This window comes from Cupressus sempervirens, chromosome 9, assembly GCF_028749045.1.
Source record: "Cupressus sempervirens isolate cs-2001-9-10 chromosome 9, ASM2874904v1, whole genome shotgun sequence".
NCBI classification, from domain to species: domain Eukaryota; kingdom Viridiplantae; phylum Streptophyta; class Pinopsida; order Cupressales; family Cupressaceae; genus Cupressus; species Cupressus sempervirens.
The window spans coordinates 757,531,899-757,603,987 of NC_143126.1; the positions used below are offsets into that span (position 1 = coordinate 757,531,899).

At 32.6% G+C, this 72,089-nt stretch overlaps 1 protein-coding gene across 1 annotated transcript; it reads right to left on the bottom strand.

The window, feature by feature from the left end:
- Positions 1 to 34,573: 34,573 nt before the first annotated feature.
- Positions 34,574 to 46,168, bottom strand: LOC149540888 (aldehyde dehydrogenase 1-like). Its single transcript, XM_089801951.1, has 10 exons — positions 45,969 to 46,168; positions 43,012 to 43,154; positions 42,646 to 42,799; positions 41,984 to 42,213; positions 40,573 to 40,662; positions 40,138 to 40,311; positions 39,896 to 40,033; positions 35,315 to 35,452; positions 35,137 to 35,198; positions 34,574 to 34,984 (listed from the first exon to the last, which is right to left on the bottom strand). The coding sequence occupies exons 1-10, from the start codon at positions 46,105 to 46,107 to the stop codon at positions 34,711 to 34,713; spliced, it is 1,542 nt and encodes a 513-aa protein (XP_089658077.1). The 5' UTR covers positions 46,108 to 46,168; the 3' UTR covers positions 34,574 to 34,710.
- Positions 46,169 to 72,089: the final 25,921 nt, after the last annotated feature.

A 72,089-nucleotide genomic window follows, 5' to 3' on the forward strand; every position in this document is an offset into this window, starting at 1 on the left:
GGAGTAGAACAAGAAGTTTGAAGAAAGGACTTCTATCCTTCATGCTGATATTTTTGGGGATATAGATAGATTGAGATCCAAGGTTCAAGAACAAGAAAATCTCATAAGCCAAAGGTAAGAACCTATCATATCCCAAGTCTAACCTTACAAGCCTATTCATATAGATTGAAAATGAAAGCTAGAAGAAAGATTTAATTCATCAAATCCAATTCTACTTTAGCCTCATGGCCAAATTTGTCTACCCAAGCCACAATTTTTGCATCTATTTGTGGACCAATTGTATCTAATCAAAATATATCTCATTATACCCTTGCTTTATCATCTACCACTAGTACTCAGATCCCCAATGTTCAAGCATAGCAACCTCAAATTAATGCCCATAATCAGACCAATATAGAAAGTACATCAAATGTTGTTGGTTTTCAGAAGAATTCCATATACCTAGAAAAGTATAGAAAAATTTCATTCTTAAGAATCCCTTGTTCTCCACACCCAATATTATTTGACCTAAGAGACAAAATTGTCAAGTTTTCTAGAAACAATGTTGTACTGGTGAAGAGCATTTCAGAATTTTTATAGATATGCTAAACGATTTTGAATTTGAACATGAAGATGTGGTCATGAAGTTGTTTGTTCACTCACTGACTAAGGATGCAAGGGATTGGTTTAGAAGATTGCCTAATGATAACATTAGCTCATGGAATGATTTAGAAAAATTGTTCAAAGAGAAATATGGAGATAATGCTAATGTTGGCTTCATGTTAAATGATTTCAATAACATTAAGAAGAATCCTAATGAATTTACATTTTATTTTAATGTAAGGTTTCAAAAGGGAATGTACAAATTGTTCCAGGTTATGAGATTGAATGAGGATTTTTGCCTTACAACATATTTTAATGTTTTTGATAGAAAATGGCTTATCAATTAAGAGATAAAGATCCCAAGACCTTAAGGGATGATTACAAGGTTGTAGTGAACATTGAAAATAATAGGAAAGCATTTAGTAAACTTGGGATGAGAGATGATCCAAAGTTATTCAATCCAAAAAATAATAAAAAGGAGGTTAATAAAACCCCTACAGGTAAGAAGCCATAAGAAGCCACAATAGGTCAAGTGTTGGACTTATTGAAGAAGATGAACCAACCAACTTTTAACACACATAAACCTAATGTTGGTGAAAAGGCCCTAGTGAATAAAAAGCACTTTAATAGATAGCCAAGAATGCAGAATTACCCCTATACCATCGAGTGGAAATATGGCAAACCAATTCCTAATTAGACCCAAAATGTAAAAGATAAAGGCACCCTAGATCCTCTTCAAAGTAGCTCTATTAATATGAATGATGATGTCCCATGGTGCATCATATGTCAATCACCTCACTCTTCAGATTATTATGTAGTTTCTTAGTCATTTGCTATAGACTAGAGTGTAAAAAATGAGGAAGAAGAAGAAGAAAAGAGCCATGATGATGTAAGTTGTAATATGGTTAGCATGTGTGATAACTATGTAGATTCTAACTTAGAAGAAAATGAAAATGATATTACTGGTCAGAGAGCAATTTACCAGCTACACCATCAACAAATATTTTCAAACAATCAAAATTATGATGAATACAAGGTATGTGTCACATCCTAAACTATTGATCATATAAATTTAAGAATTCCTTATAAAGAGGAGATTGATAGGATTGAAATAAAAATGATTTCTCAAGTTCATAGTAATTACAATTTGAGAAGCAAGTCAGTTGGTAATGAATCTGGTAAGCCTTCTGGTATATTCATAAAGGACATTACCCACAAGATGAAGGATGATAACAAGAAGACTAGTATGGAGATAGAAAAGGTCAAAGATAGTAAGGCCAAGAAATGGGAGCCTAAAAAGAAGGTACAATTTCAGACTAGTGATATACCCAAAGCAATGGTGTGAGAGAAGAAGTTAGAATCTAATTTGACTAAGCAAATAACAATGCATGCTACTCAAAAAAATTCCATTCCAGGTATTCTTGTAAAGCCCACTATATCTAAATCTATTGATATGATATCTATGCTATCAAAAATAACTATAAAAGTACCCTTATTTTGTTTAGGATTGATGAGCATAAGAATAAAGCCTTGTCATGGTTAAGTTAAATAGGTTATAGTAGAGATACTATAGAATAGAATGTCACACAACAAACCCTAGTGGTAGTTAAAGATAATGGCATTATCTCCCAAATTCCCCAAATGTTCTTAGATGATTCATCCATGGCTTATTTACAAGATATTGACCCATTTTTTCTTAGTCTAATTATAAAAAGAAAGACTCTAAAAAATTGCATGATAGACTCAAGAGCCTCTAATACCATCATGCCCTTCAAAGTTATGGAAGCTTTAGGTCTGAAGGTAGACACTAAACAAGGAAGATGTAGGGGTACAGATGCTAGGGAAGTCCCAATCATAGGTACTATAAATGCATTACCATTCAAGTTGGTTGCATACCATAATATAGAATTGACAATTTCAGTGCTTGTAGTAGATATTCCTCCACACTATGGAATGTTGCTCTCTAGAAAATAGAGTGCTACTATGGGAGGTAGCCTACAATGTGACTTTTCTTATGCAACTTTTCATATAGGTGATAAGGTTGTTAGGGTGGATAGGGAGCCAAGGGTCAATCATATTTTGGGAGAAGGAATTGATAGGGATTCAACCTATTTCTTAGACACTGGTATGAATGCATTCAGGGTAGAGCTGATTATTCAAGAAGTTGAAAAAATTCTTCTTGTAATTGCACATGAAATTAAATGTTGCATGGACTCCCCAATTTTGTGGACCATGTACTTTGATGGGGCTAGATCCAAAGAAGGTTTAGGGGCAAGCGTAGTTTTTGTTTCCCCTAAAAAGAATACATTTAGATATTCTTTCATATTGAATGTTTCATGCACCAACAATATAACAGAAAATGAGGCTCTGCTATTAGGATTGAAAGTTGCCACCCACCATGGAATCAAAAGGTTACATGTCATAGGTGATTCTAAATTTTTTATTTCACAAATAAAGGAAACCTATGCCTCTTAGAACAAAAGGTTAAAATAGTATAGAAATGTTGTGTGGGATCAAATTGAGCTGTTTGATGCATTTGGTATTTCTTAGAGGGATAGAAGTCAAAATAAGATGGCTGATCTATTGGAAAATGTAGCTATCAATCCCAAGGATGTATCATTTGTAGGAATTTAATAGATTGAGGTTCAAAATCAGCCTTCAATATCTAACAATATAGAGCATTGGCAAGTTTTTAAGGATGATAAAGATATTGTAAATTTCTTGTTAAGTAAAGATAAATATCATGGTCAAGAATTAGATTGTAGTGATTTAATTGAAACCATAGATGGTAAGGCAACAATTTTTTGTCAAGAGAGCATACAATTAAAGACTAATAAAGTACCTACAGTTTTGGTTGTTTTAGAGAACATTTTTGAAAACCAAGACAGGGTAAAACCTAGAAGTAGAGATCATAAGCCTCAAGAATTGGAAGAAATAAACCTAGGAATCTCAAAGGCTCCAAACAAAGTTTGTATTGATCAAAATTTATCTACTAAAATTAGAAAACCTTTAGTTGAATTTTTGAGAAATTATAGACATGTTTTTTCATGGTCATATGATGACCTTAAGGCCTATAGAGAAGACCTATTCCAACATGTCATACCACTAAAGGTAGAAACAAAGACCAACGAATCATAGCTTAGCCCCCAAAATGCAAGTAGATTTAATGAAACTAAGGGATGGAGGGATAATCAAACCAATTAGGCATTCTACTTGGGTTTCAAATTTGGTGCATATTAGAAAAAAGAATGGAGACATAAGATTGTGTGTAGATTTCAGGAACTTGAATATAGCTTCCTTGAAAGATAATTAAGGGTTTCCAAACATAGAGGCTATGTTGCAATAGGTTTCTAGTTCTAAATTGATGTTCATGATGGATGGATTCTCAAGATACAATTAGGTTCTTGTGAAATAAAATAAACACTTTAAAATAGCTTTTACAACACCATGGGGTACCTATGTATATGCTTTTTGGGTTGATTAATGTAGGTGCAACTTTTCAAAGGGCTATGGATGTAGCCTTCCATGATTATATTAAAAAATTTATGGTGGTATACCAAGATGATCTCATAGCATACTACAAAAAGGCTTAGGATCATTACAAACATTTATAGAAAATTTTCATCAAAGCCTTAGAATATGGAGTATCTTTAAATCTGAAAAAATATACATTTGGGGTGGTAGAAGAAAGACTATTAGGACATTTAATGTTAAAAGATGGTGTTAATATAGATCCTAAAAGAGTGGCAGCCATTGATAAGGTGCCTAAACCAAAGAATGTGAAGGGAATACAATAATTTTTTGTTAAAGTCAATTTTTTGAGAAGGTTTGTTACATTTTTTTCTAAAATTAGTAGACCTATTTCCAAAATGCTCGAGAAGGGAGCTACTATTAATTGGGTTGGTGAACCTTCATAGGCCTTCCATGACATTAAAATTTCTATTAAGAATACCCAAGTCCTTAGGACCCCAAATTACACTAAGCCAATGCATATATTTTATTTTGCATCCTTTCATAATGTGGGTGCAGTTTTATTACAGATAAATGAGGAATGATATGAACAACCAATTGCATTCTTTAGAAAATCCTTGCAGCCTACTGAATTGAAGTATGAAATAAATGAGAAACAAGCTTATGCCTTGGTAAAAGCTATAAAATCCTTTAGATGTTATTTGGTAGGTGTCATTTTCATTTCATTTGTACCTAGTGCAACTTTAAGGACATATTCTCTCAACGGGAAGTGTCAGGAAGAACATGTAGATGAATCAACAGGATCTAGGAATTTAACATTGAAATTCAGATCACAAAATTGGTAAGAGGTCAAGGGCTAGCAAATCTTATGGCTTAGTCCAACTTGGATGCTAATCAGATAAACATAGTAGTAGATGACTTGAGATTAGATTTATGTGATATGGATCACTGTGAATGGTATACTAATGTTATACATTATTTGCAACATATGGGAGCTCCTTCCTATTTAACTAAAAATGAGAAGAGAAATACTAAATTACAAGCCATTAGATACATCATTCTTAGGAATAATTTATGGTGGAGAGACTTTGAAGGAGTGCTACTAAAATGTGTTGATCAAGAGAAGGCAAAAGAGATATTGAATGAAATGCATGTTGGAGCTTGTGGGGGACATTATATGGCCAAAACCACTACACACAAAGTAATGAGAGCTAGATTCTAGTGGCCTTCACTTTTCAAAGATGATTGGTTACAAAGTGTGATGCTTTCCAAAGATTTACAAGCAAACTAAAATTTTTAGGGAATAGTCCATCAAAACTAGTTAAGGTCCAAGCACCATTCCAACAATGGGGGATGGATTTTATAGGTGAAATTTGCCCTAAGTCTAGCACTAGTTACTCATGGATTTTGGTTGCTACTGACTATTTTACAAAGTGGGTAGAGGCTATTCCAACAAGGAATGCAACTAGCAAGGTTGTGAATAATTTTCTTCTCAATAATATCATTTCAAGATTTGGATGCCCTCGTAAGATTGTGATAGATAATGAAATGTGTTTTAGATTTGAGGAATTTATAAAGTTCTATGATAAATATGGAATAACAAGATCAGTATCTTCTCCTTATCATCCACAAGGAAATGGACGAGCTAAATCAACAAATAAAAGCTTGTTAAAAGTAATAAAAACAACCTTGGGTGATAACGAGAAGGTATGGGATTCCAAATTGCAATTGGCATAATGGGCTAATAGGCCGACTATTAAAAAGGCCATAGGTGTAGCACCTTTTGAAATTGTGTATGAAATCCAAACAAGGATGCCTCATAACAACCTAGTGGGTCTATATAATTACATTCAAATGTATGATGAGGACATTAATGATGATATGAAGGAGAGGTTGGATAAGTTAGTAGGGCTAACTGAGATAGGAAGGAAGATTCTCTCAAGAATCAAAATTTTCAATTACAGGTCAAAACACTCTACAACAAAAGAATAGTGAGCAAGAAATTTGAACTTGAAGATCTAGTCCTTATATGGAATGCCAAGATTAAGGATAAAGGAAAGGATGGGAAGTTTGATCCTATATGGTTAGGTCCCTATCTTATTGAAGCCATGTGGTGAGAGGACATCTATATTTTGAAGGATTTATTAGGTAATATTCTTGAACTGCCAATTCATGGATGGTTCTTGAAGAGGTATTTTTGCTAAAATACATGTTTCTTCTAGGAACAATAGTCTAGGTTTTCTCTGTATATTCTATGTAAATTCTTTGTGTCTTCTATATAGTCCTTGTATATTTTCTTCTTGGTGTTGTTGCTCTCTCAGATTTGTCAAGTAAAACAAGTGGTCAAGTTTGTGGTCTACTTCTCCTAGGGATTCTAAGCCCTCATGAATTATTTCTTATTCATTGTCCCTGGACAAAGCTATTGTTGGCCTAGTTTTTCACCATTTATAAGTTTGTTATACCTTACAGTGAAAAACCCTAATGTTATGTTTAAAAAAATCTTGTGAAATTTGGTTAAAACCTTGGATGAAATTTGTTTAAATCCATAAGCCCTTGTTTTGTCTTCCTCTAGCCCTAAAAATGGTCGAAAGTAATATTTTAAATAAAATTTTGTGGGATACTCTTATCCTAAGTTCCCATTTTCCAAAATTATTTTATTACTTTCTACAAGGTAAACCTTTTTACTTTAAGCATGCCCTAACCATGGTTATTTTCTTAAATGTTTGGTGAAGCATCTTAACTATGGTGGTTTATTTGGTCCAGTTGTTGATCTTAAAAAGATCAATAGTGAGTGCATGCTCACAAGATGAAACTACTCAACATTTATGTGAAGCAAGCAAGTGCCTTGTTGCCATGTAGTACTTGGTGATGTTGGGTCTTAACTACACCACAAAAGACTAGAGCTTGACAGTACTTTGTTAGACCATTTCTAGAGTTGTCAGTAAGAGTCAGTGCATGTTTGATTTTCTAGTGATGTCATTGGTTAAAGCCATGCAGTGGGGTTAACTTTTGATGCCATATCATTAAGCCATTGATCTTTGGAAGATCAATGGAAAGCATATTACTGCTTCATCAAGATGAGGATATTTTAACCAAAGCAAGGAAGCACCCTAGTGACACCTATTCACAGTGACATCACAAAGGATATCCTATACAGTTCAAAGGACATAGGTTATGTATTTCGTTGATCTTTGGAAGATCAACGCGTGGCACATGACCACAATATGAAAAAGCTCAAGGTTTATGTAATGCAAGCAAATGCTTGCCAAACACATGGCATATTATGATGTCATGGGCCCATAGTCTTTGAAAGGTAATAACATAGTGTGCATAGTTGGCACTTGTTAGACACATTGGCATAAAACAACACATTTATGGTTAGTTCATCTAACTGGATCCTAAAAGAGCATAATTTTATAACATCATTGATCTTGAGAAGATCAATGGGTAGCACTTACCCACATTATGAAATTGATCAAACTTTAGTCAAAGCAAGGAAGCACCAGCACACCATGTGGCAAAGTGGGACCTATCATAAAGAAGACTATCAAGTCATGCTAGGGTGGAAAAATGTGATGCAATAGAATGTAGTAATTAGTAAATCAATAAGTGTAATTGCTAAGCTAGAGATGAATGTACTAGTGGGGCCACATTTTTAAAGCATTTTTTTTTAAGTTATAATTATCTATTGTGATTTTCAATCTTTAGGAGATTGACGATCAGTGCTTCAAAGCATTATGAAAATGACTAAACTTTAGTCAAAGCAGGGAAGCACCTGCATGACACATAGAAAGTTTTCAAAAGTTTTAACATAGTTTTGTCTAAATTTAAAATAGGCTATATGATGCTTTAGGATCAATGGAGGAAATTCAAATTTAAGGTGTGACATGAAAATTAACTATTAGAAACATTAATTATGTTTAGTGCCACTTCGTGTGACCTTAATGCTATAGTATAATTTGAAATTCACCATTATTGAGCCACAAAATCACAAAATTATAAGAGCACAAGTGTTTCTAAAGCTAGGGAATGAAATTTTTTAGGGTTTTTAGTGATTTACAAAGTAATTCACTAAGAAGAATCAGCAAGAAAAAGGTGGGTAAAGTGCCTCCTTGTAAGGATTTTTCTAGTAAGGTGGATTACCTAAAAAGAGTAGTACATGATGGCTTTCTTGAAAAAATGCCTCCATTAGTAAATGAAATAAAAAAGGGTAGAGAATTTATCCCAAAAAACCCTAGGTTGTTAGTCAGTGAGGGTTTTTATGATAAGGCCAATTACTTGAGGGATCTAGAGGTCTCTAAGGGACATTTAGAACTATTTAAGAAATGGTTTGCAAAACAAAATTTGGACACCCCAATGAGAAATGTGTGGGAATTTGATATAGGAAAATTGATTGTTCCTAGAGTTTTTTTTTTTTTGGTGACCTACTAGCAGACATGGCTAAAAATATGATCCAATTACCAGCATTATTAAAAACCATGTAGGGGATAACCTTTGTAGGGTTTCACCCAAATTAATCAGACAAGTGTTCAAGCTTAACCCTAATCATATTGTCCATGAGAGAATTGATATGGAAGATTTTCAAGCTAGGTATGATTCTTAGAGGTTATACCTAAGGGGAGGAGCATTGCAACAACAATTTGTTAAAATTGGATCATTGCCTCTAGTCACACTAAATACCCTAGAACCCTTGCTAAAAAAGTGTTTTAATCCTAGGGCATAGGACTTATATTTTTCTCATTGCAAGATCTTTGGAATGGATGAGCAAGATTAAATTCAAGGTTATAATTTTCTTATCATAGCTCAAACTATGCAGTTTTGGATGAGTTCAATTCTAGATTTTGCTACCTTTTTAGATGAGGAGATTCACAATGGATTAATTCGAATAGCACAAGGTAAGGTTAAGAGACCCTTCTGTTGGTACTCAATGTTAATGTACATATGTTTGTGTCAAAGAGTTACTTTCTTCTCCAAAGAGATGAAATTGGAATTTAGGAGAGATGGAGAAAGACTCCTAGTCCAATTTTGGAGTGCAGACATGGCATGGGAGGTCACACATGCCAGTTTTATTAGATTTGACAGATATTTTTCTTCAAGGCTAAGAGGGGATAGCCCTAGAATACCACACCCATTATTAGAATTGATAAGACCTAAGGATCATGCCAAAGTGTTGTTGGTAAGTCATAATTGGTGAGATATCATCCCACATCCTATTTCTATTATCTTTAGAGTTTATGGTTTCTTGGAAAAACCCCATGTGCTACCCTATCAGGTGCCTTTGAAGGTGGGAATTGTAGAATTTCTATGGTAGATTGGGTCAATTGATGAAAGGGATTTACTAGAGAAATCCAAAGGTACATTCTTCCCAATGGTTACTGTTGTGCATGATTTAATGTTTGTTAAGAAGGTATGGAGAAGTTTGGGAAATTTTTTGGATAAGTATCATATGGCCCAATCACATGATCATTATATTGATCCAAAGGGATTCTATGACCTTCTTAGAGAAAGGAGTAAAGATAATGCTTAGACACAAATTGTGTATTTCCTATAAGATTTCATCAAAAATATGTTTTCTTTGCAAGAATAGGAAGTTAGAAAAGAAAAATGGATAGTTTATAGAAAAGTCCTTGACTTTATAAATTCTTTTGAGCCCACATATAATCCTTTAGGAAATAATAAATATTGGGGCCAGGGGGGGGGGGGGGGGGGGGGCAATGGACATGTTAATGAATAATTTTGTTGGGATAATGTAAACCTTAAATGAGAAAAAGGACAACTTGGCAAAGGCACATCCAAACAAAGCTATTGAGGTAGAGAGGAGATTAAATAGTAGAATTATTATAAACTTAGGTCAGTACACATTGCAAAGAAAAGTTGGATATGTTGTGGCTCAGAATGTATAGTATATCTCTCCTTACATGAGGCCAAGATCAAAAAGCCCATCTGACACAAGTGCCCACAAGAAAAAAAAAAGTTAGAACAAGGATCATCCTCTCAAGTAGGGGAATACTCACCATCCCAAACTCCACTCAAAATAGATGATGAGGCATCTCTGAGAGAATAGCTAAAACAAATTGGAGGGGAGGGGGAGATTGTGATTACAACTGTTTATTTTCAAGGAGTACCTAAAGAGCCGCATGTGCCATCTTTTGACCATACTGTTGTAGATTATAAAGGTAGGGAGATAGACCCTATAATTTTACAATCATCTTAAAAATTTATTGATGATGAAAATTTTGTAAAATCTAGGGCCTTTGCACAATTTTTATGGAGAAAAAACATTGGCAATTTTGAGGCTAAATGCAAATCAATAAAAGTAGAGTGAATAAATAAATTGGACTATGAGATTGAGGTGATCACCAAGCATTGGTGATTTGGTCTATTGACAAAAGATACAAAACTAGGATACAAGAGATTTCAAATGCTGAGCATACAGTCACTCTCACAGAATACAGAGAAGATGAAGTGGATAGTGAGGAGATAAGTAAAATGACTAATGAAATGGTGGACTTTGGGACAGTGGTTGCTGGAAAGAGAAACATAAGTTCCTAGAACTCAATGCCAAGTTTAAAGAAATAATAAAAGCATATGAGGAAAGAGGGAATAGGATACAACTAGAGACTCAAGTAGCTCAGATGGATAAGCAACTACGAAAGAGGAAAGTGGGAGAATCTAGCAAGCCTAGAATTGTCTACCCTCATCCCCTAGTTGAGCCATTTAAGTCAACTCCAATTGTAGAGTTGCCTGATACTCCACAAAGGAAAAAATTCTATATTGCTCAGGAGTTTGAGGAAGAGAAGAATAAGCTATGGGCCTTGCACATTGAGTTGAATAATCAGTATGAAGAAAAACTCAGAAAAACAATCTTATATCTAGTAGAGAAGATTGATTGGCCAACATTTTATGGGAAATTGGTGAAGATCCTTGATATATGGGATGAAATAACAAGTGAAGAATATACTTTGAAGCCTATTGTGCAAAAATGGACTAGAAGAAATAAAGATATTTCCCTTATATGTATCTCAATTATTATTTTATCCTGTGAACAGATAGAAAAAAACCTTTGATATGACTAATAATCTATCTGATTTTGATGAGAAGAGGGTTGCAGTCCAAAAATGAATAATGATTTTCCTTTCTAGGTATTTAGGTGAAATATTTGATTTTTTTCTCGAAGCACTTTAAAAGATTCATAAGATAAAAGGAAAGAAAGAGTGGGGGAAAGAATTGGATGATTTATTATGTCAAAGAATGAATGAAGTCATCAATGAAAAGGGACATTTTCTATGGCCAATTGCAAATGAGGAATTTGTTAAAGTGAAACTATTTTATAATTCCATTAGAGAGGAATTTGTTGAAATAAGTAAAATAGGGGATTTTGTGGTTAAGAAGCAGCATGAAATCTTGAGCTTTGATTAGCCTGATGATGCAATTTTCAACAAGAGGATGGATGATTTTGTACATTCAAAGCGATTGGAAATAGAAGAAGAGGACATGGATCAGGATGAGATTCAAACAATGGATACATCAGTGCATGCAGAGGAAGACAAAGAAGACGAACCAACCTCAGTGATAAGCATAGTGGTCCCAACTGATGATGTGGCAACTGAGGACATAGGTATAGTTGTTGTTTTAATAGTAAACGATGATGAAAATGAAGAGCCTTGAGTTGAAGTAAATATGCAAAAATCAAAGCTGGGCACATAACTAACAAACCTAATGGCTACATATTTTGAGAAATTATAATAGCACAAGAGGAAATAATGAAATTTATAGCATTTGAAGGTGTAACGAAAGGTGGTCCTACAATAGAATAGTTATGTTATGAAGTTTTTTTGTTGCACAAATTTTTGTCCTTTATGATAGTAGCAATTTAAATATCTTTTTTCTAAAGGACGGTTGTCAATTCTCTATGTCTAAAGCTTGTTGCATCTCGCACTATATAAGTGAGATACCAAGGCTAGAGAAAGGGTCTAAGTCATTTACAATTTTACTGTTACTAAGTATTGTTCAGTCCAATTACTTAGTGCAAATTTTATGATGTTTTCTCTATAAATATCTGAGAATACATTGATGTTATAGTAATTAATGTCTTATCTTGAGTCATTTTGAGTTCTATTACAATTTTTATATAATTTTCAAAGGAAATTAATACAAAGATGAACTATCCCCATATCTTTTCTTCCTAAACCTTGTCTTCATTCTTATTATCTAGTTATTTTGAAATTGCATGAGTAAAGCTTATCCAATTGAATGCAATTAAATCATGTTGTGTTCCATTTCACTATTTTTTTTAATTCAATGAATTAAGTAAATGCTTTAGTGATGTTGATAGGATTTCCATGGTTGTAGGAAGGATGTGTATAAGAATGAGTTTTAGTGAGAATTTCTAATAATATTGATTGTAATGCAATCAATTAGGTTTGGAAATTAGATAGACTCTGAATCCCAATGGATGAGACACTAATCTATTAGTTCAGTCTATAGATGGAGAAACCATGAACATGCATTAAGCTTAAAATCAAATCAAGTCAATTTTACTTTAATATTTGAAGAGTGTCAAAGTTGGTTAGCACTTGTTGACATTTAACCTTTAAGTCTTAGTTAGCTATTATTTCCTAGAATTACGTGTAAATCTAAGAAGATTTGTGATCAATATACTATAAGGGATGTGGAATGTTATATAATGTCATGGAATGAGTGAAATATGTGTGTGGTATCATGTTATAAATCTTTCATCCCTTAGGTGCACCCGTCCTGGTTGTGCAGAGCCTAAAGAGTAGAAAATCTTTCTAATTTTGTTGAAGTTGGGTCCAAATCTGAAGCACATATAACTATTTATGGGAATTAGCTAATCCTTAGGTTGTTGTGATCTTTTAATCTTGGTATTAAGTTTTTTGTTTCTTAATAGTGTAAAAACACTAACAAGTCCTTCAACCCAGTAAGCATTGTCACATCTAAATTCATTAGCCAATATAATGTAACCTTTTCTTTTTACATAACAAGTTTCCTCATTTATGAATCTAAAACCCCTACCATCATAGTGTTCCAACTACTCAAATAGAAATGTAAACCATTTCATCTTTGTCACTACTATTAGAGTCTTTAGCCATGTAACAAGATTTCTTACCTTTATCCTTGTAGTATTTGTAGCTTCTAAAATATTTCTTGTCTTTGTACTTGTCATGCTTCTTTTTTTCTTTTCCTTCTTTTTTTGGACACCGTGTATTAATGTGACCAAATTCTTTACAAGAAAAAAAGATTAGATGTATTTTACCTTTGTAATTTTATTTGCCTTTAGGGAATCTTCTTGCAAGCAAGGTTTCGATGAGTTCAAGGTCATCATCAGAATTATCTTCATCTTCACTATCAGACTTTTTGGTTTTAGATTTTCTACCTTTCTTCTTGAGTGATAGTTTAGCTTGAAATTCAAACTTGATACTACCAGAGTTAGGAACATAATTATCAAAGTTATCTAACTCAAACTTTGTCATCCTTCCCACTAGTGCATCCAAAGTTATATCATTTTTAGGATCAAATCTAATCTCTTGAATAGCTAACAATCTAATTGGGTAAATATAAAGAAGAGTTTTGAGTACCTTGTTGGCTACTATCACATCATCTATTTTCCCTCCTAAGGCTATGATTGCACTTACACTTGCTTTGACTATCTCACTATATTATTCAATGCTTTCATCTTTTCTCATCTTCATCTAATCAAATTGACCTCTTAGAACTTCATTCTTATCTCTCCTCACATTGTCATATCCCCTATAGATATATGTCATCTTGTTCCACATTTCATGAGTACTAATTCGATCTTTGACCTTATCAAATTCAGAATAGCTAATAGTAGAGGCTATGTCAATCATCATCATGTTATGGTTCTTCTTTTCCACAATTTGATCCACAGACAAAGGCCCAGCAGGTGCCACATATTTGTTATCTAGATATTTTAGGCTTGTGTCTCTAATGGTAGCCAAATGTAGCTTCATGAGTTCCTGCCATGCTTGGTTAGCTATGTTCAGTTTAGGACTCTTCCTTCTATAAGACTTCTTGATATTTAGCTTATGTCCTTGAAACCTTATCTATAATCACAAATTCTCTGATACCAATTGTTAGAAATGGAAAGGAGTAGTTGAGAGGGGTGAGATGAATCAATTACCACACAAAAATCCAAAAATCCCTTTAACATTTCAACATAATATAAAACTAATAACTTGTTTAGGCTTGGTTGACACTAAATATTTTGTTGTAGCTCAATTAACACTAAATATATTATTGTTACTTTGTTAGAACTAAACTTGGAGATCTTAAGATATTTAAATGTGATTAGCCTTACTTAACTTAGTTACAGAAACATAAAGGAAATAACATGAACACAAGAACAACCAACATTTAACATAGAAATTCAATTTGGGAAAACCACCAATTGCAACTAGTTACTATTTTTCATTTTTTTGAAGTGGGCCCTTTTAGGAGCCAACTTGATTAAAGGTTACAAATTAGACTATCAGGTGTGAACTTGTTAGAAGATTTAATGCACCCTGTTAGGAGTTGCCTTATTAGAGGTCTTTAGACACTTCAATCTATAAATTATACCTTATTAGAGGATTTAGAAAATATCTATTAGGCTAACTCTATTAGGAGATTTGATTCACTACTACAATTATTAGAGAGTAATAATGACTTGACCTGATTGTTGATGCAGCTATCTATACTAATTTTAGATCTTTATTCTAGCTTGAATACTTGATCCTCCTTGATCAGAATGGTCTTTGTAGCTTGTTTAACTTAGATACCCTGATATCTTTCCAATTCACTTCCTCAATTTATCTTCTTCAATTCCATGCTTGACAATTCAATTCTCAACTTGACCTTATACTTGTATGAATAAACTTGTCAAATTGGCTTGAATATAATTTTGATCAAAAAAATTTATCCCTTAAGTCAAATAGCATTAACTAATAAATCAATCAAACTCAATATTCTATTAGTTGGCTAATATAGAATTGAGTACTTGGTCAACTTAGAGAAACACTTCATTAACTGGCCCAACTCATTCAATACTAGTTAGGTAACCGAGTGAACTTGGTCAACACAAGATCCATGCCAACTTTCCTTTGGTAACTGAGTGAACTTGGTTAACATAGGATCTGCCTTCGATGCTCAAGTAAGCTTGGTAAGAACTAACTTTGAACTTGGTTATAACTAGAATGCTTGGCATACATAGGAAATTGTCTTCAATGCTTGAGTGAGCTCAACAATCACTAACTTGCTCAGTAAAGCTTGACATTTTGTGTAACATAAAATAAAACGTATAATTGCATAATTTTTTTCAACATTATCGTCCATCTTGGAGAAGAGGATGTGAACTGTGAAGGGCTAGTAGCTATGGCTTGGTAAACCAAGAGTTTTATTGGAGGCTTGTGAGCATAATTTAAGATTTCCTTGGGGTTTTCTTCTAGAGTGTAGATTTGGACTAGCTAGGTTTAGTGTTGTGAGTTGGATCTTATGGAATCTTCCAAAACTATTTTTGTAATTTTTTTTTATTTGTCCCTAACCTGGAAAGCCTTATAGTTTGGCATATTGAATCAACTATCCATGAATAAAGAGTTGTGCTTTGGTATTAGACCTTTCTTTGTTATTGTTTTGTTCTTATGTTTTTGTCGTGTGGTTATTTGCAAGGATCCAGATTACATCCAATAGGGATATCCTCAAATTCTCACTACATCAAAATGTTAGGGACCTTCCAAGGTTACTAAGAACATCAAGGCCTTTTTATCAACATTGCATAGGACTAACTCATAAAAGACATGCAAGAGTTTCTCTAGCATCACTCATGAATCTCAAAAGAATTAGAGTGAAAAATTATACTGGGTAACCCACATGAAAATTATATTTCCCAAATGCAACATGAAACCATAAGTGATTGCATGTTTTGAATATTCAAGGGTCACATCTAGCTAACTCACTATCTTAAAAATAAAATAGATAAAAAAATATGATCAAGACCTTGCTCTCAAGTTTCCTAATTCACAACACACTATAATATAAAAGATCATGGTGACCTTAAGGAGGGAGAAACCAAACTACTTTGGAAAAGATACTTAAGACCCAAATTTGAAATCCCAAAATAAAAGTAAATTGAAAAGAGTAAATCCATGAAAAAGGTAACCTTTTTGCAAAGAGATTAGTGAGACTAGATAGTCATGGGCTAAGGTTAGACATGAGGAAGGATGTGTCCTACTAGGACCTATTGGTAGCATCTAGAACTAGGGTACATCTAGAAAAATGAAACCTTTAGGATGATACTTTGATGACAAGGGATCTCACATGAGGACCTAATTAAGCATTTTAGTTGGAGAACTCCATAGTCTAATTAGATGTAAACTAACACAAAAATAGAGATATATGGAATGGGACCAAACTAAGGACTGGTTGCAAGGGGCATACATCTAATAGAACAAGATATTTACACAACAAGATACTTTACAAAAGCTTATTATGATAAGATAATGTGTATTAATATAATATGATACAATGGAAAAATCTTTGGATGAGGTGATAATGACCACAAGTGATATAGTACAATGGATCTAATGCATGTGAAGTTAATCATGTGTAAGACCTCTTCCCTAGTACCCTATTATAAATTTTAATAACATGAATATGATCAGAGCTGAGAAATGTAAGGAGATGAGATGTCATGTTTTTGTCTCTTGTGTATAGAATGTGGATTATATACTATTACCATACACCTTATAATAGAACTATGGTAAGAAGGTTCCAAGATCTAAGTATGTCATGATTGGCATTTTCCTTATCAATAATGAACCTAAGATCTTATTGAGACTAATATACATTTTAGTTGGTGTTGTGCTAAGTATCATATTTGGAATTACATTAGGTTGATAAGCTAAGACCCTATGGAATAAAGACTCAAGGTGTCACAACTTAGAAACTATGTTGATGGTTTCATGATATTTTATGGCCAATTAAGATAATTGATTTAGGTTGTCATTGTGGAAATATGAATCAACAACCACTCTTGTGAGTACAACTAATAATTATAGACAAAAATTAATATCAAAATTGGATAAGGGTCTACAAGTAGAAATCAATATACTGTAATGTAGTGGATTTATTCTAAGATTGATTCTAAAACTATGTGACTATACAAACATCCTAATTAGCTGACATAATTGATACACCTTATAATGTATTATCTCATAATGACAATGGGATACTTTTAGTAACCAAACTATATTTTAATGGAATTAACGGATACTAGTTGTGATGTTTACATTTTGGTGATTTTGACCTAAGATGTGTATTTGGAACTAATTTTCATGTTGCCTAATTTAACATTATAGATTCAACATTTCATCATTATGATAGGAAATGGATTCTGATGTAGTTCAAAATGTTAGTTGGATCATTTGATTAAATAATATTTTAATGTAATAAATACTTTATATGAAAATGATTAGAAAATAAAAAATGATTAAGATGTTAAGGTGAATTATTTAATGTAAAATTGTCATGCACCTATATACATGCATTTGATATGATTTTTCATTGGGCTACTGATGTTTGAGTTTAGTGTGCAGGCAACTTAATCATGGAATTTAATCAGGAAATAAGCTCCAAACTTATGTGGACACAATATAGCCAAGGTGAATCTTTGGAAGATTCAAAGACTCATTGTGATGTATTTATTTTGTAAACATGAGTTGCATGTGTGTAACAAATTTAAATTCATGAGTAAGTAGAGATATTTTATTATGATGTATAATGTGTTTTAATGTGTCATTTGACACTTTTAATTATTTGTGTTGATGACATGTCACCTAGGGTTTTGGTCATGGTTACACTTAACCTTAAACTAATTATCTTTCATAAGATTAAGTAACTCCACTTGGAGTAGGATGGGTCATCATGAAGGGAACTTCGAATTCAAACTTGACAAAGACTTTTAAGGGCCAATAAGTAGTCCCAAAGTATCATTTTTTGTGAAAATAAGCCACTCATATATCATCATAACATGTTAGGGGCCTAAATTTGACAATTTTAGTGCTTAGTTAGCCTAGGGGGCCCTTAACCAATGCATTCTTTAGCCAACTCAAAAATTGAATTCTCCCATTAGTTCATCCCCATCTTTCCACTTAGTCAAAAGTACTAAATTTTGTAGGGACAAAGTTGTAAGAGATAGTGGCTTGATTTTTTTGCCAAAAAATGATAGTGGGAGATTCTTTTTAGTGAACTTGGACAAACTAGTAGGGTGTTCATCCACTCTCTAAGTCTAGAGACAATTAGGGTTCAGAAAGAGGAAGGACTAAGGAGAAGGGAGCTTTGCAACAACTTTCATTTTGCCTTTAGATTGGACCAAGGTTAGTGCCTATGCCATGACCCTCTTTTCACTTGCATAATGATGTTGTAATCTTGTTTATATTGATGGTTAAACCATGTTTTGTGTTGTGTTGGAGTGATTGTAAATTGTATTGCACTTATTTTCTTTGGATTCCTTTATTTGTTCTTGTTATTGTTTTTAATTTTGAATGTTAATGGGTGTGAAGGCTTAACTCACCCTTGGGAGGGAAGAGAACCCTTGGGTGAAGGGGTTAGTTGGGCTCATAATTGAAGTTGAGAGATTTTCCTCTTGGAGAGAGTTTTGTTGTTCATGGAGTATGGACTCCACTAAAGCTATATGTCTTGTTTGTTATTATGGGAGGTATAAGTGTATTGATGTAATGAGGAGGATTTATTTTGATAGCCTTGAAGAGGCACTATGAAATTTCAGATGTATATGTTTATATGGATATGGCATTTTCCTCTTTAGAGAGCCCACCTTCACCCATTATTTCATGATTCCAATGGCCAATCATTGTGTTAAACCTTGGAGGGATTGTAAATGCATTGTGATAATGTGTTTGCATGCATTGTGAAATGTTTGAGTGTAACCCTATTTGAGCCTTTTTTTTCCAACTCGGTGGGTGGATTCTTAGAATCCTAGGATGGGAGGTGAGCCTCCATGGTTCTTGTTGTTTTGTTTTGATGTATTTGCAAATTTGATCTTCAAAAGAGCAATAGAAAAAAACATGGATTTCTCATGCCATTGAAGTAATATGGAAAGGAAACTTGTCATTTAAGAATTGAATTTGGAATGGGGAAATCTCCATCTTGTCCAATTGTTGTGATGTATGATTGCATATTGGAAATATAGGAGTTTGTAGAAATGTAATTGTAATATTGTTTAGTGGTGTACATTTCTAAGTAATCAATGAAGGTTTGAATATCATTGATGTTATAGTTGGAAATAGAATAATCATTTTCAAGTAGAGAGCTCCTTGTATTTAATGATAATAGGATTGAATAGGCATAAGTGGATCATTTTCTTCCTTGGATCATAGAATAAGATAAAGAAAGTGTATCTAACATGATTTTATGAATCTAATTTCAATAAGTTATTTCATTTAAAAATTTCATCATAAATATTGAATCATTCATTGCTATATTGGATCTTTGTTCAAATGAAAGATATAAATTTGATGTAGTGAAGCAAGTGGCATGTATGAACAAATTATTTAGGTTTCCAGTTTCAAATATTTCTATGAATTCAAGTGCTTTCAATAGATTTATTATTTTAGACATATTTATTAGAATATGGATTATAGCATCAGATTTACTATCCATACACACACACACACACACACACACACACACACGCACACACACACACACACAATGTCACAATAGTTGAATAAAGAAAATCAAACCAAGTAGAAAACATAGCACCAAAAGAAAATTCATAGCAAACAAATCTGTAGTTGTGTATTTATTCTCTAGAATTTTTATGGGGATCAAAAAATATCCCCTCTGCCTATTACAGTTCATTGAAATATTCATCAAACTAATAATAATAATAACAATATGTTTTAATAACTTCTTCACCACAAGGCATGTTAAACAAGTATCATGGTTTAAGAAGAATCCATATTATATGGGAAATCAACTATGATTGAGAAGGAAAGGAAAATCATGTGACTCCACCCACTCCCCTCCCCTCTAAACTTAGTGTCAATTTAGGGCTGCCAAGTATGTCGCCTTCTCTACTGACATCAAACCATGTCTATCATATGAGTATTTGAGCCTTTTACAACTTGGAAAATGGCCCATAGTACTTGCACATTAGTAGTAAATGGGCCACCCATCCCATCATGCATATAGATCTCTTAAAACTCATGCCCATATTCCATTTCTAATGTATGCGAAAAAATTCATTAAACCAAAAGGAAGCATCATGAATCTAGTGGAGAATATTACGAGGCTCCACCACCTTCCAAGATGCTTACTCAAATTCCAACCCCTCCTCATGTAGACCTTAACCTCTAGTGCATCGACCCATCCTCACCTTCAGACATAGGAGCAAGACATATGCACAAAAGAGCACAGGGCATGCCTTTAAAAGCCTATGGCTAAACAGTCAAAGAAATACACTAGATGTGACCATTTTGTTTGATTTATTAAATAATTTAAAAGTCACAGAATCATAGTTCTATGACTTTTTAATTAATTAATAAATAAATAAAAATGTCACATCTAGTGCAAATATTTGGCTAGATAGATGTTGCCCCATTAGAAGGTAGATGTCATGTCAAGACAATGGACAATGGAGAATGGACCCGACCTTCCCCAAGTCTTCCCTCCACCACATTCAGTGGCACTCTTAAACCTTTTCAGAAAACTCACCATCTTTTCTCTTTTATGCCCCTTGACACCTTGATGAGTCACATGCAAGTTAAATGGATAGAAGGGACATCGGGAAGCACTTGGAATGGTGTTGGGATGCAATGCATGGGATTTGTAGGAAACTAAGGGTCATGTGGGGAGTTAGGGGATTAGGATCAGTAAGTTAGGATAAATAGGCTTAGTTAATGAAATTCAATTAGTAATGTGAATAAATAATAAGTTAGATTTAGAATGAAGGGTAGTTAGTGATTAAAATTTAGGATTAGTGTAGTATTTGGTGATGGATTAGAATTTAAGTTAATGGTATGTAGTTTTAAGAATATGCTAGTAATTTAGTAAATGAATAACAATTAATGGTTGGCAAGTAATAAATAGATTTAAGAAAAGAAACATGGTTATTAATAGATTTTAAATTTGTAATTATTCTTAGTTTGTAAATTTTAGATTAGTTTATAGTAGTTTTTGTAATTGTCATAATTATGGGTTAGTAATCATTTGTATTAATGTAACTATAAGGTGGTTAGTAATTATTAACAAATTGTGTTATTTACTATAGTTATTATTTGTTATATAATTTATGGGTAAGGTAAGTTTATCTATTGTTAGTAGTAATATATAGTTAATAGGCAATTATAGTTTATCTATTTTTAGATCAACTACTTCATAACTTGAGGGAAGGTAAGTTACTCAAGATCATTATCATGGTTTGGTGAATTAACTATGTCACTCATGGTGTACAGTATGGCTACCTACACACTTATAATAAGGATATCATACATGGTAACCCTACCCTAAGTGTAAAATTCTAGCTCATACCTAGTTGAATTCCCTAAAATGACATTTATTAATCCCTAATATATATATAAACATTGAAAACTTATAAGACTTGAGTTCTTATTGTGTTTGTATCCACTAATCCCTAGTCAATTGAAGTAGAATCTTCCACTGACCTAGTTAAGATCTTTTCAGTTAACGTTTAAAATAATGTTGCAATCCTCATAAACTTAGCTAGATACTTTGAACTCCTAGCCATTCAATGACCTAGTTGATAATGTACAGTTCCTTATGGAAATTCCTAAGCTTTGTCTTCAAAAAAAATAAAAAATAGTTGTGTTTTGCCCTAAAAATTTGGGCATAACATTATGATACAACATGAAATTGTCATAATTTTGAACATTGCATTGATTTTTTGTTTCAAAACTCAATATTTGGGATATTAATATTTGTGTTACTGTCACATAATATTGGAACATCGTGGGAACATAGGGCAATGGATGACTAAATGTTGTGAGGATTTGGAGGGATGGGCATTGATAGATAATGAGTAGGTCCAAGTACACATGGCACATATTTCTAGGTTTTCACCAAGGTATCTATCCAAGGTACTTGAATTCTTGAGTTTACACCATTGGACACTTATTTCTCATTACTAGTTTTCTTCTCCTTTTTTATATTTTGATATTTTTTATTATCACTAGGTGCCTAAATTTCCAAGTTTTCACCATGATGATGATTTTTTAAGGGAATTTTTAAGATGTTTTTTCTTTTTTAGGGCTAGCAAGATATACTGAGTAGCTTGAGAATAAAACTTCTTGAGGTGGATGATGTTGGTGGGATCATCAAAAAGGTTTACCTTCTAGGTTTGATAGATGGTATAATCTTGAGCCAAAAGATGATGTAACAACATAGGGACCTTGCTAGGTGGGCTCAAATTTTCCTTTCTTCTCTTGGTTTGCCTGGAATTTTATGTTTTCTTTTAGTACCATATCAACCACCTAAAAGTGATAGGGATGGACCTTTTTGTTGAAGTTCCTCTTTAGGAAATTCTGATATACCATGAGGTGGCCATACGCCTATTTCCTTTTTCATCAAGTAAATCAACTGGGTGAGTCTAGAACCTTTTTAGTCTTCATCTAATATTTGACCTTGCAAGGATATGCACAAGGCGGGGATTTCAACCTCAATAGGTAGGATCACTTCAACACCATAGACCTACAAGTATGGGGTTGTACATGTGGATGTATGAAAGGAAGTGTAATAATCACATAAGGCTGGGTTGATTTGCATATGTCAATCATGGCTAAAATCATTGACAACCTTTTTGAGGATTTTTATTAATGCTTTATTGGTTTTCTTGTCCTAAAAATTACCTTGTGAAAAGTATGGGCTAGAAAAATGATGGTGGATGTGAAGGGGGGTGCAAAACTCTTCCATATTCATGTTTTCAAAGTTGCCTTCGTGGTCTATAAAAATAGTGGCAAAGATACTAAAGAAACATGCACTATGGTAGAGGATGAATATGGATACTAGAACTCCTATGGAATTTATGAGTGGAACTACCTCAACCTACTTGGTGAGAAAATATGTGGTTGTGATGATCCATTTGTGACCTTCTAGAGACAAGAGTACATACACTGACAAGATCAATACCCCAGCATGCAAATGACCAATGTGGTTCGATAGGTTGAAAATTTTGAATCCATATCCAGTTTGCATGTTGTTGGCATGGTAAGAACCTTTTGAAAAATTCACAAGTATCCAGTAGCATCCAAATCTAATGATCTTTTTAGCTAGGACTATACCACTTTTGTGAGAACCACAATGTCTAGTGTGTACTTCCTTTAGGTCCATTGTAGCCTTGTTTTGGTATAAATACCTAGATAGAGTATCATGATAACCTCAATCATATAGGGTGTTTGCTATGATAGTATAGCAGGATTCTCTATGAATAAGGTTTGAGCATTGGATTTGTGTGAGACAAAGATATATGATATCATCTTTTAGGTATGCATAGATCTCATGGTATCAGCACCAACTAGGATGCACACTCATGTCGATTCATCATTCTCATGTGCAGGTCTGTGTACCTGCTTGACTAAGAACTCATATTATGAAGCTTCCCAAGAGATTTTTAGGAGCAAAGTGATAGTGATCATTGCATCAAAAAAAATTCTCTATAGCCATGGAACTTGTGTAAACTAATTATTGGTGAAGTACTCTTTCATTTGGTCAACTAGTTCATTGTAGGGTAGAAGCATGTTGTCCTTTGTTTGGTACTCATCGAGGACTTGTTTGATGATTAATTGTGAGTTTTCAAAGACCTATAACCCTATTATATTCCATCCAATCATAGTTTTGAGTCCAAGAATGAGAGCCTCATATTATGATATGTTATTTTTGCATTGTAATTGTAATTTGAAAGATTTGGGGATGTTTTCATCCTAAGGGGTAACCAACAATATCCTAACTCAAGACCCATGAGACATATAATACCTATCAAAGTATATTTTCTATGGAGGTTAATCCTTTATCATACAAAGATATTCATATATAAACTCCATAACCATTGGATAAGCATGATCTAGGGATGCATCAGCTAACTAATCTATGATAACTTATCCTTTTAGTGCCTTTCTATCAACATATCGGATGTAAAACTTGTTGAGAAACATGACCCATTTAGCTAGTCATAATGTGAGTATTATGTGTGAGAGCATGTACTTTAAAGGATTAATCTTTTAAATGAGCTTAACTATGTGACTAATCATGTAGTGCCAAATATTTTGAGTGGTGAAAACCACTGCCTAACATTCTGTTTCCACTGGAGTGAGTTCATAGCCAAAAAAGGTACAATCAATGTAGTAAATGACCCTTTCTTCTACATCATCATCAAGCTGGGCTAAAAGTGCCCCCATTATTGTTATTGTAGTTGATATGTACAAAATTAATGGTCTTCCAAAAAATAGTGGGACTAAATTAGGTGGATTGGATAGACATTGATTGATTTTCTCAAAACTACACTGACATGTGAGATCCTATTTGAAGGACTAATCCATTTTCTATAGATGGGTAAATGGTTGTCACTTTTTTTTAAGATGCAAAATAAACCTCCCAAATAATTGGATTTTACCTTGGATACCACAAAGCTATTGTAGTATCCTCAGAGGAGGCATGTACATGACAAATTTGACCTTTTGGGGATCAATCTCCATGTCATGTCATGATACTATCAATCCCACCAGCTTTCCTGACATGATGCCAAAGATACACATTTTTGGATTGAGCATGAGGTGGTACTTTTTGATAGTTGGGCTAAGATAATCATGTACTATTATCATTTATGGAAACATATCAGCTATGTGAAGAGGGTAGGATCATGAAGATGTAGTTATGATAGTTAGAAAATTCTCTAAGTATCATACACTTTATCTGAAAAAACAAATAGAGTTTAGGTCAGCGAGGTTCACTGAGGCACAGTGGATATGTGTAGATTTAAGTATGGCTACCTAACATGATGATGATGATGTATTTGAGTGTGTCATTCATTATAGATAGTACAAAAAAAGTTATGAGTTAAACACCAATCACAACTAAGAGAAACTAGAATAGGGCATGATAGAAAAGAGATACAAATTAAGGAATTATTTTTTGTAGAAAATAATTACTTAATTAATTAGGGAAAAAAATCCTAGATGTTAAGCCTAAGTCAGCAAGTTATAATAATATATATTTTAAAGTGTGTGGAAGCTTAAAACCTGACTAGACAATATTTTGTAAATTGTGCAAAGGTGTATAAGAAGATTAGAATATGTGAAGTTAAGTGTGTTTCTAATGAAGATCATGCAAATTATAAATGATGTAAATTCTAATGTATGATTAGAGGTATGTGAGGTTTGTGAATAGAAGCAAGAGCTATATCAAATATTGAAGATATCAACACCAAGCAAAGAGATTTTTGTATCAAGGAACTACATTGTATATTGCATGTTTGGGTAGTGGGCTCTTCTTGAATATATCTTCTATTTGTATATAACAACTTCTAATAGGGTTGAGGCTTCTAATAAGGCCTAAGTCTTTTAACAATGACTGAGACACTATAGACATGTAATAGACTCTTAACAGGTTTAATATCTTTAACTAGGTCCTTTTGATTAGTGGATCATTTTGTGGGTACCATCCCCACCAGGGTTTCCCTAGTTAACTAAATATAGTGTTACAAGTTCTCTTATTGCATCATTATGTTTATTATTCAACACAAATATTTTTCTTTGATATGAAAGTTATAAGGTAATTAATAATATCCTATTCTGGGCTAAAGTTTATAGAATACTGATTCACCCCCTGCTCCCAGTATTCCCTATTTTTAACAATTGGTATCAAATATTAACTACTCAGAAGAGTCTTAATAGCTTGAGTGAGATCCCTATGGATATGGAATATTTACAAAAGAACCTAGAAGAAGCTCTTAAGACTATTTATCCAGAGTCTGAAATTCAACATAGAGTAGAGGTAATACAATTTTGACCAGTATATAAGTTTTGACACCTTTCTCATTGATGTCAAATCAAGAGAGAAAAGTAAGGAAAATTATATAGAATTTGTATATATTTAAAAGGGAGAGAAAGGTAAAGAAAATTGTATTTGTATAGAGGATATAAGATAGGGGGAGTGTTGTAACTAGTTTAACTATAATCAAAGGGGGGGTTCTATAATGTATTTAGGAGATATAAGGAAAGATGGTTAAAATATGATCATCCACTAGTTTTGAATTTTTAAAATTTTGATAAGGTCAAATTTTGTAAATTTTTGAATTTATAGATTTTTGGGACTTAGCCAATTTTCCCACATGTTGCCATCAATGCCAAAGGGGGACATTGTTGATAATTTTCCTAAGGTAATAATTTGATTTTTTCATTTATCGAAGCATATTAGATATGTGAAGAGGTGAGATCATGAAGATATAATTATGAGAGTTATACTTTAAAAAATTATCAAAGTATCATACAGTTTATTTAATAGAATAGATAGATTTTTGGTTAGTGAGGTTTACTAAGGCATGACTAGTACATTTGATACCAAATTTCCATGGTAGCTCAATCATAATTATACCATCGCAACCTATCATCATCACAATTTCAACAACAAGCTATCAAATTGTGATGGCAATAGGTTGTGACTCCATAATTATGACAGACCTGCCATGGTAATTTGGTGTCAAATGCAGTAGAGAGTGGGAATGTATAGAGTTAGGTACATCTAGCTAACATCATGATGATCTTGTATGTGAGTACACTAGTCAATACAAATAGTATGGAACAAGTTATGAGTTAAATACCAGTCACAGCAAAGAATAGGCAAAACAAAGCATGACAGAAAAAGATAATTATGGATTGAAGAAAAAAAATTACTTAATTAATTATGGATGAAATCCTAGATGTTAACTCTAAGTCAGAAAGTTATAATGATATATTTTGTAGATCTTGTGAAAGCTTGAAGGTCTATTGGATAGTATATTGTAAATTGTAAAGGTATATAAGAAGATTAAACTATGTGAAGTTAACCATACTTCTAAGGAAGATAATTTGAATTATATATGATGTGAATTCTGATGTATGATCGAAGGTATGGGCATTTTGTGAAGAGAATTAAGATCTATATCACATATTGAAGATATCAATAACAAGAAAAGAGGTTTTTATATTTATTTATTTTGTATCAAGGAACTACATTGTATATTGCATGTTTGGGTAATAGGCTCTTCCTAGATACATCTTGTATTTGTATATGATAACTCCTAAAAGGGTTGATACTTATAACAAGGATCAAGACAATATAGGCATGTAATAGACTCCTAACAAGGTCAATATATTTAACTAGATACTTTTGATTAGTGAATCATTTTGTGGGTACCATCCCCACTAGGGTTCTTCCTTAGTCAGGGTTTCCTAGTTAATAAAATATGGTGTTATGGGTTCTCTTATTGCATAGTTATGTTTACTATTCAACATAATTAGTTTTCTTTCATATGCAAGCTATAAGATAATTAATTATATCCAATTTTGGGCTAAAGTTTGTAGAATGTTGATTCACCCCCTCCCCTCGAGTATTCCCTATTTCTACGAGTACTTTGCTAGATAATCAAAAACTTCTTTTAGGTCAAATATGTGATCTAAGAAATTAGTATATTTGACAATATGTCATCTACATAGTCTTCAAGGATCTTATGGATAAGGTCATCGAAGATGGTCTTCATGACTCTTTGATAGGTTGTGCCTTTGTTCTTTAGTCTAAAAGGAATCATATTATAAAAGAAGGTACCCCTTGGGTTTGTAAATGTCATTTTAAGTTGATCTTATTCTACTATTCAGATTTGATTATATCTTGAGAATTTTCCCATAAGAAACAAAAGTTTGTAGCTAGCCATGAGTAATTGATTAACTAGATGACCTTGGATTCTGGTATCTTCTCTAGTTCTACTTTGACTAGTAAGCTCACATTAGGATCCATCGTCCATAGTTTTTCCTTGACTCATTTGGCCTTTAGATCTACTACTAGAGGATACATGACCAACTTAGGGTCTAGTCTTGGCATATCCTAATATGACCAATGTTTTCTCAAAGTACTTCTATGATATCATCTACTTGGTCTTATGGTAGGGATATTGTGATGTATAAGATCTTGAGAGTCTTTGCTAGACTGATATTGACTAGCCTCATTTCCTTGATTAGAATAGATCACAACCCTATTCTATGATCTTATAAGGGAAGGAAGAAATCTTCATCCTTAGGTGCCTCATATGGGTTTTCATCATTAGATATGTCATTTATTTTCTTTTCTTTTTTACTTTGATCCAATGGCACTCCAAAGGATTTTCCAACAGGAGATTATTTTGTTTCTATTTTTTTATTTTATTGAGATTTTTCTTTTCACTTTTTCAACTACATATTTTTTCCTCCCTAAAGTAACCTTTGGAGTCTAGTTTGTAAATGTAGGTTGATGGCAACTTTTCCTTTTAATGTGGTCTTTCATCTCCCAGGAATCTTAGGAGCATGTCCTAAGTAGGGAACTCATCAACATGGAGTATTCCTTGTTAGCCCTAATCAATGAGTTCAATGTGGGAAAGGGGTAGGTTAATTGGGTTAATGGATAGTTTACAAATAATAGAATCTTCTAGGAAAATGTCATCATTATAGATATCATCATAGGATTCATTTTCAACCTCTTTTGGGATGTCTTCAACCTCTACAAGCTCACCTTGGATGTTCAAGAAGGAATGACAATCCTTACTAGTGCTCCATATTGTGGGGAGTCCAAAACTAAGGCCTTTCTATTTTGCTTCTTTATATACATCTATAGGCATTATAACGCCTAACTCTACTCAACCTAAACTACCTCCTTGATAATCTAGCTATTTAGTTGCTATTTGATGTGAGTTGGCATATTTTTGTTTGAAGTAGTCAAGGATTTCTTCATCTTTAGGAGGTGGTTCTTTGTATAACCAAGTACTAATATTTGAGACCATCTCTTGTCCATTTAGGATTCTATTAGCAAAGAAAGTGGATGACTCAATTTGTTTGAGTTGGGGTATTGGATCTTTCTTGAGACTTGATGTGATGGCCACCCCCAACTATGTGGGCCAAGGGGTAGGGATCCAATAGAAAATGCATTTGCTAGGCTATATTCACCACAACCTTAGTAGTTGATCTAAATTATGGAGAGTGTGGAGGCAATGATGGTGTGGGGATAATGACATGTTCTAGAAGAACTAACAATAAAAGTGTTGATCTCAATTCTAGGACATTGATTATGATGGGGATAAGATTAATCTAATGCATGATACTATGAAAAGGGTCTAGGATCAGGGAAAATAATAATCCCAGTGCCTAGATATGGGAATTCAATGCACTATTGATATGTGGATGGAATGAGCTTCATCACATGAATCCAAGCTCATCCAAGGAGGATGTTGAATGGTAGGTTAAGATAAACAATGTGACGTACTATTTCTTGAGTAATAGGGCCAAATTTTATTAGCAATAGGATAGTGCCCTTTGATGTCCTCTCTAGGTTATCATAGGCCTTGATTGTGATGATCTCATCCATGATATTTACCTTAATAAACCCTTCTTATTTGATGAATTTTAACATACATAGGTTCAGGGTTGACTCATTATCTATCATGACTCTTTTCACTACAAAGTCATAGACCATAACATCGATACATAATGCAAGGATGTGATTTAATTTTGGAGATATCATAAGGTTTAAAAGATAGAGCATATGGATCAGATGGGTGTCCCACTAAATTTTGGATTTTTGCCGCATTGATGTATGTGGGAAGACAAGATTCATGGATTTAATTATTGAGGATCTCTTATTGAAGTGGTATAGTATGGATGATATTTAAGATGGACATTTGGGATGGCATATTCCTGGGGTATTCTAGGATGTTATACTACAAATTAGAGAAGGAGAGGTGGATGGGCCTACTATATTGAGTCAAGCCCAACTATTGTATTTGCGGATAAATTATGAGTGGGTAAATATGGATAACATTTGTGTATGGGTGTATGGTGGTGGTTGGAATTTTGATTGTCCTGCATTTTGGATGGGGGTCAATGGTTGTTCTAGGGGTGGTTGAATATATTGATGTGCATATAGGGTGAATTGTTGTTGGTATTATGGATGTTGTTGTGGAGGATAGTTGTGTGATTGTTGTATAGATGGGTGATCTTGTCTAACCATTTAAGTGTATTGGTGTTGTGTTGGTGGTTGTTGTAATAGTGGTGGTATGATGGTGTGATGGTTTGGGAATCCATATTTTGCCCACATAGAATGAATGTGCACCTACATAAGAATGTACTTTGATGTTAAATAGTGCTAGGTAATTTATATAAGGCACTCATATTTGTGGTTTCTTTTATGGTGGTACCAACTAGATACTCCCCCAATGAGGCATGGATAAATAGTTAGTGATGGGCTGAGATGGATTTTGAGGTTGATGAGGTGGAGGTTGTTGCGTTTGTGCTAGGAACACTAGTGTGAAAGGATTTTTACTTGGAAGAGTAGTTTTATACCCTTGCAGATTTGGAAATCCCCATGGACCAAGTGAGAATGAAGTGGAAAAATATTGTGTAGGAGAAAATGGGTTAGTGCTATGATTTTGTCAAACCAAGGGTCAAATATTAGGCCCTATTAGTGCCATTCCTATGGTGAATTTTGGCATGGATTGAGTGTACTTGTGAAATGGATTAGAAGCACCTTGAGCAAATATGTATGATGTGGAAGCACTTACTTGATAAGTGGAGTGTCCTACAATGTTAAGTGGAATGGATATGGGGTTGGTTGGTAGCAGAATAAGTGATGGGAATACTGGTAGATGCAGATTGTGTGGTAATGGTCTATTGGGATGTAGTGTGAGAACAAGAGTGTATGATGATAGGTTAAATGTTTTTGAGGATGGGGGAATTGATTTGGGTTGATGTTGTGATTGATATTGTGACCTATTATATGTTGAGATAAGAAAGGGGATCATTGAGATCCATAGGCAGTGGAAACATGCCATATGGAGAATGTAAAGGGTCTCAAATCCCTATTGGTGATGATGTTCTCCCAATGCCAAAGGAACTAACATTTTCTCTTTGTAGGTTGGCCATGATGGTGTCCTTATTTCTATTGAAAATCACATTGATTAGGGATGAGTTTCCAGGTTCATTCATAAATGCCTCTATGGTTGATGTTGTGGGTGTCAAATCTTCCAAACTCTAGGGAGGTAGCCTAGATATGACAATAATGGTCATTGGATCAAGTTGTGTGCTAGTCGCACCACTACTAGGATTTGGATCCATGTCTTTCTTCTTCCTTTTTCTTTTTTTCATACATGTGTTGACATGAAATGATAATGCTCCTAAGGATGTGATGCAGGATGATATGAAAAACTATAAGATGAGTTCTAAAACTAGATGAGATGACATCTACCCTATGATGCAAGAATGATTTCTTAAGATTTAAAGATGTATGATGAATGCAAAGGTTCAATGTGTGGTGATGCAAAAGAGATGGTGAAGGATCATAATCTAATGATGTAATTCCTTAAGGACTTAAAGGATCAATAATGTGATATCAACATATGAGAGGTTTTATCCTAAGATGCAAGCTCAATATGTGGTGATTATGTCAACCTAGGATAGACTAATGAACCTTTAGAAGATGTGTGATAATCAAATGTGGAGCCCAACCTATAGATCAAGGTGATCAGGAACACAAATGACAAAGATAGACTAGCCCAAACTATGTGAGGTCAAAGGGATATCCATGATAGTGTAAAGGATGTATGATGTAGGATTAAAAACTCTAACAAATAAATTTAACACTGAGTGTTTTGGGGGTGATGGAGGATTTTAATCTAGGATTTGATTGGATGAAGCTTGTTTGGCTAAGGATTTTCTAAAACATGCTATGACAATGATGGATCTATGAATTCCTACGGGGGGTAAAAGACTTGTACGATGATTCCTAAATGATAACTCTATGATGGAATAAGTGCAAAGTTTGTGAGGAAGAAGATGGATCTAATTGTAGTAGTCATAAGTTGTAGTTCTAATAGGAATATAGTTAACACCACATTTAGATGTCATGTTGTCAATTTTACTCTCCCACTCAGCTTGTAATATGTTTTCAATGCCTTCCTTCTCAATTTGGTCTAGTCTACCAATTCTTAGATTGGTTAGTGTTGTTTTCTTATGTGTGGCTTCTCTTTCTCTATAAACTAGTGATGATTTGAGTTTGACTTTCTTAAACTTGGCTTTTGGTTGATCTGAAATGGATAATCAAATTGATTGTTTGGATAACTTACAAATTTTGGCTTGGCGTAGTGACTATCCTAGGTAGGCCTTTAACCTAGGTTGGATGACATGTAACTTGGTCAACAATTTGTTTCAACTAAGAAAATAATTCTCTCAAAGGATGAAGTAATAACTTTGGTTGAAGTAAAAGGTCAATAGAATAAAATAGGCCTAGGGTTGTTGCAAATGGACTTGCTAAAAACCTTTTGCTATGAAGTGGTAAGACTTTTGGATAATAAGTAGAACAAGTTAACAAACAATCTCTCAAAGGACAAAGCAACTTTGAGAGAGTCAAACTAGTAATTTCTTTGGAAAAGGGATTTGATAGTACCAATGTCTTTGTCAAACAAATTTTTTTCATGTGGTCTATTCACAATAAAGGCAATTCAAGTACACAATATTCTTAAGATTGATATGGCTACAATATGTTACTCATTAGGCCTGCCAAGAGGAGCCCATATTGATGTTTTATGGATCTAGTGCAATTTCTCTCTCTTAATCTAAGAGGTAAGTTGATACAAGAGTCGATCGAAAAACTTACATGTCAATGGTCATTCAAGGTATGACAAATAGAAGGTCCCCTTTTGTAGGGACAATGACTCTTGGGAATGAAGTCCAAGTGGCCTTATGCCTCTACTAGTGAAAGCACAAATGTCAGGTAACTTCAAAGAAGCCTTATATTATATTGCACCATAAGTTAATTACTAAGGATAAAAAGGTGGCTACTAGTTTGGTTCATAATAAGGTCCATGGAGTCCTCCCAAATGTTTTTTTTTGAGTGTGACCCACTTTAGAGTCTATTCTAACCATGTTGAAATTGTAGAAAATTTTTCTTACCTTAGATTACCATTAGAAATGCATCATCTGAACTTGTGTGGATATAAGGAAAGAGTTGTTTTCAATGCCTTGATTACATACTAGTTGAGGTATTTACTAGTTTGAGGTTGTTGTCCAATTGGGTTGCACTTCCCAAAGCACAAGCCTCTCTAGAAGCACTCCTAGTTTGTTGTGAATGATCTTGCTAACAACTTTTGATACATGTGTCATGTATTTAAATCGATCTACTTTTCAAAACATAAAAGATAGCTCAAAGATGTGTTGAAAAACACATCTTTAAAACATGCAAAGCACTTGGTTCATTCCAAATTTAATTTTAAGGTTCGTCTATCTAAGACTTTTGATGAAACTTGTGTAAAGCCAATCAAAACAAGCAAAAAGAAATATTTTTTCCATTCAAAAAAATTAAGACTATTTTTTGTAAAGCCAATCAAAACAAGCAAAAATAAATATTTCTACCTTTTTAATATTTTCTAAACATTTTGGTTTAAATGTTCTTGTGAGTTTTATTAATTTTTTGTCCAATGTATAAATAGGTTTGTTCTTTGATTTAATGTTTCCTAAGCATTCTTTTCAATTATTTCTTTCATTTTTATTGATCTTCATAAGACATGAAAATCATTAAAATACAAATGTCATTGAATTTAAAACCACAAATGTAATTAAATTTTAAATCAATTTAAATGAACAAAGATCAAATTCACCTTTTGTTAATCAAATCTTTAAGTGTTAATGAATGGTAAAAGGAAGCAAAATATAAACCAAGGTGTTTTGTATGGAAATCAACTTTCTTTAGTTTTTGGTCTATTTTTTCTACAATGTCCCAAATGACTTTCGAAGAAATATTTTTTCTATTTAGGGGTAGAATAAATATTAAAAGGAGGATGATTGTAATGCAAAATTTCATAGTAGATTATTTTTGTATCAATATTGTATTTTTGGCATTAGGTAGGGCTAAGACAATTCGTATCAATCTTGTATTTTTAGCATTAGGTGGGACTACAATGATATCACAACTCTTAGCTCTTATAACATTCTTTTACAAAATACTTTCCTAATTTTAAAGTTGCCTCTACTATTTTATGCTTTTGGTATTGTTCTTTTTCCTTCTTGATTTTTATTTATTCCTATAGGTGGAATTACTAGTTCTAATAACTTGTACTCTTTTAAATTGGTTTTAAATATAATTTCATGTAATAAACATTTTTAGTGAAAACTTGGACTATATTTAAAAATAGTCAATAGATTATTACATATTAAGTATAATGTTTTCAATTAATAGGTATTTTATTCAAAGGTTAATCATATGAAAAATCATTAAAACTAATATAACTTTAAAAATATAAAAATACATGTTGCGATTAGTTATTTTATTACATCATGATATAATGTTCTAAAAATCCAATTATTAAATCTAACTTAGAGGTGAAAAATAAGATGCCTCTTACAACCATGGTGAATCATGAATGGGAGTAATGACACTTTTGACTTGTAAATAATTTTGAAGGCCAAAAGGGCCAAACTCTCTTCCAATTCCACTCATCTTGTACCCTCCGAGTGACCACTCACTTCCACCTGTAAGGTAGCAATTGATCCAAATAGTTCCTGCACGAAGAGATCTTGAAACTCTATTAGCTACATTTATATTTTGTGTCAAAACTCCAGCTACAAGGCCATATATCGAATTGTTTCCTCTCTCTATAACTTCTTCTATAGTCCTGTAGAAACACATTGTAAAAGGTTTATTAAATTTTAATATTTAGCAAAAAAATTATAAAATAGAAATAACAATATTCATATTAAACAAATATTAGAACTACAAAAGTATGAAAATAACATATCATATTAATCTATGTATTAAAATTCATACTTGAACTTCAAGATTGACATGACTGGACCAAATATTTCTTCTTTAGCAATCCTCATATGATCCTGCATTACAATGCATTATAATTTTGTAGACTCCAACTTAAAGCATGTTAATTAGTTAATATTAACTAAAATTATTAATATATAAATATAATTAAAAAAACATTTAAATAAATTACCTCAACATTATTGAAAATTGTAGGCTCAATATAAAATCCCTTTCCACCCAAAGAATGGCCCCCAATCAATAAATTAGCTCCATCGATCTTACCATATTGAATATATTTCAAGATTCTATCAAATTGAACTTTATTAACCTGTAATATAATAAAATAATATATCACATGAGAATTTATAAATACTTTATAGAATAGGTAAGAACTTACAACACAATGGTAACTTGTGAGTTTCTCATCAAAGAGATCTTGGGTTTGAGTCTACTCAAACTTAACACATGTAATTATAATTAACTATAACAAATACTAATTAATCTAAACTTTGACCAGTTACCTATCAAAAAATTACTTTATAAGATTAGCATGTACTATTTATAGAGATATTATATTATGAACATAAACTATTTCATCATATATTACTTTCATGATTTTTTTCTATCTAAAATATTCAAAAAAATAATTTAAAAATATAAACTAATTAAAATTATATTATGTAAGAAAGAAATATGCAATACCTTACAATTTTTTGCTAATGAGAGTAATAGATTAAAAATAAATAAAATTGCTTAAATCAAAGATAAAAACCATTATATTGAGTACTGACACCCACTCTAACTTTGTTGTTCTATTTCATGTACTTATGTCTTCTTATAATTCCTTATGCCATATTAATTTTAAGCCAAAATTTCAATTAATTTGTATCTTTTATATTTGTCTCATCAGCACATGATAAACCAAGGGTGAACATAATGAAGAAACAATGAAATCATATTTTGTTAAACAACCCTTATGATGATAAACCAAGGGTGACCATAACGAAGAAACAATGAAATCATATTTTGTTAAACAACCCTTATGTTCAAGAGACTTGGAAATGGCTATCTGCTAAACTAGTTTGGACTACACCCTTCCAAATGATATGTGTATTTTGTTCCAAGTTTAGCCCAAAATATATATCTCAGATCTTTTTGGTCCATTGTAGATTTACTCTACTTCAATACTAATATGAGAATTATGGAAAGAGAGAAATAATGAGCTATTCCAAGATAAGAGTATGGGTTGGAAATACTTGATGCATAAGATAGAAGCATCTATAGTAGATTTCAAATAGCTAAATTTCAAATCTAGATCAAAGAATATCTCTTTCACTAGGTCGGGTGATAGAACTAGACAAATATGGTATGGTTTATAGATCCCATCTTTTGTAGGAGTTAGAGGTATAACTCATTAATTAAACAAAGATAAATGCAAATGATTTTCTCCAAAGGAAGGATTGATCAAGCTTAACTTTGAGGGTGCATCAAGAGGCAACATAGGAATTATAGGGCTTATTGTATCATTCATTCTTCTAATAGTGAAATTCTAGTAGTAATGGTCAAAAGACTTAGATGATGTTATATAATTCAAAGTACTTAATTAGAAAGTGAAAAGAAATTGAGGGTGACTTGGCACTAGTTATTAACACTCTAAAATTGAGAAAACCATGGCATTAGAGGTTGACTTCCATATCGAATATAGAACTATAACTTTTGAAGTCCATATCTAGACAATCAATTTAATCAACTATTTAAAGAAACAAATGGGTGGGTAGATGATACATGGACAATCTAGAAGCAGATGGTATTTGACTTCAAACAGATGTGCCCACATAGTGATGTTTCTTTGTATTACATTAAAATTCATTTTTGAATCATACCTAGGTCTCTATCATGATTTTTATATTATAGATTGATCTTTAGTGCTTGGTTTAGAATTAGAAGTTGTATGGAAAAACTTACACAAAAATACCCTTGTAGAGAAAAGTCAATAGGTAAGAATTTTTTCATGAGTTAAAGTAATAGTATCTAAAGTGCTTAATTAGATCTTGACCTTATCAAGATAGAAATTGAAAGTAGCTTGGCACTAATTATTAAAACTCTTAGATCTAGAAAACCATTGTATAGGAGGTTGACTTACATATTGAATATAGAACTAGAGCTTTTAAAGTCCTTATAGACAGTCTATTTAATCAAATATTTAAAGAAACAAATGAGTGGGTAGATGAAATGGACAATCTAGAAGTGGATGGTATGGACTTCAAACAATTGTACCCACATAGTTATGTTTCTTACATTAAAATTTATTTTGGAATCATACATAGTAATCTCTCATGATTTGTATGTTATAGAGGGGTCTTTAGTGGACTTGGTTTTAGATTTAGAATTGTAGGGAAAACTTAATGCAAAAATAATCTCATGAGGAAAAGTCTATAGGCAAGATTTATTTTCATGAGTTAAAGTAATAATAGTATCTGAAGTATCGTTGATAAGATGAGGTGGGATTTGAATAACAATTTATAGCATTGGTAGAATCCAGGTTGGGAAATCGATCTTCACTATGGGCTAGATTTTGATAGAAGTTGGCAATTCCTTGCGGGGAATAAAAGATTATTTTATTTAATATTGATTGTTTACTTATAGAATTGAATTCAAATTTGAATCAATGGAATTTAATTTTCACCCATGGAAAATAAAGGTTAGCATTCAAAGAGCCAACTAAAACCAATAAAACGTGTGACATTTATAAATTATCCTATTTATAATTGTAAGTTGAGATGATGGCATTGACACAAGACTAGTTGAAATGTCACTTACAATCTCCATAAAAAATTATCATAGTGACAACAATTAGAGTGTATGGGGTAGTTTGACAAATTAGCTTCACATTTAATTCCCACACCCAAAAAATCAATTAATAAGGTATAATTTTTGAGAAGTAACATGAACGGAGTTTTATCTGGCATGATTATATTTTGATGGGACTAAGGACCTTGCTAATTTTAGAACCATTAGCCTATGGTTTAGCCACATTATAACAAAAAAGGATTTTATTTACTAAAACAACAGGATTGAGACTTGTGTGACATGGCAAATGACAAACCAAATCTTTTATTTCACATGGATCTGAGGAGAAAAAGTTGGAAACCTTATCAATAAATAATTATTTTCTTTTCAATAATGTTCTAAACCATATCATTCATTTCTATGTGGTTGTCATTCTACTTGTGTGTCTTCTATCACTTTCTAACCTAGTTTCTTGCAGGTTGTTCCCTTTGCTCACTCAGCATCCCTCAAATATTTTGGGGGCCAATTTGGTAATACAAAAAAAAATCTCAATGTGTAAACATTCATTTTACTCAAAGTTAAGCATCCCAAATGTCAAATGGTGTTTTGCAAGTTAATCATAGGTAGAGACTTCAAGAAGTGTCGATACACCATGTCAATCTTAGTATTCCAAACCTAAATGATGCCCACTTCCAAGATACCCAATATTAGTCATTATGGATATGTTCTATATTTTAAAGCAATAAGATTTTCCATTGGATAGAATATTAATTTTCTCATGAGATTGTACAAATTAAGGGAATATGAAGATCCTTCATGGATACATGATTATATCGTGGTAGAGTTGTTGATTACTAAGGAATTTAAGAATCTTGGGCTGCTGAAATGGGGCATGGTTTATTGTCAATCAAAGGGTGAAGATCTTAAATTAGAGGATGTTGAAGATTGGTAGACTTACTAGGTTATGAAAGCTCTACCTCTTTGTTGGATGGGTTATTTCAAGCAAATTAGAGGATCTAGAAATGAAGTTGATCATTCATTTTTTCAACATAACATGGATTCAAATAGTTTTTTGTATCTAATAGTTCGATTTTGAATCTTGTAGTAATTATGGCCGTCTATTATTCAAGTAGATCATTTGGGCTTGGAGGGCATTTCTTTTATTAATCATTTTAGGATTATTGATGATAGTTGGACTATCTATCATATATGATATGTAAATCTTTGATTATCAATATAAAAAAATCGGGCTCCCATCCTTAACTGATTAAGAAAAAACATTAATTTCACTAGTGATAGGTTAGGCATAATACATGGTTTTTTTGAAGTAATTCCAATCATTGACCAAATTTATTAATCCAATTCTAGGAGCTTAACTAATTAGAAGATCTTCACATAGAAAACTCCTAAATGCTCACCACTACAATTTTGTAGAAACATTTAAGCAATCGAGGTGAGAAATTTATGATGTAGAATGGAACTTGCATAAATTTGAGGATGACAAGAAATGACGATCTATGGATCAAAGATATTATTAGACTAATGAAAAAGTATCTATCAACTATTGTAATCAACTAAATCAATTTCACTCCTTTTAATGTCTTTTTTTTAATTGATAGTGCAATATATTAAAAATAAATATAATTGTGATCATTTTTATATTCATCAAACTTAGTTTTAGTAAAATAATATCATTTTCTCTTTACAAATTTAAAATGTGTTACTTACAAAATGGAAATGCTCACAAATAACTTGACTTTCATTATAGAGTGGAGATTTTATGTATATTTAAGGATGAGTGCATAGTTTGAAGTTGTTTGTGTCTCACACCCTTTAAGAATAGTCCTAAGAATTGTGTACTCTCACTATTTCATAGGATGGTGATAAGTACTTTCTATGAATTTAGAATAAGTAAACCTATTTGATTTTGATTTATCTACACTAGTATGAACAATGAAATAGAATCAGAACTTTGAAATACCTGAGGTCCATGTTGTACTCCTCGTTTGAATGGATCACCCACCACTTGCTTCTTCACTCTTTCTACCATTTTCTTCACAAATTCATCATACACACCTTCTTGAACAAACACCCTTGAACCTGCTAGGCAAACTTGTCCCTGCAAAATTAAATTATTTGAGTTTTAATTAGTTTTGTAGATTATTGTAGAAAAATAATATATTATAGCATTTATAGAATCAATGACTGATAAATTGCACAAACCATGTTTATAAATGATGCAACAGTAGCAATTTCTACAGCTTCATCTATATTGAAATCATCCATAATAATCAATGGTGATTTTCCACCAAGTTCTAGTGTCACATCCTTCAAATTACTTTTTGCTGATGCCTCCATTATCAATCTACCCACTTGGGTTGACCCTGTAAATGCAATCTAAACAATAAAAAGTATTATTTTAAATTTTAAATACAATATTTAAATAATTAAAATAAATTAAATCAAAACATTGACTACATGTTTAAATTTCAAAATTTAAATAAAAATTTGACACGCACACACACACACACATATATTTTAATAATTATATTTCCATATTATATCTCAAATAGATATTATACTTATTATATCTATATTTAAAAAAAATAAAAAATAAAAAATCAATATATAAAGTATTTTTATAATGTATATGTATACCTTATCAATATCCATATGATTAGATATGGCAGCACCAACTGTTGCTCCAAAGCCGGGAAGCACATTAAGAACACCAGGAGGTATCCCAGCCTGCAGACACATAAGCCAATGTTGAGTAATTAATTTTAGAAAGCAGTTTTATGTATGATTTAAGGGTTTTTAACGGAAGATTTTACTAAATGAAGAGAAAATATTAAATAATTAAGTTAAATTTTATTTTGAATTATTAGAGTTCTTATTGTAAAGGAAACATAAAAGTACATAGTACAGAAAAACTCAATTTTTGGAAAACATTTAATGAAATCGATAAAAATATAGTATATTTTAAATTCTAAATCTATACGTGATTTTAGTGAATAAATGTATGAAATATTAGAATGTATTTGAGTAGCTATACATTATCCAAAAAATTAAAATATAGTACAATTCAGAGAGTAATTTTTAAGTCATGAACCTTATTTCTATGTTTTGTATTTTGTTGTTTATTGTTTTGTTTTATTGATTGTTCTATAGTTATTTTTAAGGTTTGTTTTTTAAATTTTCAGTTATTTTTGATAAATAGACCTTTTTTATTAATTAAAATTTAAAGATACATATTCTCAGTTATTTTTAATAATATTAACAATTTTAATCTTGTTAAAATATTTTTATAAGATTATCTTTTTAAATTGGTAGGTAGTTAGACTTTCTCTTTTCATAGAGTTTTCAAAATTATTACTCACATTCATTTGAATTGTTCTAGATAGTTTTGGGAATATTCAATTAATTTTTTTATTTATAAGGACTTTCATACAAATAACTTGGTGGAAGTTCTTCCTAATTTGTGTGTTGAGGTGCAATTTTGTGCTCTAGATGACTTATTACTTAGGTGGTGGTGTTTCTCTTGACAAATTCTCTATTTGTGCAACTCCTTTAAATATCTTACTTTTATTAACGTTTCTAGGGAGTGGAATAGTAATGCAAATTGTTTGTCAAAATGGACTTCGCATCATATACACAATTGACATAATGTAGATAAGGGAGAGTCACCTCTTATAATTCTCATGTGTTATGTCAGCTAGTGAATAGTGACAATGCTATTGTTGTGTTGGGATCTCTCCTCTTTTGTATCTTTTTAGTGTTCGAATAAATTCACTTCTTTTAATGAAAAAAATGAACCTTTTTTTTTCCATATTTCCTATTACAGAAAATTCCTACTTTTTAAACTTGTCAAATAAATCTATTTAATCATAAAGAATCTATAACAATCGAAATTTAAAAACTTAAATAATCTATTAAAAAATTGGTATGTTGTATTTTTTAAATGTGTATACTATTCTTAGATTGCATTAATTGCTTTAATTTAAAATAATCTTTTTCATGTAAATCCACCATTTCTAACTTGTAGCCAGAAGGTTGTTTATTTACACACCTCTACAGATAAATGAGCACAGTAGAGTGCAGATAAGGGAGTGTCCTCTGCTGGTTTGATGACTACTGTGCATCCACAGGCAAGAGCAGGACTGATCTTCAGGAAAAACATGACCAAGGGAAAGTTCCATGGTATGATCTGACCACATACTCCAATGGGTTCATGTAATGTGTATCCTTGGAATGGCCCATTCATCTTTAGTGTCAACCCATGGATTTTATCAGCATACCCTGCAAACATACATTGAAATGTATACAACAAACTATATTATAATCTTTACATTATGTAAAGTCAAGAAAATTTCTAATTACTAATTCTAAAAACGTTCATTAAAGATGAATGTTATATAAAGATGAATGGCCCATTCTTCTACAGTCATCTTTCTTAATCTGCTCCCTACAGATGACAGAGTGATCTAAAAGCTAGATGGCAAAAAGTTCACTTTTCTTTCGGAAATTTTCAATGTATATTCTATAAATATTATATATTAAGGAAAAGAAATTATATTTAAAAAGAGTAAGTCAATTTTAACTATTTAATACTTTTAGTGTAGAAATCAAGTCTTAGTAAGTGATGTTTAACTGTAATCCCAGTTCAAAGAAATCAATAATATTTTTTTTCCTAATCTACATAGAAATGGTTATGACAGTCATAATGTGTACCTGCATAGTATCGGAGATTGCCAATGGACTCTGGCAAATCGAATCCTTGAACCATATCCAGACATTTCCCTGAGTCCCATGTTTCCAATAGTGAAATTTGTTCTGCATGTTGCTCAATCAGATTTGCATACTTATTCAGAATGCGGCTTCTTTCCTGAAAATACATTAATTGGATTATGATTTATAACAGGAGGTTATTTATTATGATCAAAGTTTCTTTTATTCTGATGATAGATCATAGACTATGATCAGAAACCTTCTAATAAAATTTAATAAAAAATATGATATCTTCATATTATAGATTGTAGAAATCTCTTTGTCACATGATTTATTACATAAAAATAATAAGCAAGAGAGAAAACCCACAGCGCCAGACATGCGAGGCCATGGGCCATGATCAAAGGCGGCCCTGGCTACTTTGACAGCCAAATCAACATCTTCTTTAGTGGCTTCTGATACACGTGCTATCACCTCCTCTGTTCTTGGATCAAATGTCTCAAATGTTTCCCCTGCACATAAATTCATTTCAATGCATTAATGGATGTTAAAAAGCTCATAATTGATCTAACCATCATATAGATCCTAGTTTCCCTTTGTATTCAATTTACTACACAGATTTTTTTTTGAAGGTCTAAACTGATCCAAGCTTGCAGCACAGGCAAGGAAAGCAGAAAAAATTAACAGTCAAAGAAAACTTTTTAAACCTTGTTAAGCCCATTACAGAAAAGTTTCAGTTACTTGAATTTTTTCCCCAGTTTATTCTTTTGAGTTCAAATGGTTTTATATAATTTAATAATGAATATTATATAGAATAGAAAGTTTGTGGACTTTAGTTATTCAGAAGACTCTTTGGGATCAATCGAAAATAGTGTTTAAATCAAAAGTTGGATCAGGTTTAATGACTTATCAGGAAAAAAGGGGCTGAAAACATAATATGCAATTATTTATTATTCAATCTGTATTTGATTTGAAATGGTAATGGCTCTTGAATCCATTGGTCAATAATGCTTGTTGCCCTACACACATAATTGTACTGAAGTAGATGATAACATATGGAGACTACTCACTCACCTGACTCTGTTTAGACTGTGGAGGTCACATACTCTGCCCAGTTGTACCCCATCAGTATTCAATCTTTTGGTTTCTTTCATTCTCTCTTATCCAAGAAAGATGAGACAGAAAGTACGTTAATAGTGTTATAGTATATGTAATTAGAGAAAGAGAAGAATGGAGAGTTCTTAAAGTCAACACTGATGGTTCTTCTCGAGGGAACACAAGTCAGGGTTCTCTTACTAATAATCTTATGGAGGTGCTGGCCATCTTACATGCTATGGAACAATCTTCTTTGGGGGGATGGTGTAGAATTATCTGAGTCTGACACCCAAGTGGTTGTGAACTTTCTTACTCCGCAGGTGCTTGAGGATGTTAGTTGGCCCTTGGCTTCAGTTGTTAATCAGACTCTTCTCTTTTGTAGTACTCTGGAGTCGATTTGTTTTACTTACATCCCTCGGGAGCGGAATGGAGTTGCTGATTGCTTGGCTAAATGGGCTTATAATCATGTGCAGAAATGAAATGTTACGGATAGGGGACAATTACACCCGAATTATCTCATGAATTTGATGACCTTGTTGATCAGGATAGAGCTCCTTGCTGAGCTCTCCCTTTTGTATCTCTTCTTGTCTTAATAAGTTTTTACGCCTCTTTTAAGAAAGAGAAGGAGAAGAAAAAAAAGACCCTTTGTTTGGGATAAGATATAGATTAACTAAGTAACGAACCCTTGGAAAACAAAGTGGCAACCTGTAAAACTAAGGTAAAAGTCCATTTGAAAACAGAGTTTGTAGCTAATGAATGATGGTATTTGTAAGGGGATAAACAAGATCCACAACATATGATGTCCTATGCCCCTAACTGTCCTTAAGTTGGAGGTAGACTACACCTGATGACCCTGCAATTCTGACCTTGCTTAGACTATGGGGGCACATGCTCTAACACCCTTGGATGGAGAATTTGTACATGTCAGGCTCATCCATATGTGCATCAGATTGAATAATGCAATGAAATGTTTCATTTTGAACTTATTTATAAATTACATTTTATTCTTTTAGCTTTCTACTATCTTGATGATAGATCAAAATATTGATACTCAGATCCAATTAAATTTTAAAACAATTGCTGTCGTGTGGGTTCTGAATGAGCTCATCAAGAATTCAATTTTGCAGAGGTAAAAATTTCGACATCAGTCAAACAGTAAGAACACAATTATTCACTCTGGTCTATGACGGATCAACCATTATCATTGAAATGGAAAATTAAACATACATACAATCGATTTCAGAAACAATCTATTTTCAAATGAAAAAAGCAAAACAGCATGTTTTATTGCCATATGTACTCTAGTGCCACAAAGTGGGCATCTTCCACAAAAAGTATATGTGGACCTCAAGTTCCCACATGATAAACGAAGAATCGTTGTAAGTTAGTTCTGCCATATCTTCAAAATATTTATATGAAAGCGAAGAAAGAGCTAAACATATTCAGTTCTGTCACATCGTCTTAACTTCAATGCTCTCATTTTAAGAAACGTATACGTCTTGAACTCGTTTAAAACAAATCTATTTTAACGAAATAAAAAGTGAAAAAGTTCATGAGAGCATTTGTTCAAGAAAACAATTTATCAAAGATCAAATCTGGGACAAACCCATAAACGAAAAACAATGAAAACAAAAAAATACTAACAGGTTACTGAGCTTAACTTACTGAGTAAGAAAATTTACACAAGATTAGATCTTGTTAATCAAAAGAATTAGAAATCACAAGAAAAAGGAAAACCACTTTTGATAGTTTACAAATCTAATATCACTGACTGCTAAGAAACATTTAAGCTATTAAATGGTAGTACCAAACAATTTATCAAAGATTTTGTTTTTTTTTCAGAAGGGTAAAAATTTATTAACACCAATGATCTATTACACATTTCCTATCCTCCACAACTAAATGCTCTGACATATTTGCAACATTCCAGTCTTACATTCTTCCAGATGTCCATTTGACCAGCAATTCACTACTCTATAATTTCATTCTATTAAAATATGAACTTTCTAAAAAAGTGAGAAAAGATTACATATTTAAACAAGTTCTGTTGTAAAATATGATTAAATACTCACTACCATCATTAGTCATTCAACATATATTAAACTTTTTCATGAAAGATAAAATATTGATCAGGCAAAGACCTAAAAACTAGGAAAATAGCAATCCAGATAGTTTATACACCCAATAAAATTACAGCACCAGACAAGCAACAATATACAAAGAAGTAATACCTGAAACTGAATCTACAAATTCTCCATTGATGAAGAGCTTGGTGTATTTCACTGTGACTGGAGGTTTTATGGGTCCTCCTTCCTCCATGGCTAACTTCCAAGGCCCTGCTGCTGCTCCATTAGATTTGAGAAACGCCATGAACCCACTTACTTACTTTCTCTTTTTCCTCTGTTCAAGCCAAGAATTTGTTGCACACTTTGATAAACTAAAGCAAATACACATCTATAAATAGAATGATGGAGGCGGTTGAAGTCTTCATTTCATGTGAAGCAAATTCACATTCAGTCACTCGTCACATGTACACTTCTCTACATGCAGTCAAATATGGATAGTCCCCAACGTGCCTGACCGTCTTCTTTTGAAGAGTTGGTATAATATGTCTGACTGACCAAGTAAAATGTTGAATGCAAGATATCTTGAAAGTTTTACGACCATGTTTCTTTTGAAGGGAATTATTTCTTTTAATAGTACTTCAATTTTATTTTTTAATAATCAATGCTGAAATAATTTAAGAGTTGGGACATTAGATAGTAGAGAATTAAAAAAATAAAAAATTCAAGAAATATTATTTTATGTTTTTAAGTAAGTTATAATTTTTTTAGTTTTTCTAAATGTTGTTATTTTTATTTTTAAATATGATATTATTTGCAAAGGGCTTGATCATTCACATGCTTGCAACAAATAGGGGAACACTCATGTGGCCCCCTCAGGTCATGCAGATCATTCCACATCTTTCGCCTATGCTCCTACTCTGTCCCAAGCTTTTCTTGCTACTATGTAGCTCTCTTAACATTCTAGTCATTGTGTTGGCAACCACCCTAATGAAGTTTCTTCCACTGGGGATCCTAAGGATAGCATCACTCGGACAATTGTTCATCAACACAAGAAGAATCATTCTTCCAAATCACACTCTTCGTCTCTTGTGATGTGAGTGTGGCCTTCACACCTTTGTGGAGAGCCTCTAGCCTTTATGTCTTGTCAATCGTTCTTTGTCTTTGAAAATATCTATTTTGTTGTTATTCAACCTTTGATGCATTGTCCTTAACAATACCCCTTTCTTTGTGTTGTTTATCCTTTTGTTGTCTATGAATTCTAGTAGTGTAAGGATCAACCCCTTTGTTAGGTTGCTTTAATTATAAAAAATAGCTAATGTTACACTTTGCAATTAGGTTAGAATTGTGTGGGTTCTATACAAGGTTAAGTTGAATAATTAATATCCTTTATCTTTTTGAAAGTTACCATGTCAATAAAATCCTTTGCCATGGTCCCTACTATATTTATAGTCCTTCATTAGTTTTTCTCCCTAAATAAAGGATTTTGTCTTGTCTAATCAACTCTCAAAATTCCTGTATGGATTGAGAATCCTAGATTTTATTTGGTTGGCTAGTCGTTAGTTAACAATAATATATCCTTCTTTATGAGGCTAATCTTGTAATATCTCACCTACTTACTAATTAATTCTTGTTAACATTCCTAACAACCTAACATAGTATTTTGTATATGTGTAGCTCTACTATCAACAACATGTAGTGTGTTGCTAATTTCATAGTAGCTTAAAACATGTATTGTGTTGTTAATTTATAATAGCTTGACATGTAGCCAATGGGAGGGGGTGTAATTGAAACAATTACAAATTCTATCTATACGGATCTAAATCTTAGGGTTATTCTCATCGTAATAAAAAAAAATGTTGATAAAAATAATAGAATGAGCCTTGGAAACACATTAGACCTTGGATGCTTTAGATATAGAATGGAGATATGTTGAACACAATGGATTAACCATCAAACAACTATAGATATATAGTGCTCTCTCATCATCTCATTTCAAGGTACATTGCTAGTGACTATTCATTAATTGTACTCCCTTATGTTATTCAAAAAAAGAGAACTAGGTATATACATGACCTCTTCTCCATAAAGTATTCGAAAAAGCTCACCAAGGAAATTTTTAATTTGATGGACATCTTTATTAGAAAATAATTTTTTGATGATAATTGAGGTGTCCCTTCTTAACACTCGTACAAAATTTCTATGAACTTTATTGAGCCATAGTGAGCCACGGTGAAAGGATTTGAACTACTATGTTGATACTCCTAGGAAAAGATATAAGGGGGCTTTCATCTCAAAGTCCCATGGTTTAAAAGCTAAGTACTTGACAATCTCTCAATCCCCTAATCTTAATTGTTCCATGTTTTCAAATGGTGCGAATAGTAGTTGATGAGTACAAAGTCACCCCTTTTTTTTGTGAGCAACCTTAAGGCCTTCTTGATATATTATTACTAGCATTGTGTTTATCTCAAAATTATTAGCAATAAATCTCTTTTTGTCTCCTAAATGTTGTAACTTAATTGTATTTGACATAATGTCCTTTATGGGGGGAGACTAGGTTTTTCTCATAGTTGTCCCAATAATATGATACTTCCATTTTGTTTTTTTTTTTTGGCTTTTCTTTGTTAAGATTTTTACTCCTTTTTTGTCTACTCTAATAAATAGTTATTTCTTATATGACAAGTAGATTTGAGTTAAAGCCAATAGGTTAGAATTATGGATCTAGCATCTCCAAAATCATTAGGAATATGCTCCTTGTATTATGGGTAGGGTTATGAACCACCTTTCATCATGCTATGCTAGTTCTACCTATGATCATTTTTAGTGTAACCACTCAATTCTCTCGCATCACCAACATAGCCATAAAAACCCTCTACTACCACCATCACTTATACACCTCCTTAGTTAGACCATGACAATCCCTTTACCTTTTATCCACTAGGGTAGGTGGTCTCTAAGTTTACATTACTATCTAGCATGTTTTCACAAGCATGAGTAAACTTGTCTAGATCAAATGAAATACTCTTATTTGGTCAAGTTGGTGCATCCGTGTTGAGGACCACACAAATTAAGTTGGAGAACCCAAAAGAAAGATAAAATGTTCTTAAATGAGATGAGAGATCATGGAAGATGGAAAAGATCTATCAAGTTGATGATATAACAACCTTGATGGGGAGGACCCCTTTCACATCCTCCAGTACTATCATTGACATTGCCATAGTATTCTTATGGCTTCTTTTTCTATTATAATATTTTTTCCCATAGTTAATTTCTTGTAAAATAATGTTCTTACTATTACTATTTATAGTCGTAATGCTTTCAAGAACTAGATAGTACTTTCCTTCCAATTTGTAACTTACTATTCTAGTATTTTATAATAAGAATGTTGATCGATCAATATGATTTTCTAATATAAAAATATTTTAAATTAATAAAATAATAATAAATAAATAAAATTATCAAACAAGAAGAAATTAAATCATTAAAAACATATATTAATATCATACATCATAATTATAAATATAAATATTATTCTCCTATATAAAAACACTTCTAATTAATAAAACAACAATAAATACATTTGTCTAAAACTACATAAAACATAAATCCAAAAGAAAAAAATTAAAACATGGAATTATATAGCACTACCTAACGATCAACTTATAAGCTCTACCTAACCATAGATATTGTTTCTTTCAAATAATTCTTCCTTATATGGTGGAGGGATTGGTCCCAATAGGCTATCATTGGCATTCGCGTTATTTGACTTTGTCGGGCACTTAATTTTTATTTTTAAATTATTTTTATTATATATATTTAGTTTTTAACTTTTGGGTGAAAGAAACAAATATTTACATTTAAGAAATAGGTGAAAATTACAACACGCCACGAAAACATGTGGTAGAAAATAATGTACCGAAAAGACGAGCAATTATGGGAAAGATAATGAAGCCCCCTTGGTCGGTTGAAAGGGTCACTCAAATGATTCGAATTAATAATGTTTTCTTGTAGATTCAATTTTAGTTTGAAGTCACTCTTCTTCTAGATAAAGTATTAAAGACAAAATTCCTGACTTTGAATGAATCTTAATTAAGATAAGTAAACATATATAATAATTTTTTAATGTTGTCCATAAAAAGCTTCAATAAGGGTAAGGGTTATGAAGTCATTAGTTTGATGTGTTGGTTATGATTATGGTAAGATATTGAACGATGGTGTAATCTTTTATATTTATAACTTATTTTTTTAGGGATTAATTTGTGTAAGTATTTGTAGATGATTGTTTGGTACTATATGTCGATTTATTATTATTAAAAATGAAGAGATAGGATTTGATTTGATTGTGTAAACAATTTTTATCATCAATATTTTTTTGAATTTGTGTTTTGCTAGCGTAGATAATTTAACAAAAGATAATATTTAAAAATTTAATAGTTTATTGAGCTAGTTGAATAAGTATTGCTTCTTTTTAGTTGAGCTATATATCATGATATTGTAATTTTTTTCTTTATTCTCTCATCTTTTAGATTACTATATTTTTATTGGTAATTATCTTTTCCTTTGATCAATACAAAAAGATTAAGATTATTATGATTATATTATTGGATGTGTGTTATTTTGAATTTTAAAAAAAAATATTAAGACCAATAATTTGTTTCATGTGTAGATGTAGTTGAATTGAGTTTAAATTTATCTTATAGTTTTTGGATAAGAAAGAGCAATCTTAGTCAAAGTTTGGATTATTATAATGATTTTTTTAGTGGGAGTCATAAAAAATGAAATGAACTTTTATCACATTTAATAAGTTTTAATGTGGCACACAATTATTAGTTTGAAGTTATAGTCATGAAAGATAAAAGGGAGCATTCATAGTCAAAATGATGGATATAGTTCTTATAATGACATTCTTCAACATAAGCCATAATAAGTGTAATAATTAGTGGGAGGCCATTTAACAAATTTTAATAAGTGTCACAAAACTATTAGTTAGATGGTTTGACCATGAACATGAAAATATATTTACTATTGATTGTAAATGAATACATTTTTACATTAAATTGGGTTGAACACTCTTATAAAATCAATATTTAAAAAAGAAATCACAATTTTGCACACACATTAATGACTTTTTATAATAAAAATTAATTATATTTTTTTGGTAACATATTTTAGAAATGCAAAATATATACCAATTATTAAATTGTATTGTGATTAATTATTATTATTCATTAAACTCAAGTAGACTTGAACCCAAGGCCTCTTAGATAAGAGGCTCACAATCTCCCATTGTCATGAAAGATAAAATGGAGCATTCATAGTCAAAATGATGGATAGTTCTTATAATGACATTCTTCAACATAAGCCATAGTGAGTGTAATAATTAGTGGGAGACCATTTAACAAATTTTAATAAGTGTCACAAAACTATTAGTTAGATGGTTTGACCATGAACATGAAAATATATTTACTATTGATTGTAAATGAATAAATTTTTACATTAAATTGGCTTGAACACTCTTATAAAATCAATATTAAAAAAAAAATCACAATTTTACACACACATTAATGACCTTTTTATAATAAAAATTAATTATATTTTTTTGTTAACATGTTTTAGAAATGCAAAATATATACCAATTATTAAATTGTATTGTGATTAATTATTATTATTCATTAAACTCAAGTAGACTTAAACCCAAGGCCTCTTAGATAAGAGGCTCACAATTTCCCATTGTGGTGTAGGTTGTTACCTTATATGTTGTCTATTTTCATGAATATATACTATTACAATTAATAGATTTCTATGAGTGTCATATTTTTGTTTTATATATCTTTTTAATCGATTAAATGCTTTTGACTAAGGACCAAATTTTGAGAGGCCTCATCCTTAGATTTGATTGACATTCTTTTTCTAACCTTGTCATTCTATTACAAGCTATGTTTTCTAGTATTAACACCACTTAACACTTTTAATTAAATTTTGGGGAGCCATCTTGTAGTTTGGTATGACATGACACCTTTGTTGGAATTAATGGTCTGCCATTAATGAATATATCATAATTGAATGTTGCATATGTGGCAAACCTTGTTTGAGTTGTTGGCAATATAAATTCACTTTATGAGATTTGTGCATGCATGTGTCATAGAGCATTAGCTTGAAACACTAATTAATTGTAGATATGTGTTTTAGATCATGTTAGTTGTCAAGAGTCATCTATCTATCCATTTTCATGTGTGCATTGTTAATCATAAAATAGTTTTCTATCAATCTATGCAGTAGTCATTTAGGAATATTGGTTGGTCAATATATTATATAAATATACATCAATTGTTCAATAAAATTAAGTTACAAGTTTATTTTTCTATGTTTTTAGTTTGTTCTATTTTTCTAATTTGGTATCACAACCACCTCTACCTCAAAAGAAAATATTTTGAAAGTGTAAGCTATCAACATATGATGATGATGATAATGATTTTGGAGTCAAAGTGTGTCACTGATGTCAAAGAACTAAAAAGGTGAATACGTTAGTCCTACAGGGGAAGAGGTAAAGATAATAAGTAAGTTGTTATATCTTATTAGAATATAGTAGTGTACTATCAGAGAAGAAGAAGAGTTATCAGAAGAAAGGAAATTGAAAAATAATTATCGAATAACTAGATTGTTATTGGTATAAATCATATATGTGAAAGTCTCTTTAGAAAAAAAGAGTTTGTTATTAGAGAATGAGAAAGTGATGAATAGGTAAAGATTTTTTAGCTGATGAAAAAGCATATCAAACCTATTATGTTATAATCAAATTCATTGAATATAGTCAAATGTAAAATGATTTACATAGGAAGATGAGTAGAGTCAAATGATGCATGGAAATTGGTAATGAGGATTGAGGTGATAATCACTAGGAGAGTTTGACAAACATTGTTATATACTTTAGAAATGATTGTCATCATACAAATCAAGAAAATAGTTTATGGATAGATTTGAAACTAAGCAATGGAAACCCTGATTAGGTCAAGAAGGTCAAGGAGGAGTAGGAAACTTAAAAAGGAAGATCGAGTGACCAAGAAAAGGTTGTGTGTGAAAATTGAGTGAATAGAGAGGAAATCAAAGAAAATTGAGTGAATAGAGAGGAAATCAAAGAAAATTGAAGTGACTATTGAGATCAAATTATAGAGAGAAAAAGGAACAAGCGCATAAGGGATCTGACAAGATTTGGAAGCAAAGTAATTGCAATTCATTTACTATAGATTGTAAGATTACCTAATGGTTTCTAAAAGTTATTGTAAATCCCTTAATCGATTAGTCGAGGTAACATAATTTAGGAGTCCTTGATTGAACTTATTGTAAGTTCCTTAACCATGTGATCACTACACAAGTGTGATAAAAAAATCTTAAAGATTAATTCTTAATAGGATTTTTAGATACATATAACAATGTACCAGTCACTTATAACTAGGTGAGTCACTTCGAAGATGCCATGTGTAGCTCCTAACTAGGTAAACCTTTTAGTTGTAGTAAAGAGTTGTTGGTACCATCCTCATCATAGTTTTCCCCTCTAACCAAGGGTTTCTATGAGAACAAAATTTTTTATTTTATGTATGGATGAATTGTGTTATGGTTTATTATTATTTAGTTCACTATTTACTATTACAACATATTTGTAAACTATGAAATGATTGTTATCAGATAACGTGCATTGCAATAATAAAGTTTATGTACAAAAGTTGAATTAGTAGAAGTAAGCGAATTTTGATTTACCCCCCATCCTCCCCTCCCCTCTTAGTACACACCTTTCCAATAATTGGTATCAAAGATTTGTTCTCTAGAGGGAAATTTTAACAATTTAAGAGTAGATCTAGGAATATGGAGAGGTGTAGGAGAGAAATATAATTGGAAGAAGCTTTTGATGAAGCTCATGCTCAAATACAAGATTTGAAGAAAAATAGGAAAGTTTCATTCACAAAAAGGAAAGAATTGTTGAAACAATTCAAAATAAGCCTAGAAAAATTTGGGAAACTATCTAAAAGCACTACAAATTCTAAAGAAGCTGATGTAGTAGTTGAAAATATGAGGGAAAATGAATATTTCTTTGGAAGAAGAGCTAACTATTATCATTACTTTTGTCCATCCTTTAGCTTCATACTTGGCATCTAGTCAATCCAAATAATTCTAAAGTTTGAGCTAGGTTTTCCCTTAGGTTGCTTTCTTCTCATCAACCTTCATCTTTTCTTTCTTTACCCAGGATTTCATAATTCTACTATTTCGACTTCTCCTTTGACACAATGTGGGAGATTCACATAATTCAAATATGTTGATGTAGTGCCTCTCCCAATAGATTTATGTAAGTCATCCTGATGGATGCAACCTTGATGATCTTTCTTTGTGTTGTTTTGTGCAAAAGTGAGTGATGTAAATGGATTATTTTAGTACAATTAAATAAATGGTTAAATTAGGTAATTTAATGCATTTATTGCTTCGGATATATTATTATATGCAAAATCACTTGATTGTGTTGTTTAGTGTGTATGATTTATGGCCCTGACAGTGTTACATGGAGTTGGTGATTCACCTGTTCATATCTAGCCAATGTCATCCTTGTATGGTCGACGTATCCCATACAATTGTTTAAATTAAACCTTCTAATGATTTAATAAATCTAAACTCATTTACATTATGTGATTAGACTCATGAGAATGTCTATTTATTTAGAGGTTTGTGATTGTCATGAAAGTTATTAAGGAATTCTGTGAATTTTGGGTTTTATTTTTTAAAAATTTAGTTCTCGACAACTTTTTATTAAAAAAATTAATTATATTTTTTTGGTAACATATTTTAGAAATGCAAAATATATACCAATTATTAAATTGTATTGTGATTAATTATTATTATTCATTAAGCTCAAGTAGACTTAAACCCAAGGCCTCTGTCGTGCCAAAAATACGAGGGCAAAAACACACAATTTTTTTTAAAATAATAATTAAATTTACTAGGTTTGAAGTGTTTGAGTCCAAAAGATAAAATATAAGTACGTTACAAGGCTGATTTGAGATCCCCTATCAAAGCTTAAGACTACAACTCAATATTTTAAAAACATCAAGGAGGAATAGATTGTTAACATTAAATGTCCATTGCTAAATAAATAAATTAAATAAAACCAACTAATTTTAAAGGACCTCAAAATTGACTACTTTAAATTACCCTTAAAATCTTACATTCTTAGAACAATAGTAAAACATAATTATAATCGATTTAAGTTCTATTACATAAATCAATAAGTTATCTTTAAAGAAAAAAAAAATCTATTAACAACAAAACTCATTTAATCAAATAACCATTTTAAGTGATGTAAGTCTAATTAATAAAAAATGAACCTGTTAGTAAGATAACGTTTATCATGTTATTCAAACAAACTTTTACTACATCGTTATTCTAATAACAATTTTTGTTTGAAACAATGATCTATTTAAATTAATAATACTACTAAGTTAAATAATAAAAAGAAATCTAAACTAACATGCTAACATAATTTAAACTATCTTAGATTTAAAAACTTTACATAAAATAAGATATATTAAAGCTAACATAAAAAAAACATTTAAATTTACAAAATGCATAACACTAACACTTAACATTTTAACAAACTTAATACTAACATATTACTTACCTTAACCCAAACTAAGTTTAATATAAACTATCATAATGACAAAAACTAACCTAATAACTTGATGGAAATCTAAACTACTCCCCACCCACCTCCCTGCCCACATGGCAATTCATTTCCCCAAGCATAGGCCCATGTTCCAAATGCAAGCCTAGTTGGGATGAGGTAGCACGCAGACCCAAACTCATAACTACTGGCAGTGATGTGCATGGTGTGAGGGAAGAGGGGAGTTAAAAGACCATTGGCCAACCGAGATCAAAGGTAAACAAGATATTATCAAAACTGCCCACTTTCAAACTGATGTGACTATAGGGGTATTAATGGGTGGCGACAAGACAAGAAGACTTAGCGCTAGGACAAGGAGTATTCAAGGTTAAAAAGGTAAGATGTTAATGCCAAAAATGCTCACCTACCATTGGTCCATGGCACCCCATGACAAGACAAAGTTTGAGGGTACATGGTAAATGCAAATTTCCTTATATTCTTTAGTTCTAGTGCCAAGAAGGATGGGAAAGGGATAAGGGGAGAAGGTAGAGACCTAGGAAAAAGGGTAGAACATTAATTGTTTAAAGTTTATTAGGTGGGGATCTTAGGATATTGAAATTATATAACTTATTTAATTTTGTAAATTTAGTTGTTGTATTTCATTTTTTAAAAAAATAATTTTTAAAGGGCATCTCTAAGGAATATTCCTTATTGCACCAAGGGATTAAAATCTTTCTCCATGTAAAATCCAAAGAGTATTTTGCTCCCGGGGTAATTTTTTTTCAAGTCCTTATTTATGCTAAGTGTGAAATTACAATCAATTTATTATTTTTTTTTACAAGAGGGATATACATTTTTTTAAATTAATCTAATAGGACTTGTTACAACCTAGTTAAACCAAGAATTTGAATGATCCATTTTAACAAAAATGCAAGATTGGTTTTAGTTTTCAATAATCTCGAAAATGAATCTACGATCATAACATAATTTTCATCTCAACCTATATGAAAATTGAATTTTGCATAATTGAACATCATCATTTGATCTTATTTTTGATATACATTCATATAACTGAAAAATACGAAAACCTCATGAGAAGCGATATTACTCAATCACTATTTTATCGACACCCTGATTCAAAGGCTCCACCGAGAAAGAACCAAGAAGGAAACCCGACATTGTTGCCATTACAAAAAAGGTTTTAAATACAATTTACATAGGGTTTCAATCTTGAAATTTCAACAATCAAATTAAATTTCCTTCATGGCCCTTAACAAGGGACTCATTTCATTTTCTGTAATACATTGTTGAAGTCGTGGAGGGAATGAAAACTGACCAAGTGACAAACAAACATAACAGGGAATGAAAATCTGATGTTCATTTCCATACTAGGTTTTCACAACCAATTCGACATTGAAACAAAACTAGGGAGAAGGTCAATTTTTCCAATAGGAGATGTCAGACACAACACCAAAATAGGTGCCCAATCGGGGCTATAACTCAAGAACTTCTATTCTTCCATTCTTACATGCCAACAATCATATGTGGTTTGTGCTAACAAGTAGCAGCCCATAACACCCTACCCTCTCTCCCTCTTCTCGTCCTGAGAAGAGACTCTACACTGTTGGAGTCCAACTGAATACCTTTTTCAAAATTGGCCACTTCTGCCCTATCTAAGGGTGAGTAATGTCAAAACAACCATACAAGAAAATTTCCAAATTCAAGCAAAACATGAAGGAAAAGCATTCAAGAAAACATGTTTTCAATCCTTCCCAAGCATACCCAACATACATACAAACATACCAATCAACAACACAATAACATAAGCATGAACCAAGCATGAAACAACATGAGCAACATGAACAACACGAACGACATGAACAAAGGAGATGAAGAACTCCTACCTTCACAAAAGGTTATGGTAAAATGAGAAATTTGAGAAGAGCTTTTCCTTCCTTGCCTTCAATCTTCCAAAACTTCACTCTAAAACTTGAGATTGGGTAACAACCAAAGCTACTCAAAAAACCCTCTAAATAAGATCCAAACTCAACCACCTAAAAAGGACAATAACTTCCCCCACTTGCCTAAAAATCTAGAGGTTTCTAACTCAACTAAACCTAAGGCTAACCTCAAGGTGGGGTTAGGGTCATTCAACCCATGGTGAAAACATTCTATTTTCACACTAAAGCAAAAATGGACTTTTTGAGTGACCTCAAAAGTCAACAAAAGGGGCTAGGGGGGTGGAAAATGCCCCCAACCCATACCCAAACCCCTTGGGTATTAAGATTTCATGATTTAAGTCCTTAGGAATTGATTTGGGACCAAACAAATGCTAAGAATTTTTAGGACTATCTAACAACTTCAAAATGCACATTAAGCGCTAATCCAGATTAGGGGTAACTAAACTCGATTAAAAATAGATTAGCGAAAAGGGCACTAACTTAGTCTGACTAAGGTTCGTAGGTTACAAAATTAACCCAAACCAAAAAGCTGAGATGCATATACAATTCACGAATGTCAAGCAACACTATAAAACCACTGTTACGAAACATTAATGCTTACTGAATACAGAACGATACATTCATACATCTCTCGATATGAATAAAATATGAACAAAAAAGTTTTCACAAATGGCACATAGGGTTCAATTTCGTTTCTCCATTAGGTTTTCTCAGCTAAAATACCCTGCACACTCATTACACACATCAGTAGCTCCACAAAACCACATGCATATATGTATATACCATATCAAGGAAAACTCATAAATTAAAACATTCATTTTTCAGTCATTACAATTTCATAATCAAAGTGTTAATCATACATTTACTTACTTCATCAACATACATGTTCATAAAGCATTAAATGACGAACTCAAATATTTGAAAGTAAACATCACACAACATGAAATAATATAATATGTTCAAAGCATTTGATAGTGTCTCAACATATCGAGTCATGAGTATCAAAATAATAATGTATCACTATGCTACGATGGGTCAGGGCAAGGCCTCACATCCTCCCCCACTAGGCATGAACTTCCTCCTGGAGTTCATAGAAAAGATAAGGGTACTGAGATCACATTCATGCTGCATCCTCCCATGAAGTCATGACCTCATCTTAACAATCCCACTGGACCCTAACCTAGTCCAACTCTCAGCCTCAAAGTGCTAGGGTTTGTCAAACAATAATACAGATAGGCTCTAGTGCTAGTTGTTCGTCTGACTCCACCTACAAAGTATCCCAATCTATAATATGAGACTCATCATAAATGTATCCTCTAAGTATTGAAATGTGAAACACATCGTGGATGCGTGACAGGCTAGGTGGCAGAGCTAAATGGTAAGCAACAAGTCCTATCCTCTCTAGGATCTTGAATGGTCCAACGAACCAAGGTGCCAACTTAGAGCCCTTTCCAAATCGAATCAGACTCTTGTGCAGTCACACCCTCAAGAACACTCTGTCACCAACTTGATACTCTCAATTTGTCCTCTTCGCATCAACATACTTCTTCTGCCTGTCCTGTGCCTCTCTCAGGTGCTGTCTAATCAAGGTCACCTGCTACTCCATCTCCTTGACTAACTGAGGACCAATAGATACTCGATCCTTGATCCTATCCCAACTCAAAGGCATCCTACATGATCTTCCATACAAGGCCTCATAAGGTGGCATACCTATTGAGGAATGGTGCCCATTGTTATAGGAAAACTCGACAAGATGTAGGTATTCCTCCCATTTGACCCAATGGTCCATCACATACATACTTAGCATGTCCTCCAAAACCTAATTCACTCACTCAGTCTGACGATCAGTTTGAGGATGGTATGTTGTACTAAAATTGAGCCTAGTGCCCAAAGCTTCCTACATCTCCCTCCAAAAGGATGAAGTGAACAAGGAATCTCTATCAAAGATGATCTTATGGGGAATGCCATGAAGTTTGACAATGTCCTGCAAGAACACCTAAGCTATGTCTTGTGCTATGTATGTAGTACGCACGGGTGAGAAATGGTCAACCTTGGTCAATGTGTCAATTATCACCAAAATGGAATCATGGCGGTCAGATGACATCGAGAGACCAATAATAAATTCCATAGATATAGCATCCTATTTCCACACTGCAATCTTATGCGGCTGGAGAAGCCCACTAGGATGATGGTGCTCTAGCTTCACCCTCTAACACTCAAGGCATCTCACAACTATGCTAGCAATCTACACTCTCATGCTTGGCTAGTGATACAACTGCCTCAAAATTGCATCTAACTTCTTAACACTGGGGTGTGCTGCATAAGGTGCTTTGTGAGCCTCAAGTACAATGAGCTCATGCAAACCCCCAATGGAAGGTACATAAATATGTCCTCTATGATGAAAAAGTCTATTAGACTCTAAGGAATACTCTGAATACTTCCCTTCCAAGGGTCTCTAGAATGCACTATCTGACTTACTTCTTCATAAAGCTCATCTACGAGTAAGTGTTGGAAGATCCGCTCTCTCAAGTCAATGCAAGTAGTCATAGATGAAAGCTCATGGTGCCTTCTACTTGAGGCATCTGCAACCACATTCTCCTTTCCCTTGATGAAATGAGCATCAAAATTATACTCACAACGAAACTCCATCCACCTTCTTTTCCTAGCATTAAGGTTTGGTTGAGAAAATATGTACAACAAGCTCTGGTGGTGAGAATGAAGCTCTAATCTATGACCTAGAAGGAAGTGTCACCACCTTACCAAGGTATGAACCACTACCGCAAGTTCTAGGTCATGAGTAGGGTAATTGAGTTCATGAGTCTTCAACTTCCTGGACTCAAAGGAAATAGTTTGTCCATCCTGCATAAGGACAAAGGCTCTATCACACTTCTATGTTCACTCATACTTCTTCCCCTTTTTTTGAAGAGATGTGATAGGGTGTGCCAATCTAGAGAATCCTAAAATGAAACGTCAGTAATAACCTGCTAGCCCCATAAAGCTCCTCACTTCAATGACACTAGTGGGTGCTGGCCAATCCATGATGGCCCTAATCTTTGATGGGTCTAATGAGACACCATCACCTGATATGACATGACCCAAATAATGTATCTTAGGTCTGTAGAATGCACACTTTGACAAGCTGCCAAACAACTAATTCTCTCTTAGCTTCTGCAATACCCGACTCAGGTGCTCTTCATGCACTTTCTCATCATAAGAATAGATCATAATTTCATCAAGGAAAAAAACCACAAACTTATCCAAAAGGTATGGAATACCCCATTCATGAGGCTCATGAATACAACTAGAGCATTCAAGGGATGGCTCCCCCTCTGAATCTTCCTCCCTATCACTAATGGTGATAGCAAACAATTGACATCCCTTTTGCATGCACTGTCTAAGCTGCATAGCGAAAATCATACGAAGGGATACATGCCTATTTACTCCAAAGATCACCCTAGAGATACCATCTTCATCCACACATTCCACCCTCTTCTATCAAAAATCCATCTTGGCACTGTGGGCATAAAGCCAATCCATGCCAAGAACAACATCGTAAGAACCTATGCATAGATCAGACATCATGGACATAACTCCAATCTGCATCTGGCAATTATGCACCAAGGAACTAACTAACACTCTAGCTCCTAAGGCTAACTCTACTTCCCAACTAACATCCTATCTAACTACCACTAGCCCACAATGCTCCACCACATATGGAGATATAAAAGAGTTAGTAGCACTAGGATCAAATAAAATTACAACCATACGACCTTGTATAATATTTTTAGTCTTGATAACTATGGCCTGATGCTCAGCCTGACAGTTGTCAACCGCTGCAAAAACTCAGTGGGATCTACCCATGTCACCCACTGTCGGCTCTGAAAAAGCCCCTCTTTGACCACCGAATGCCTATCCCTACAGACACTCTCTAGCTATATGACCCATGCCACCACAAGTGTAGCATGGTCCTTAGGTATAAGATCGTGCACCCTATGATCCAGACTATTATCGGACTCCTGACCTACTAGACCCACTGTATCCACCCCTAGAAGACTGCTGAGTCTTCACTGACTGTGACTATGGGGCCTATATCTTCTGATCCTGCTTGAGACTCTAAGACTACCACTGCTTGGGCTTGGAGCCCTGATAACCTTGTGAAGGTTTCTACTACTGTTGCTGTAGTTTCTGCAGCTGAGACAATTGGCCCTTAGAGGACCTCGTTGTATAGTTCTGATTCCCTTTCCAAGGGGGTTTCTACTGGGTGGAGTTTTGATTTTGAGACCAATCCCATGACTCCTGTCTACCTCAAGTATCCTCAAAAACTAGTGCTATCTGCACTACCTATCTGAAGGTGGTAGGGAAAGCCATACGAATTGAACCTTGAAGTGAGAAATTTAGACCCATGATGAAGCGATGCACTCGTAGTTTCTCATCCTTCATGTATTCAGCATAAGGAAGGAGCTCAAGAAACTTGCTCTCATACTGAGCTACTATAAGACCCCTCTGATATAGAGAATGAAACTCCTCTATCTGCTTCTATCTAAAATGCTCTGACAAGTACCTCTCTCAGAATCTCTCCAAGAATGACTCCCATGTGAGGGTATCCATCCTCATTCCTCCTATAGTCTCCTCCTGATGCCACTAATTGGAGGCATCTCCTCTCAGCTAATGGACTGCTAGACATGCCTTTAGGTTACTCCCATAAGGATGTAATCCAAAGCACCATTGTAGTTTCTATAACCAAGCCTTTGCTAATGTCCCCTTAGTGGAACTGGTAAATAATGGTGGCCTGAGAGGTATCAATTCCCTGATATCATCTCCTATATGCCTAGGAGGCCTATCAAGTGGGGGTCATCCCTGGTGTATTGACTCACCCTTATACTCACCTTGTCCCTCTAACTACCTCGGTGGGGGACTCCTAGTCCTCTCTCTACCTTCGAGCTTGCCTCCTCAGGTCCCTTTGCTTCCACTATGAGAATCTGCTATCTTGGCTAAACTATAGGTAGTACCCTCTATTGGACAAAACCAATCAAAGTTTGAAGGGCATCTATAATGTGCTGGTTCAGGTTCAGTGGTGGTGGAGGTGGTGGTGGTCCATCCTCTTGTCCTTCTCTACCACCTCTCACCCTACGACCTCTACCTTGTCGGTTGCTTTGAGTAATAGGAGGCATCCTACACAAAAATAAAGTTTAGTTTAAGTTCAGAAGCATAATGGTTTTAGGTTCCTAGTGTTGAAACACAGGCTCTGATACCAAAATGTCATGCCCAAAATATGAGAGCAAAAGCACAAAATTTTTTTAATAAAAAAAGTTAAATTCAGTAGGTTTGAAGTGTTCAAGTCCAAAAGATAAAATATAAGTACGTTACAAGGCTGATTCGAGATCCCCTATCAAAGCTTAAGACTACAACCCAGTATTTTAAAAACATCAAGGAGGAATAGATTGTTAACCTTAAATGTCCATTGCTAAATCAATTAATTAAATTAAACCAACTAATTTTAAAGGACCTCAAGTTGACTACTTTAAATTACCCTTAAAATCTTATATTCTTAGAACAATAGTAAAACATAATTATAATCGATTTAAGTCCTGTTACATAAATCAATAAGTTATCTTTAAAGCAAAAAAAAATCTATTAATAATAAAATTCATTTAATCAAATAACCATTTTAAGTGATGTAAGTCTAATTAATAAAAAATGAACATGTTAGTAAGATAACATTTATCACGTTATTTAAACAAACTTTTACTACATCGTTATTCTAATAACAATTTTTGTTTGAAACAATGATCTATTTAAATTGATAATACTACTAAGTGAAATAATAAAAAGAAATCTAAACTAACATGCTAACATAATTTAAACTATCTTAGATTTAAAAACTTTACATAAAATAAGATATATTAAAGCTAACATAAAAAAAACATTTAAATTAACAAAATGCATAACACTAACCTGCCATAATTGACTCACAAAATCTCAAAAGGTTATCAGAGCACAAGGATTTTCCAAAGCTAGGGCACATAATTTTAACTAGGTGTTTAGTGAGTTATAGTGAATTTCAATAGAAAAGAAACACAATTCAGTGGGTAAGTGCTTTGCTTCCTCCTAAAGTCAAGGAATTCATGTTGTGTGAAATTTGAAGTTTTCAAAAACATGCCTTCACGAAAGGAATTCTCTGGACACACTGACTATCTCAAGAGGTCTCTCCATGATGATTTTTTTGAGTAATTCTCCCCATATATGCATGAAATAATAGTAGGAAGGAATTTCATTCTAAAGAACCCTAGGTTGATAGTTGTAGAGGGTTTCTATGATAAGGGAAATAATTTGAGAGATGCTCAGATTTCCATGGGAGGGTTAGAATTGTTCAAGAAATGGTTTGATAAAAGAAAACTAGATACCCCTTTAAGTAATGTCTGGGAGTTTAACATTGGAAAATTACTAGTCCCTAGAATTTTATTTGATAGTGATCTACTAGTTGACCTGGCTAGGAAATATGATTTAATTACTAGCTTTGTGAAGAATTATGTTGGTGCTAATTTATTTAGGGTTTCTCCCGAGCTAATTCATGAGGTTTTCAACCTCAACCCTAACCATTCTATGCAAGAGATTATTGACATAGATGACCTTTAAGAAAGGTATGATGCACAGATAGTGTACTTAAGAGGAGGGCCTTTACAACAACATTTCACTATAATTGGAACATTACCCTTGGTTACACCCACTACCCTAGAGCTATTGATGAGGGAATTTTTCAATCCTAGGTCTCAATCTTTGTACCTTTATATTTAACAAATCTTTGGAATGGATGAAGGGGATTACATCCTAGGATCTATTGTTCTTATCATGGTACAAACATTATAGTTTAGAATGAGTAGAATTTTGGATTTTACCTCTTTCCTAGTAGAAGAAATACATAATGGCTTGGTAGGAATATCAAAAGAAGAGGTAAACAGACCTTTTTTTTGGTACTCCCTACTCATGCACATATGTCTTTTTAAGGAAGCTACCTTTTTCTCTAAATGTATGGAACTGGAATGGACAAGGGATGGTGAAAAGAATCCAGTCCAATTTTGGAGTGTTGATATGACTTGGGAGGCTAGGAATGCCAGTTTTGTAAGGTTTAATTGCTATTTTGTATCCAGGGTTGGATTTCTTTTGAGAGGGGATAGCCCTAAAATCCCACAATCACTGATAGAATTGATCAGACCCAAAGATCATGCAAAAGGGCTCTTGGTTAGTTATAATTGGGGGGATAAAATCCCATATAATGTTTCTAGAGTGATTATGGTTTTTTGGGGAAGCCTCATGTTCTACCTTTCAATGTGTCATTGAATATAGGGATAGCAAAATTTTTGTGGCAGATCAAGACCATTGAGGAGAGAGATGTGATTGGTAAGGGTAAGGGCACTTTCTTCCCAGTTGTCACTCTGGTACATGATTTTTTTTTTGTGAGGATGGGATGGAGACATCTTAGTATATTTTTGAATAAGTACAATATGGAATAATCTCATGCAAGGTACATTGACCCAAAGGAATTCTTTGATCTTCCGAGAGAAAGGACAAGAGCCACCCGTATCACACACTAGGTGTACTTCCCTAAAGATATTATTAGGGATCTCTTCTCCTTATAGGAACAAGAGGTGAGGAAAGAGAAATGGATAGTATTCAATAAATTTTTGGAATTCATTAATGCATTTGACTTTGATTAAGATTCTTGAAGGGTAAAAAAATATTTGGGAGCCAAAATGCATGTATTGATGAATAATTTTGCTACAATAATGCAATCTATGAATGAGAAGAAGGCTACATATGTCAAAGCCTATCCTAATAGAGTATCAGAGGTTGAGAAAAGAATAAACAATAGAATGATATTTTCTCCAAGTTAGTATACATTGTAGAAGAGGGTAGGGTGCATAGTAGTGCAAAACATAGAAAAGGTTCCCCCTCATTGAAGACCAAGGCCAGAGAGCCCACTTGTAGCTAGTGCCCCAAAGAGGTAGAAACTAGAGCAAGGATCCTCTTCTCATGTAGAAGAGTATTCCCCAACTCAAACCCCAATCAAAATAGAGAATGAAGCATCCTTAAGAGAGAAAATGAGACAAATAGGTGGAGAAGGGGATGCAATTGCCACTTCTATAGACATGGAAAGACAAGTGCCTGAAGAGCCTCCTGTGCCCTCCTTAGACCTCATAGTTGTTGATTATCAAGGTAAAGAGATAGATCCCATCATTGCTCAAGCTTCTCTGAAGTTTATAAATGATGAAAATTTTGTTAAATCTAGAGCTTTTGCACAATTTTTATGGAGAAAGTATATAGGAAATTTTGAAAAAGTATGTAAGAAAATAAAGGTAGAACAACCTGGCAAAAAAGAATTTGTTATTGAGGAAGAGGTAAAATCTAAATTTTTGAGTGATTTTTCCCATTTAACACCTGAGGCTAGGAGGTAATTAGTTAAGGAGTCAGGGATCCTAATTTTCCCTGAGTGGGATATAGCTAATGTTATGATCTTTGACTCAAAATGAAAAGAGAAAAATGTGCAATATAAAATAGAGGAAGAAATATTACAGGCACATAGGGGAATCAGATTCAATGATGATCATCAAACCATAGTAATTTGGTCAATTGAAAAAAGAGATAAAACTAGAATGCTAGAAATTTTTAGTGCAAAGCATACTAGTACTCTTATAGTATATAGGGCTGATGAAGTAAGTAGCCAAAAAAAATTTGGAATGACTTCAGAAATGTTAAAATTTGGGAATGTGTTGTCTAGAAAAGAACAAAATAAGTTCTTAGAACTTAACAATAAATTTGAAGAAGTTCTAAAGGCTTATGAGGAAAGGGGAAAATAGATAGAGTTGTTGGAAAATTAGGTATCTCAAATGGACAAGCAACTTGGGAAGAGAAAGATGGGAGAATCCAATAGGCCAAGAATTGTATATCCCTAGCCACTAGTTGAGCCATTTAAATCAACTCCTATTGTTGAAATATTAGACACCCCATAGAGGCCTAAATTCTACACTTCAGAGGAATTTGAAGAAGAAAAGAATAAATTATATGCAATGCATGTAGAATTGAATAATCAATATGAAGAAAAAATAAGGCAAGCTATAATGTAATTAATAGATAGAATTGAACGCCTAGCATTTTGTGATCAGTTGGATAGAATTGGAGCTATTTGGGATGAAAGGAAGGAGATGAAGGTAAATTGATACCTATTATATAGAAGTGGAGCAAAAGAAATAATGACATTACTGCTATGTGCATATCTATCATCTAGTTGCCATGTCACCAAATGGAAAATATTTTGAATTTGCTTAATAAGCTAGAGGATTTTGATGACAAATGGGATTCTATTCAGAATAGAATAACAATTTTCTTCTCCAAGTATATGACTAAGAAATTTGACCTTTTCTCCAGTGCTCTCAAAAAAGTTGATAGAAAAAGAAATGGAAGAATAGAAAAAGGAATTGGATGAAATATTTTTCCAAAGAATGAATAATGTTGTAAATGAAAATGGGCATCTACTATGGGCAATGACCAATGAAGAGCTAGTCAAAGTGTAGTTATTTTACAATATTATTAGGAAAGATATCATTGAAATAGAAGTAGCTAGCAATTCTGTAATAAAAGTGCAAAGTGAAATCATAAACTTTGATTGGCTTGATGATACTATTTCAATGAATGGAAAGAAAAATTTATGTCTACAGAATAGATGGCAGTAGATGATGGGGTAGAAGAAGATGTAGAGGTAGCTATTACTTTAATAGTCTATGATGAAGACAATGAGGACCCCTGAGTCGAGGTAAGCTTGCAGGTAACAAAATAGGACACATCACTCCAAGCCTAATAGCCACGTACTTTGAAGAATCAAAATAACTTGGGAGCCAATCATTGATTTCACAATTTTGGAGGTGTAATTGAAAAGTGGTTTGTCTAAAGGAATATGTTGATGTAGAAGTATTTCTATTACACACCTTTTTGTGTTTTATGATAGCAAACACTTGTAAAAAATATTTTATCTATAGGACAACTATCAGCTCTCTATGCTTGAAGCTTGTTGCATCTCACACTATATAAGTAACATTCCAAGGCTAGAGAATGGTTTGATTTCTAATACAATTTTAGTTTAGATTGAGATGGTTCAATCCAGTTTATGTGTGAAAAACTTATGATGCATTATCTTTGCAAATACTTGGAATATAATGATATTACAATGGTCTAATGTCCTTTTCTAAAGTCATTTTGAGTTTTATTACAATTGTATGCAAATCTTCAAAGGAGATTATTACAAAATTGAACCATCCCCATATCTATTCTTACTCAATTTTCTCTCCATTATTATTACCTAGTTATTCTAATATTGTGTGAACAATGCTTGTTCACTTGAATGCAATTCACTTAGGTTGTATATCAATTCATTATTGTTATTAATTCAATGAATTAAGTAAATGTTGTAGTGAATTTGATGGGATTGCTATGGTAATAGAAAGGATGTCTATAAGATTGAATTCTAGTAAGATTTTTTTATAATATTTGTTGTAATGAAACAAGTCAGATCTATAAATTAGAGTATACTCTAAATCCCAATGTAATAGACACTGATCTAGTTAATCCAATCTATAGATAGGTAGACTGTGAATAAGCACCAAGTCTAAAATCAAAATCAACTTTACTTTTCTATTTGAATTTTTTCAAAGATGGTCAACACTTGTTTACATATAACCTTTAAGCTTTAGTTAGCTATTATGGTTGGAAATACTTGTGAATCTGAGAAGAATTAGGACCAAATCTACTTATAAGAGATGCATATCATCTAAAAATGTTAAGGAATTGATAAACTATGTATATCTTAGAGATAGAAGATGAGAATTAGAATGAAACTAATAAAATTCTCATACAACAGCATTCATTTTGAATCATCCCTTAGGTATACCCACCTTGATTATGCAGAGCCTAAAGAGTAGAAAACCATTTTTAGTTTTGTTGAAGTTGGAACCAAATAATATGCACACACAATTGTTAATTGGAAGTAGCTAGTCCTTATATTTGTGAGTATTATTATCTTGGTATAGAACTTTTGTTGTTCAATAGTTGAAAAACACCAACAGTATGAGTAACTCAAATTTAGTTTGTGGCCACACAATGAAATGGGTATGTCCCAAATTTGGAGAGAGTCATAGCAATCATATTATTTTGTGTCCAAATTAGTTCAATTTGGATTTTGGCATCCTTTTAACACTAGATTTGATAGTTTATTATAAAGGCCATTTTCTTATCATTCTTGAAAGATACTTGTGAGTTTGTTATGCATATTGATGGGATTTGATCTAGTTTTCAGTTCTAGAGAGAAGAAAGAAATTGAAGGAGATTCAATAGAAATTGAGGGAGATTCAAGTGGAGAAGTGTCAATTCTAGAATAGATATAAGATTCCTTCCTACTTCTATTTCTTTCTTTCTTCTCTCATTTTACAAGGTTGGTCCAAACTTTTGGACAAGTTTCCATACCTATGATACCACCATTCTCAATATTTCTCTATTGTATGAATAGAATTAACGAAGCATATTGTATATTTCTGATCTATTTCAAGTTTTATGAGTCTTTCATGCATCTTGAATGTACTTGTTTCAAAGGAATGAATACAAAGAATAAAAAATTCCTTAGTTTCATTCTAATTCCTTTCTCCTATCTCTAATGTTTATAACCTTTTGTGGTTTGTGATCAATGATTATAGATCTAGTTGCATTTTTTTGGGGGGGTTGTAGATCTTGATGATTTTTGCCTTTGGTTTAAAGAATCATGTAAATGCTTGATACATTTTGATAGGGTTGTGAATTTCATGAGAAGGATATTTAATGAGTATGAGTTTCAAATTGAACATAGATGTTTGATTTACAAAGTAGAAGGATAGATCGCCATACCTAGTGTGTGTTGTGATTTGTGGAATTCCCAAAGGATAGGGCACTTGTCAGTCATAGGATCTTCTCATTTCTTGTTTTTTTATATTTGGGTTTTGGTGATATCAATTATTTAATCAATAACCATTTTTATTTCATGTTGTAGAGCTAAAAAGGATAACTTTCACTTAGCTTGTCTATCTTATAGGTCATGTTACTAGTTATTTCATACATTTTGTCATTTTCATAAGCATAGAATATTTGGGGATTTATCTTCTTTGTTCAGATTCATATGTATATTTTTGTAACTGGTACCATATGAATAAATTTGAGGTCTACCTACTTAGGTTTTGCTGAGCCTAAAGAAGAAAAAGGAGTTCAAACTTATAAATAGCCTAGGTTCTAGACAAATGTTTTCCATCATAGGAGATAGCTACACTTAGATGAAAATATTGTCTTGGCTACTTGGTATTTGAAATCTCAGTTAAATTAGGAGCCAACAAAATGAAAACTCCACTATGGAGTATGTGAAGAAATTCATTGTTGAAATTATTGGAATCTTGGTATAATTTGTGCATTTTTAGTCATGTATTTTAGCTGTGATTTTCCCATCTGAGTCAGCAAAAAAATTGGTGACTCTGCTAGGGATTGTGTTGAATCATCTTATCAAATAAATATTGAGAATATAGAAAGAGATTCAATACAATGGAAAGAAGTGCATGGAAAAATTCCCAGTAGTGAGTTTTTTATGTGATTTCTAGTTTCTTACTAAAAATCATGCATCTTAGTGGTTACCTTATTCATTGGCACTAATAGTTTTGAGGAATTGAAATGATTATTACATTGAGATCATTTGGAAGTCTTACAAATTTTTTTTCCAGAATTCAGAGTTAATGTTAAGTTCATTCCACCTTGTCATAAATATGAAATTCCAAAGCTGGTTTCAATTCTTTCAAATACCTACTATAAAGTTTAGACCAGCTTGTTGTATTGTGCAAGTTGATTAAATCTTTTCTTACTAATTCAATGGTGACTTGAAGTTATGTCTCTGTACTAGTGAATTTTGAAGTTGAAGGTATGATGAATGAGACATCAATTGGAAACAAGATTAGAAGAATTGACCTAAGGTTCTTTGAAATGGTTGAAAGATTATGTGAGGTGCTATACAAGAGTTATTGAATCTAGATAAAATTTAATATTTTTTTTGCAGTATTGAAGTGGTTTTCAAGGCTCACATATTAAGGTATTTTTCACTTTCATGAGATTTCTTTTTCCATGAAAGTAATTTATACATAAGCTTCTCCATCAAGTAATGTTTCTAGCACTAAGTAGGAGATTTTTTTGATGCATCTTTGCATACTTTGTGAAAGTTAGATTCAATAAATTTTTCTACATGTTGGAGTATGTTTGGAAATTGAATTAGTAGAAGAATTTTCAAATCTAATGCAAGTTACAAATTCTAAAAGTTATCTTGGCGAACAAGTTGTAAATTTGCAAAGGATGTCAAATTTATTTTCACCTAGCATGTACTTTGTTGATGGAAATTGTATATCTATTTCTACCAAGAGATACTTTCCACTACACTTTGATGGCATTCATGGTTTCCCATATATCGTGTCATATGGTCTTAGAAAGAATTTTCCTAAGTTTAGTGGGAGCCATTTTGATTTATGTAGTCATCATATTCATCTATTTAGTGATTTGATGGGTGACTTTGAAATTTCTCATGAAGATCTACATATGAAACTATTTGTTCAATCTTTGGAAGGTGAAGTTAGAGGTTTTTTTTCCTTTTTCTAACATGTCCTATTTTATATTGGAATGAGTTTCATTCATCCTTCATGGAGACATTTGGAGAAATAATAACCATATCTGATTCTTTAAAGAACTTTTTGAACATCCATATTAGGAATGGTGAACTTATTCATGAGTTTAATATCTAGTTTGCAAGAGCTTTGAATGAAATCTCTAAGAAATGTAGATCCAATGATCAAGTGTTTTTAGTGGTTTATTTTGATGCATTTGATGGGAAAATGAGTTAGCTATTGAGGGATGAAGAACCCAAGAAATTACACTAGGCATTCATGACTGCTATAGAGATTGAAAACAAAATAAAGTTTGGACTAACCAAGATTCATTTCTCTAGATAGGGTTTCTAGAAAGATGCATTCAAGATTAGAAGTCAATGTCATGTTGAACTTTCAAATTTAGATCAGCATTTAGGTATCCCCCTTTTGTGACTAACCATGTTGAAAATTCAAATTTCAAACCATGTACTAATGAGATTTCCTTTTTATAAAAAGGAAACATTCCTAATCTTGCCAAAGGGAATGCATGTGTTGATAGTGCTACAATAGTTGATGATAAAACTAATTCAATGGATGAGTTCCAAAGTCATCAAATATTTTCATTGGTAGCTTCTCCTATGGATAATTCTTATTTTGTTGAGAATTTTATTACTTATAAAGTTGTAGAATATTCATCTCATTTTTTTAAGAATGAAGAGGTTGAAAGTTATGAATCAAGTGATGAAAACAAGGTTGTTGATCTAGTTTTCGATGAATGAGCACTACATAAAGATGAGAGTATGTCATTATGATGAAGTGCAAGGCAGGAGAATCCCCAATAGATATGTCCAAACCCTAAAAGATAACCACACAATGGAAACACAACAACAAGAAACAACAATGTAAGATTTGATACCAAATCGCAACTCTTTATTCATAAAATAATTGATTACATGCAATATGCCTAGTTGTAAGGCCTTCCAAGTTTGGGCCAAAT

Coding starts and splice junctions, on each gene's coding strand:
- LOC149540888 (XM_089801951.1), bottom strand. CDS start 46,107: ATGGCGTTTCTCAAATCTAATGGAGCAGCAGCAGGGCCTTGGAAGTTA. Junction 42,800..43,011: donor GGCCTCGCATGTCTGGCGCT/GTGGGTTTTCTC, acceptor ATGTATTTTCAG/GAAAGAAGCCGCATTCTGAA. Junction 40,663..41,983: donor GTGCTCATTTATCTGTAGAG/GTGTGTAAATAA, acceptor ATGTGTCTGCAG/GCTGGGATACCTCCTGGTGT.